Below are 56,550 nucleotides of genomic sequence, written 5' to 3'. Positions count from 1 at the left end.
TAGTTAGTTGGTGATGCCTAAGGCAATAGTACTTAGTTGCATCTGTACGGAATGGAGGCACGTAAGAACGGAGGATTCTCTCGCTGCTTCAGGAATAAAATGATCATTTGAACATTGAATAATCCTATACCTAGATCCTTGAAAATTTTATATTCTAAGTAAACAATGAATTTTATATTCAAATTATTAAAGATAATTGTTTAAAAACCTTTCATTTACATAAATACATTTATGATATGTACTAACATTTAGGACTACTTAAGCTAAAGAAAAATGCTACTTTATATCTGTTTAACAGTTACGTAATCAATAGATCCATCATGGAGCAACTTTTCTTCGAATATGGGAACATGATATCGTTTTGTATTGACGAACACGTTTCCAATTATAGACTAGGTATGGAATGCAAACAATTATTTATTAAATTTTGTATTCGCAGTTTTACTTATGCATAAAAATTATTTCTGACACCGTAGACGTTTGACATTCCTTACCGGATTATGACATATATGATAAAACGTCTATGGGTATTATTTTATTATTGATGTTTTAATTATTAATGATTCAAATGTTTATAAACTGGTAATTAAACACACTGACACTCATATTCCATTTTTTAAAGTCGCTATGACAACGTAAACATTTGAAGAAGCGCTGCTGCTGCTGCTGCTGCTGCTGCTGCTGCTACTGCTGCTGCTGCTGCTGCTGATGATGATGTAGATTTATGGGTGTTTTGAGTTTAAAAGAGAAATTTCGAGTGGAAGCCGGCAACAACCACCTGTTGATATCTGACAGTCTACGATTGTGGAAATCACATGTTTACATAAAAAATACACCACGAAATATAAATCGTAATCTTTGCTGTCACTAGAAAACTAAACCCATTACAAATGATTAAAAACAATCAAATATTACTGTACACATTTTCAAGTAGCGGTTAAAATGTTCAACTTAAAATCAAGCAATTTTAGAATCCAATATGGCTGACGCTAAATACAGTGTGTAAACGCGTTGGGATGGTGCACTCCCAAGTTCTTTTTACTGTTGAAATGGACCGGAGAAAAGCTTTCATATGGCAAATACTGGACACATTTGAATCACGCCATGGGAATTAGTCCCTGTAGCGCATGCTATGTTAATATAAACTTGACCGCCTTAACTTACATACAAATTATAAATTGCACAAAGAAAATGAATACCACGTCTGCGCATGCCAGACGCGTACACGGTGCCTGTACACGGGCACTTGTTTCCCGAGATATGTATCAGAATGTTTCTATCCGAATAACATAAAATGTTAATAATATCGATAATATTGACGTGTTTAGCCAATTGTATATGAAAGGGGTAAAATAACACGTGTTTCTGTGATCTCGCAAGTCCACTCACCGCGAGATATAGACGACTTGCGCGACTAGCCTGTTTACCTGCACTACCATTTCAAAGTTGTCCAATGAAAATCCATCGAGTTAGGAGGTCTATATGTGTGTGGTTGTAATAATAATTCATTACTCTGAATGAAATTGCATTCGTCATGGTGATGAAATATTTACAACTGGTAATTTAGGACATTAAAATTATGCGTGACGCTGAATTTGGAAAGAGCATATTAAACCAAGAATATCATGTACTGTAGATTGTTATAGCTGCCCGTGAAAGACGTGCCTACGTACATGTATCCATTGCCTGTAGGCAAAGTTTGCTCGGAAGCAAAGACAGACGTGTTGTCAATAATAATGCCAAGAGGGTTGAAAGACATCACATTTTTTTTCTTGAGGCATTAGCAAATTAGTTGAAACCTATCGTATCCAGTCAAGCGCCAACTAGTATCAGAAGTGTTCTTGTCACTCCCACTGACATATATATGCTCTTTCATGTCCCCCCTTACCATTGATATCGTTGTTTTCGTTGCCAAATATCGATGTTTTGTTAGACGCACCAACGCCATTGTGCCTAGGGACAGTGTGGTTAATGCAAACTAACCCCTAGAGTACCACATAAAGGGACGGGTTTGCTGGTGACGTGTAAGCTTATTGACCTTAAATTTGTTTCACGGCACGCATGAAAGAATTCACCAAAGCCTGACACATAGACACAATGAAATGTCTTATTATTTATTATTTACTGCTTGTATCTTGTACTCTGGAATAATGATTAAATCTTCAACTCCTTTGTGGTAATTTAGTTTGGATAACAATTAGAGTTTTATTATCAAGGTATGAAATGCTGAAGCGTATAGACAGACTGACAAAGAGAGATAAAAGAAAAACCAGGCAGCTAAACAGACGAACGCTTTCTCTTAATTTACTCATAAAGGTGGCGTTGTAGTGGTTGGCTGGGACGTATTATTTTTAGACACCTGAGCGGAAGGTGAATGTTCTGACGACAGGAGGATGTGTTTCTTTGATGTTTGGATATATCCACCCGGTGATTATGGACAAGGATGTGTAAAAATGAACAGCATAAGTTAGTTTTAACGGAATTACATACAACGAGCAGCAATTGGCCATGACGTGCTTCAGGATTGATATTTTAAGAATGTTTGACGGTTGTTGGGTATTCACGCAGTAGGCTAATAGCACGAGCTGAATTAACACCGTACTGTAACAACCTAACAATTCAAGTCAATGACTTGCACTGATGTAAATACATTGTATTGACTCGTGGTGGTAAAAAGACTGTCAGACGATTTGGTGAAAAGACCGGGTAACATGTAGGTGTCCTAGACTAATAAATTTTAGTTCGTGGTACGTAAGGTAAGATAAAGTGCGGTTAAACATGGGATTACTAAAGTGTGCTGACATTTATAATTCATGAGAGTTTAAGGAGACCTTTTGCAGGTATCATACGTTGACCTCACAGCGATTTTAGGATCTAGGTTGTAGTCATAGCATATACATAGACTGAGCCCACATAAATGAGTTCCAGGTAGAACCTTTGGAAGCATTCCATGAGAATGCTTTTGACAACTGCCTTCCCATTTCATGAACGCTAAAGTATATACCGACAGCAACAACATGGTAAAAAGTCAACCATGATACAACTAACATTGTCGACAATTTATAAACGCGGTACCAGTGTCGCGTCAAGGTTGTCTTGGATTCCGATACACACCAACTCTTACGTATGAACTCTGTATGTATGTATAAAACCACCCTATAAATACAAATGTCTTTATAATGAAAACAAAATGCAATGGCCATGGAATTTACAAGCAACATCCCCTTAAACGGTCATTACCCATGTTGTTATCAATAAAATCAACCCCAGGTGTTCACCCATGTCATGTGATTACAATAAATTTAGTATATCTCATGAAATGTATAAGACAACAGGTCAAGGTAAAACCTACCTGTTCTCAGGTCAGCAAAAAAAACACAAGAATTCTATCCCAAGCTCTCAACGTTTTCAAAACAGGTTAGGACGTTCGAGTGTACTTCATTTATATGTAGTTTCTTTAGCTCGTTAGGTACTCGACAGTCACACATAATAAAACACACTCCGGATTGTACGCACGTGACGACTACAGTGTTTGTTGAAAACCTACGACGATATACAATACACCAACGTGATCGAGTTTCCCCATGGCACCCACGAGACCCCTTAACTTTTCAACGACTCTTCCCATTCATGATGTAATGACCAACTTCTCCCAATAACACGTTGCTATGAATAGTCTTCTCTTCAATTATTCATTGAATTGGGTAGTCATTCATGAAATTGTCTCTACAACATTTAGTAAATGTTTTCTTGGGGTCCATTTTAATTTCCTTTGGTAATATTTCAAACTAGAAATGTGGGCGATGACAAGTGAGTAGGATAAAACCAACTCAATATCGGGGAAAGATATTGAAGTTTGAAAGGGTAGTTCTAGCATACAGGGTTGTATGCTCGAGTGGATTTGTAAAGTGTCGGATCGAGTGCTCAATGGTTGAGTAGGGTCGACGTCAACCATAGGTGGTATCATGTTGTACAGAGGTCGACAAAATGTCGAGGATGGGCAGAGTAAATTGAAACCCGTGTCGGTGTTGACTAAAAGTGTTCACAAAAAGATATAAAAGCAAATGTCTACGAGACGTGCAGCTACGCTGGATCGTATCGTACAAATTGACACCACAAAGAGCATTGCTCCAAAATTGATCTGCTTGGGTTGTGTTACTGGCATAATCTACATACAGCAAGACACTCATATCTTCTCAACATCTCAATACGCTATCGAAGCTTAAAGATCTATTCTGCATTTAAATAGGGGTTAGATTAAAATGACATCATTATGCTAGATGACTTTGACCATGTAATGACATGTTCATGAAAATGCTATTTAAGAGAGTATTACAGAATGTTTTATCTCCTAATATTGGACTACGGTATCATGAATATACAGGAAAGAATCTTTCACTCTATTTTTTTTAATTAGTTGCATTTTTTACATGTAAAGACGACCTTGACATTGTTAGAAGTAACTCCATTACCGAGATGCAAACCACACCAGAGGCCCCTTTTGTTTCAAGTCAACGAATTGTTCTATTGAAAGTGTTTCTCTTCATTTATCATTGTTCTATTGTCATAAGTAAGTTCATTAATTGTACCTGGATATATCACAATCATTCATGACAATAGAACACCACATACATAATAAGCAGTAAAACTGACCCCCCCCCCCCTCCCCCATACACACACACACACCACAAAAGAGAGTCTGTATAAACCCAGCCTTAGCTCTGGATGTAATACGCTGCGGGGTTTCGACACGTCTTCTCCCCTCCGATCCAGAAGACGTGTCGATACCCCGTATATTTCCCAGAGCTAACCCAGCCTATGCTAAGTTAAGTAAGGTAAAGTCCCGTAATGATATTTAGATATGTACGTGTGCTGTAACGGCTGAGAGTAACCATGCCGTGGGGATGCTCAAATATTTCTAACAATAAACTGTACGGACTCACATATAGACCCTACGGTCAGTGGTACTCAGTGTAAACAGAAACAGGCTAAATGTGACCTAATATATAAGGTCAAGAGTCAAAGGTCAAAACCAGGGGATTAAACTGACGTACTTAAGAGATTCAAGTAGAATGTATACATTCCGATGGTTACCATGGTAGCATATATGGAAATGACCGTGAACATTTGAACAAAACTTACGTGCATGCATGATCTCATATAGGGAGAGATTATGGGATAGGGTAACATTCGTTGCAATATTCAGGGACAACGTGCTACTTAATTTTTCTTAATATCAGGCTCTAGCCGCCAAGTTCGAATGAAGCGCAAAGCACATTTGCCAAGTTTATAGTTTTCGAAAGAAACAATTGTCAGTTATTTATAGGAAATATATAAAATGAAATCAACAAATGTTGTTATAATGATACGTCGTAGTGGCTTTTGGTGACTTTTAATACTATTAACAAAAACAAGAACAAAAAACGTAGATTTTTGGTTAATTTGGTTATCAAACCAAATTTAAAACCAAATTTTAAGATCAACTGATAATTGCATATCATTTATATCATTTCAACCCAAAATGAAGTTTAAATATGCGAAAAAGTTTCGAAAAAACAACAATTTTTGAACCATTTTTCAACAGTGAAAATGAAATTGTCTGAACCTGAGTTTATCGTACAACAAGCTATAGGGGGTCTGTGGGTATGTTAGACTGTTGGCATACAGTATATGAGTACAATCATTACATGAGTATGACTTGCAGTTCTCTATATATTGTGCACTACTTACATTATGAGTAATACTTCCGCTGACTAGTGAATTAGTCCCAACTATATTATAGTCAACTTCATGAACAGCCGATTTACATTTTTGAACCTGTTCCAAAGCAAAGTTGGTCCACTTTCCCACTAACCAAGTACCATTGTATTCTGAAACCCTACACCGCGCTTGTCCTTTACAGATGAAGTCACCTGTGTCAAATACTCAAATATCGGCAGGTGAAACTGTTACGATACACAGAGAAAAGACTTACGGCTCCATGTCACTCCATTTAGGTCCACTTTTTATTTGATATCAGCTATATTTAGAAGCATTGTTGCATTTTGCAAAAATAATTTGGTAAGTATCTTTGACTTGTTGCTATGTCGACGTTCAGTGGTGAGGATACTTGTGGTCTTTGGGTGCAGGTGTTGTGTATGAAGCATATAGTGTCTTGACCTCGTGACACCATTTGATATATCGATGTGACTGAGGAGCTACACTTTCTATGGTTGTTTTTCAGCAAGGTTGACACCACTTCCCGAGCATCATCATATCCACCGTCGACTAGGCGCAAGTCATGCGTACTCTGTTATTATCCTTAAGCTTGCCTGTCACGATTCAGACTGCCTCCTCTCTTCTCGCACAGATCTAGACGAATCATACTACATTTATCTCACGTTTGTGGTGATGTAAATTTTCCCGCCAAAAATATTTGCATAAAATTCTAGCTTTTCCTGAAAAATTACCATAATTATATCAATGCCATTCAAGCATGAAATTACAGCAAATGATTCCTTTTTTGTCAATACCAAGTCAACATTCTTGAGGAAACTTATGTTTTTTTGACGTTCATACTAACTTTCAGGCACTCTGTTACTAACATAACCCCTAAAATTATAACTAGTTACACAGGATTTTTGTTTTCCTGTTACTGTTTGTGTCATATCTCTCAAAGTGAAGTTCGAAATAATGGAACACTTTTCCAGAAACACGTTTTCAAACTCTGTATATAACACATACAGTTGATTGACAAAGGCGGCTTCGTGACTAATATGAGCGGGCTGAATGCTAATAAATACCCGTGGCCGGTACACACAAAAAGTAATCATTGCAGACCTCATATGAAGTATTGCTTTACTGATAGCAGTACTAGTCGAGACTTTCAAAATAAAACTCTATACAAAAATGAAATAGCTTATTCGCTCATTCTCTGAGAAACGGAACAAAGCTATGTATCGGCCGTGACCACGTGAAAAAGCATGGACAGCGAGTACTAGTAAAGTCTCTCTTATTCATATCGTCAGGCAGATGATGTTTCTATAAGTATAACTTCGCAATTCACGTTGGACGGAAGCAGTCGACATCCGTTGATCATTTTGTTAGGCCAACACTTTCAATAACACACACCCACTCTCCGGACGCTGAGTAAATGTCGTGACAATCTCGACGCCGAGTTTTATGTTTTCCCGTGTATTGTTCCGAAATCTGACATTTGTGGTGCAAATGACGTGAGCTGTCCTAACGATGTGACCCCTGACATTTGATTTCATAAATAAAACACACCCCGTATTATTCTGGTAGGAAATCAAAGGATTGTTTGCTGAGATCTAGGGTGTTTTTTTATTTCTTTTGATCGTCAATTCAAAGAAGTAAAGTCCGGCATGAATGACACAATTTGTTTCGCTCTACACATATGTTATTCACTACTGGTCGGGCGTGAAAAAATATGACGTATGAAGTCTCTCGTTCACTTAGCTCTGACTATCTACAAAAAATATCTGTTAATGTGTCACTTTTGATGCTTAATTTTGATTCTAATGTACATGTAAGAATTGTTCTTTAGAATTTGGTCATAAATGGAGTCGACATGTGACCTAAATTTACAGAAAACAATAATTTGTGTGTTAGTATTTTTTGGCGGGAATTGTCGTGATCGAAGAGGTTAATTCAGTGGTGCTACTTTGAGGTTATCCCTAGAGGTCAACTAATGGGACTACTGTTGTTGGCGACAATAAAGAGAAGCCGGGCAACATTCACAAACAACAAATAAACATTAGCGAAAAAATCATCCATCATTATGAGTTCGATATCATATGTACTGTGAATTCGAATGAAACAACACTACATACCAGACCAGAATGTTGAACTGAAAGTTTAAATGATTCTAGACGTGGGAAACAAACCCGTTGAATTCGTTCACAAATATCGAACAATCCAAACATTTTTTTTATTGTATTTCTTATCTTTGTATTAAAGCCACACAACTTTCATTGGCGCCTGTTTAAGTCTGGCTTTTATTTGGAGAATGCTCAGTAGGCTGGCGTAACATCTACGTCAATAAAGGACGCCCTCAACAGAAGACTATTGAAAAAATAAATAACGGAGGGAAGAGAGCGCTGTGAAAGGGAGCCATAGGATTAGACTCGGCGAAGCCAAACTCCGGAAAACGGTGACACCCCTACATCAACTCGTACAGTAGACATCGGTAGTGTGTTTAGCGCGACATGTGGTTCTCCGGCTGTTTTAAGGCAGTTTTGATTCACGTTCCAATATTTAAATATACGAATTTGATAGCACTCGTCTTATGCTTCAACAAAACTCATCGTGATCGATCTGGCAAAAATTCAGTTGCTTTTGTAATCTTTTTACAAGAAATATATAGGAAAAGTCACTAATATACTCTCCATCCGACCACACCCAGTTACTAGCACTAGCACTGTGACTATATACTAGTATATCATCACGTGCTGCGTTTACTTGGTCGATTTATGCATGAGGTATACCGGGTCTTTTGAACCTCTGTTGAGTTATGTCACAGATTATCAAATTTTTGCCATCATTGCTGGCCAAATCGACTGAATTCATCACATTTGTAAAAAACAACAACTTGATATTAGAAAACAAAAGGTCGATGTCGGCATGGAGGTAGCAACTACTTCAATGATATCTGCTGCACGTGAAGTCAAACTTGGGTATATCCATGGTATACGTAGTTCTACGGTCCATATCGGTCTGACTTGAGAAAATGTCAGACAGTGACGTGGATAAAACGTGATAATGTATTCCAACCCACATCGTTTCAAAGGAAATGCCGCTATCACAAAATGTCCTGGGGTCCAATCATGGCAACTGTAGTATAGAAAGAAGGTGTTAAATGAAATTTCAATATTAATATTTCACTTAAATTTCAAAGACTGCACCGCATTGCACATGGTATTGTTTCATTGTTGGAAAGAAAATAGCTGTACTATGCTGTGAATTTTTTATAATTATGATGGAGTAGGTATGCTATCCATAGTCGTATTATTTACTGGTTATTGGGAGGGAGAGAGAGAGAGAGAGAGAGAGAGAGAGAGAGAGAGAGAGAGAGAGAGAGAGAGAGAGAGAGAGAGAGAGAGAGAGAGAGAGAGAGAGAGAGAGAGAGAGAGAGAGACAGACAGACAGACAGACAGACAGACAGACAGACAGACAGACAGACAGACAGACAGACAGAGACAGACAGAGAGAGACAGACAGAGAGACAGACAGAGAGACAGACAGGGACAGACACTGAGCGAAAGAGAGACAGTACAGACTGACAGTACAGACAGACATACATACAGCTAGATTTGGTGTAATCAAGGATCAAAGGCTAGTTTCTGAAAAAAACAAGATAAGACTGGCCTGAGTATTATAATGTGATATGTATGTATGTATGTATGTATGTATGTATGTATGTATGTATGTATGTGTGTGTGTGTATGTGTGTGTGTGTGTGCGTGCACACGTGTATGTGCGTACGTTCGTATTACATGACAAGCGCTGCCAAATTCTTTTAGTGGAAATATTTATTTCAGAATTAAATGTCTTATTACCAAGATCTGTGTAGATGTAATTTATCTCGAGTCGGTATTTCTCTACTTAAATTGTCCAGATTTCTCCTGCCATTGCGATAATTATGATCAGTATATCAAAAAGAGAATTCTAATATGTTGAGGATTTTGAAGAGAAGCTTAAATATCAATATTTTATATTTTATTCATCAGTGAAAACCTAAAATATTTGTTGCATAAATTAAAAGTACTATTAGTTGTGTAATAGTGGTGATAAAAAGATGCAGTGTTCTTCGACTGTTACATGTACATATACAACTTCAAAAAAATTATACACTTATGGTTTTCATATTTTTCAACTTTTAATGTTTTCCTAGATTTAGAAATTGATTTTTACTTTCGTGCTTTCGCAGTTTCATGATCATTTCATTTTATTCAACAAATAATACTTTGAACGTTTTATTTAATTAAAAATTGAATTAAATTAAAAATTAAAAAAATAATTTTTTCTCAGAACATTTGTTAGTTTTGCATTCACAAATGTTTTCCTTATTTTCGATTAAATTAAAAATTAAAAATTAATTTTTTTTCTCAGAACATTTGTTAGTTTTGCATTCACGTTTTCCTTATTTTCGAAAACTACAAATTAGTTATAAATTTGTTAGAGGAGGCTTTTCGGTTTCAAGTTTTTGAAAACTTTTTACAATGACCATTATGGCTAAGTATATTAAATTACTTTATTACTGCATTATATCACTTATTAGATTTTAAAAATGAATATTCTGTGTCTTAATTATCGTTAGAGTAATCTTTATTTAGCGGCATAAACATCATAACTGACTACAGTTTGAAACGTTGCAACTGCAGGTACAGGCACGGTTACATAATGTCTCATTTCACTTTTCTAAGATATGTTCTGGTATCAGTAATGCTGATCAGTGCTGAACATCCGGGTAAGTTAATTTGTATGAGTATTTCGCTTATCATGAAATTTATATATACGTAGTAGAGACATTTTTATAATGCCGTAATTTTAACATTGGATCCCAGTATTTGTAAATAACTGACCAAACCATTGTAGAACACATACGTACTCACACGCTCCATACCGTCCATTTAATGTTAATGTTTACCGGATGTGTTTGATACAACCAAGCAAAAACCAAACCAAATCAAACCACGTAAAAACCAAACGGGAACTACACATGCGACATGTAAAGATAGCAAGGTTGCTTTTTCCTGTTGCATTATGTGTAAAGAAAACAATCTATTTATTGAAACATACTACTAGCACATATGGACGGAGATATGCGGTAGGCACCGATGATTTGATGTCTGCGTTTAATGTCTGCATGGATAGATCATAGTAAGTCACTTTATTCATACGGTCCTATCTTAAGGTGCAGCATGTGCAGTTTCCTACTAATGCAAGAATCCTAAGTTTAGTCCCTTGCCTCCAGTTTGCCCAATATACCTCTATGATCTATAACAACCTTCAAGTTGATTACTTATTAGACAGTGTTGTGTTTACTTTCCCCATTTCAGCTGTGTTGTCATCACGGTCGATACAGATATTTTCACTCAAAAACCACCCTGAGGCTGTGGACATTTGTCAGGGTATTGGAATGCAATTGTTACAAATCTCAAATGAACAGAAACGAGATGTCATAGACCAATATGTTATGAATAACGATAACCTGACGCGGAAAGATATCTGGTTTGATGCCATAATTAACACTGATGGAGAGGTACACACGTCAAACGGGACATTGTTGAATTACACAACAATGGACAATATCGTAATGAACAGTGCAGAGATTACCTGTTTGGTGATATAGTGAGTACAAAAAATATAATTCAAACTAATCTTCTTTAATATCAAAATACCAAACAAGATTAAGTTATGTAGGAATACAATCTTCGTTCTCTTCAACTTTGTGGTTCAAGTCCGAATCAGAATGTGGGAAAAGGTTATTCGTATAGTAACAATTTCATCAAAACCAAATCGCGAAAAACTTGCAATGTGTTTATATAAGAACACTTTGTTACCACCAAGTCAAAGAGGAAAACATCAAATGCAGACCCGTTGGTGTGAATGGGCATACATATATAGTATTATATTAGGACCCTTACCAATTAAAGTTGTCATTTCCTGTCAATCAAATATGGTATGTACTCTTCCACGTTGAACTTTGACATTTCACAAATCACATTAATTTCACATGATTTCAAAATTTAAATTATATTTCAACAACTGTGTTTGTGGTATTAATTAAACTATAAAGCTTTCAGTTTTTATGTTTTGCAAAAATGAATATTCATGACCGCACTAGGTGTCTGTCACCTGAGCAAAACCTTCAGGAACATTTTCATTTGTTCAAGCATTATATTACAGAAACATGTACATTTATGTTGGCTCCCATTAGACAAAATGGATCACAGTAAAGATCCCCAAGTGATGTCTTTGTTGACGTTTCCCCAGCATTGTGTTTAATGTTATTGATGTAAAACCATGACACGGCTGTCCTTAACCCAAAGTATACCAGAATGCTAATATTTTCAAAAAGGAAAGTAATGTCAATTTTGAGCATTTCGACTCATATTTTGAACACAGCAGAACCAATGACGTAGACACGCGTTGTCGTGACATAGACGCGGGTTGTCGTGACGTAGAACGACCAGAGTATATAGTCAATATTTTTGTTGAACTTGGGTCGTTCATGGTATAACATTGTGTACGAAGTCCGAATCTTAGACGTCTCAACACCTGTATTTCAATACTACTTAATTTCTGTAAATTACGTTTAAATATTTTGTTGCTCATATGTTGAAATTGTAAGTTTATTTATTTATTTATTTATTTATTTATTTATTTTATTTTTACAAATATTTAGTTTTATTTATATCGGGTTTTGTCAATGTAAAGCAACCCTTGGCTATAGAATTTTAATCAAGTCTTTCTTCTATCGCTTACGTAGTTGTGATGCAACTGGATGCCTATGGGGTCAAGGTGAATGTTATCGTAAGCTTTATTATATTTGTGAAGATCCTGGTAAGTTCCGTTTTTATTGCCTTAAAGCTTACTAAATAAGGATTATATGTTTAATTCGACTGCTGATTTTGAATACCATTTCCAAGTTGTTTATTCTTCACTATATGTACGGTGACCGACTAGCTCAAAAAGGTGTGCATACATTGGATATAACAAAATGCGAAATACACAATAATATTCGGATATAACTTTTGATATTAATGATACATTTCAAAATTGATAATATTTGGTAATTAGGCAATTTCCGAAGCTACACATTTGATAAAATTTGAAGCATGCATTTATGATGAGGCAATGCACATGTCCTTATAAAATGTTTGTTGGTGTAGCTTTTGATTTCAAATTATTTGCATAATAAATGAATTTTAGCAATTAGGCAATACTTTAAGAAAGCATTGGTCAAAGTTCATATTATTTAGTAACACACTAACGATAAGATGTCGTGTCATTTGCATATACATGTACATCAACGATAACAATGCACACGAGTCTGATTTAGAATTATGATTTGTCTTCGATCGTTTGCATAATTCGTTTTTTGTTATTCGAAAAAGACTTAAAATTTAATATATTGATGGTGACTAAAAGTATTTTCTTTTAAAGCTTGTTGATATAATTTTAATTGCAATGCGTAATTTGCATAATTAATTTTGAGTTAAGGCTGCAAGATTTAAATTTCTTATAATGTGGTATATTCATTGGAGATACCAAGGTGTTTATGATAAAGAATGGGACAATGCCTACTGAAGGCATTTCAGTTTACATCTTGTATAAAATATGATGTGTAAAAGAACATATCTGTACATACCCATCAAGCTTGGGATCCAAATAAGGCAACGCTAGGAATATCGTCATCGATAAACAATTCCATTGATGCTCAATAAGAGTGATGTCGGAATGAAATTACATGTCGTGACTTGAGTGTAAAACAATTGTATATACATTAGCATTGATTGGTACAAAGATATAATTAATGACAATATGGTATCCCTCCATGAACCATACTATAATTATCATGACATCATATTTATATCGATTTCATTGATTGTATATTAATATAATTTATAATGTTCTTATATTCGAGTCTGCTGCAATACAAATATGTTAATTGTCGTGTAACAGTGTAACAACAATTATGCTGTTAAATTTTTATTATTTCATACTATTTAGATTCTACAACATTGATGGCACCGGTTCCAGAAACACATTCTGATTCATACAGTTTTTGTGATAACTTAGGTCTCCAATTACTACAGATTCTAAATGACGAAATGCTTGAAGATATGGAAGCAATCATCCTTAATGAAGTTATTCAGGATTTTAACTACAATACATACATCGATGCTACAATAAATTCGGAGGGGTTATTGGAAACTCGTGATGGTAGATCTGTGTCACTCAAAGACCATAACAAAATACCACAATGGTTTGGTTGGGGTATTGTTGTGAGGTATGTATGTATGTATGTATGTATGTATGTATGTATGTATGTATGTATGTATGTATGTATGTATGTATGTATGCACACACGCACACACGCACATACTGTACGTTTGTACGTACGTACGTACGTACGTATTTATATATGTATGTATGTGTGTATGTATGTATGTATGTATGTATGTATGTATGTATGTATGTATGTATGTATGTATGCATGTATGTACATACGTATGTATGCATGCACGCACACACGCACATACTGTATTTATATATGTATGTATGTGTGTATGTATGTATGTATGTATGTATGTATGTATGTCTGTCTGTCTGTCTGTCTGTCTGTATGTATGTATGTATGTATGTATGTATGTATGTATGTATGTATGTATGTATGTATGTATGTATGTATGTATGTATGTATGTATGTATGTATGTATGTATGTATGTATGTGTCTGTCTCCAATGCACCCTTTCGTCCGTTTGTTTGTTCGTGTATGTGTATATATATGTCGACAGGTAGGTAGGTAGGTATGTGCATATATGTGCATGACTTGATTGGTATGTATTACATTTAAGGAAATGTTAAAATTTACCTATGAACTCTACTCGTATTTGTTAATTTGTCTTAAACTTTATTGCTTTCTATTGCCATTATTTGTCAATAGGTGGTTTAGACCGTTAAGTTGGTCCCCCTATGGAGGTGGAATATTGAGATATTGGTATATTTGTGAAGGTATTAGTAAGTATAATCTATCAAACATTTCTTCATTTTACTTCTATTTGTGATACGTTGTGAATGTTTAACAATGTCCAGCAAACAAGTTGATTCGGGTATGGTCATTTAATCTTTTAAAAGTCATATCCATAATGAGTGTGTGTGTGTGTGTGTGTGTGTGTGTGTGTGTGTGTGTGTGTGTGTGTGTGTTTTATACATATTTACATTACTTTTCATAATCGAAATAATACTCCAGTTTAAGATTCTACCACTTAAAGTACTCCAATACTTTAAATGTCATATCTACACTAAATGTACTACACGATTCAGTAAAATGATAAAGGATACGTGCAGTGAGACGTATTTCTGCCTTTAGTACTCTTATATTGATTACTGCTATAAACTTACAGGAAACGTCCCGACATACTTATTTTTACCTTCAGTACACTTGTATTGATTACTGCTATCAACTTAAAGGAATAATCCAGTCAGACTTATTTTTACCTTTAGTACACTTATATTGATTACTGATATCAAGTTAAAGGAAAAGTTCAGTCGGTTATTATTTCTACCTTTGGTACACTAGTACTTGTATTGATCACTGCTAAACTTAAAGGAAAAGTCCGGTCGCAATTATTTCTACCTTTAGTACACTTGTACTGATTATTCATCAGTATCATTCGAAAACACATTATGTAACCTGATAACAATACTCAGTATTATTTTTTGAAGGCAGAAACACCCCTGGTCAGTCTTCGGCTAAAATTGCCCTAGACCTGTTTTATTTACTCTATCCACAGAGTCATCACCCGGAGATTCCATTGCAGAGTTACTAGCAACACGGCTAAACGGATTTAGCAATTTCACATATGTAGGTACAATCATACGTATTGTTTCAGACATTTGCAAAAATTTCAAACTAATCATATTATGAGCCACTGGGTGTTTTGGAATAATATGTATGACTATAATAATATTATCAAGTTATACAAAATATTTCAACTGAATGTTTTCCGTAAGGGCAAAATCCTTAGATTTTAATTCCTACACACAAAATTTGTTAGATGCAAAACTCTTAACTTTAGCTATAAAACATGACATACCCCTTAATTTACAAAACTTTATGACAAACTATGAGACATCTGAAGTGTGTATGCTTAAGATATAGTCTAATTACCGAAAATCATGAAGTATGCTAAATGGTTAATCTGGTTTTCAGGACACATACCAAGTGTTATCATCAATATGTTCACTAAATTATATGGAATTTGAAGCTTGTATTCTCAAATCATTAATTAACAATTAACGCAATAAAGACTCCTTCAGCAAGCTATATCAACACTTGTTCAACATTATAAGAAGTTTGAAGGGTAAAGGGATATTCCTAAAATATATCCAATTTATTTAAAATAGTTAATCATGTAAATGAGTCATTAAACTAAAACCCACATCAACCAGCGATTTGAAGTGTGTCCCAAATTACATTGAATTTTAAGTGCATTTTCTTAAGATATCGCCTATGATCACTGACAATCATTAAAAATGGAAATGACAGATTACAACTGAAAGCTTCATTATGATTACTGAAAATGATTAATTATATGCAGATAACTCATTAGATTTCATTGTATGTTTATTAAAGTCTAATTAGATCAAGCCATTATCCTGAAGAAAATGTGCACAAAGTTCGTTTTAATTCAGCCACCCGTTGTTGAGAAAATGATGATACAGATAGATAGATAGATAGATAGATAGATAGATAGATAGATAGATAGATAGATAGATAGATAGATAGATAGATAGATAGATAGATAGAAAGATAGATAGATAGATAGATAGATAGATAGATAGATAGATAGATAGATAGATAGATAGAATAATAGATATATAGATAGATAGATAGACAGACAGACAGACAGACAGACAGACAGACAGACAGACAGACAGACAGACAGACAGACAGACAGACAGACAGACAGGCAGGCAGGCAGGTAGGCAGGCAGTCAGTCAGTCAGTCAGTCAGTCAGTCAGTCAGTTAGTCAGTCAGCAAGGTAGTTAGTCTGTCAGTCAGTCAGTCAGTCAGTCAGTCAGTCAGTCAGCCGGACATACATCCATTCCCTAATATGCAGGGAATGGATGTATGTCCATTTTGTCCTATTTGATGTTCTTATGGAGCAAAAGATACATTTCAACCTGAGTACGTGACGTTTAAGTTCTATGTGTTGGGGAAAACAAACAATACAGTACAAAACACTGCTACATTTATTGCTATGGGTCTAAGACTAAAATTACATACCAAGGACAGCGAGTCACACATCCTGTAGTCAACATTCACAAATAAGTTAATGACTAGAAAAACCTTTGACTAAGCAGATCACATTTCACTATGCTTGTCAATACGTTTGTCAATTCACAACTATTGATATACCTTCTTTATTTCTGAAGAAGTATGTGTATGCATGTAAATAAACCATAAAAATCAGTGTTGACTTCCTACATGTACATTGAGTTAATTATACCCAAGTAATATGGGTATTAGATTTTCCTTTTTAACCACTTTTATGAAGTAATTATATGTCTATTCAATTTCTAGGTCACCCAGCTTGTTGAAAAAGTGCTTTCATCAGAAAATATCGCCTATAATGATCTCACTCTTCTCGCCACAGGTATGAATTTATTAATGATAAATAATTTCTGTGCCGACGGCATGCCTCAAAGTCAATTCAATATTTACCTTTATAACACTTAATATATATACAAGGCTTCAAGACCGTTTTTCTGATACAGCCGACGGTGAAGATTTTAAATTGTATGTTGAAAACTTGAATGTTGAAATTAGTGGTATGGGTGTTGAGGCCTAAACTGATGAGTCTGTATTATGTATTGTTTTAGGAATTACAAGGAAACAATGATACAACAAGCTGTTTGTTTGTTTGTTTGTTTGTTTGTTTGTTTGTTTGTTTGTTTGTTTGTTTGTTTGTTTGTTAGCTCGCTTGATTGTTTGTTTGTCTGTTTTTTTAGCAAGTACGAATAAAGTCAATATGCAACTGTTCAGTACAGTTCTTAATATTATTCAATTTGAACTTTTGTTCCAAACACAACTAGAAAATTTACCTGAAATTTTCGACTGTACACTTCAGTCTTTGTCAACAGATTGACCCACTATTCAGCACACGTGACCTTACAGGACACGTGAGCCTAATAAGGGGTCAAAGGTGCCTGGAAGTTTGTATCGTCCCCCGTCTCTGTTTAGTGATGGTTTGAGTGCTCGGATGTAAATAGCTTCTTTCACTCCCCGTTCAAAATATCTGGTTTCAGTGTCCAGTATCTTCACTTCATTTATGTTAACCGAGTGACCGGGTGATTCAATGTGGATGTGTTGGGAGACCTCTGATGTGCTGGAACTAGGTCTTCTGTGTTCCAAAAATCTGGTCTTGAGTGATCTCTCAGTTTCCCCTATATATGAATCTTTGCATTGGCCTGTGTTGGTCTGGCCCTGGCAAGGAATTTGGTACACTACTCCACATACATGTTCCTTTTTAGTCTTGTCCTTTGGAGACACCAATAATTGCCGCAAGGTTTTAGTGGGCTTGATGCAGGTGTTTATACCGTAAGCAGTAAAGATTCTTTTTAGTGCCTCTGAAGTGTCCTTGATGTAAGGTAGGACCACTAAACCCTTACTTGGTTAGTGGTCCTACCTTACATCAAGGACACTTCAGAGGCACTAAAAAGAATCTTTACTGCTTACGGTATAAACACCTGCATCAAGCCCACTAAAACCTTGCGGCAATTATTGGTGTCTCCAAAGGACAAGACTAAAAAGGAACATGTATGTGGAGTAGTGTACCAAATTCCTTGCCAGGGCCAGACCAACACAGGCCAATGCAAAGATTCATATATAGGGGAAACTGAGAGATCACTCAAGACCAGATTTTTGGAACACAGAAGACCTAGTTCCAGCACATCAGAGGTCTCCCAACACATCCACATTGAATCACCCGGTCACTCGGTTAACATAAATGAAGTGAAGATACTGGACACTGAAACCAGATATTTTGAACGGGGAGTGAAAGAAGCTATTTACATCCGAGCACTCAAACCATCACTAAACAGAGACGGGGGACGATACAAACTTCCAGGCACCTTTGACCCCTTATTAGGCTCACGTGTCCTGTAAGGTCACGTGTGCTGAATAGTGGGTCAATCTGTTGACAAAGACTGAAGTGTACAGTCGAAAATTTCAGGTAAATTTTCTAGTTGTGTTTGGAACAAAAGTTCAAATTGAATACTATGGTTTACCAACACAGATGAATTTCCATTTGAAGTTCTTAATATGTTGAGATTCGGTAATGTATGTCGGTAATTTAATCTTGAAGTTAGAAGTCAGGTCGAGAAGTAAAATATGTGTGATTGTTCTACAAAGATAGCATACCTGCAAAGTTTCATTCATTCAAGTAGAGATACATGATAAAGTTGGTCAAATTTAAAAATATGCATACATTTGTACTTCACAGTTATCACGTGCTTTGTGATACAAAGAGCGCCCTCTCACAAATCTTGTTTCATATCAGTTAGCATTTACAACCGAGGAACATTCATGGAAATATACGGATATATACATGGCGTTTCCAAATCTATGCTGAGTAATCTAGTATGCATGATAATCAACATTAATAAGCCTAACAGTGTGTGACAAAATTAACTAGCATGGAGTAAGTTGTATTTTGTTAACACAAACACTGATTGAGATATACAACCAAAACCAAATAATATGCTAATTAGGGCAATTAGTATGCAATTGAAAGGGTTTAATGTTTCACATGATATATCTATAGTATGTGTCTAAGTATTAATTCAAGCATTAAACTATCCTCAAATTGTAGATGCACTTAGAGTATTAGACAGTCTTATTCTCGCAATCGATGAGACAAAAGAACACCAGACTGTTGTGTATGGAGAGGATGGAAATGAGACGCTACCACGTAGTGGAGGAAAGGTCATAGTAGACGATGTACTTGAGACGATTGAGTTACTATCAACATTCATACTTGGCAAGATAGAACCTGGTAATGGGTCTCTGGTTTTGAACACACCAAATATAGTCCTGGACATGGCAAGTGACTTTGCTGAAAATCTGTTTAACTCTACCATAGACTTTGGTGATAATAATGGTTTCTATATTCCACCGTTGGAACATCTTACCATCTCTGTTGACAGAAGGACTCCTCTAAATCTTATTGTAAGTTATTGCATTGCACATATTAATTACATGATATATATTCATTTGATAACTCTGATTTTTGATCCAGGCTATGTCTTAACATAATTGATTGGCCAAACAACAGAGACCAATTGGCAAGATCGCGGTTGACATCAATGGTTACTGTATGGTATTTGAGAAATTAAGCATTTATGTCAAAATGATCTATACTGTGTATAGATTATATATTATGTTTTCCATGGATCTTGGAATTCAGAACAGCAGATCTAAGTGTATCTTTAGTAATCGATTATGTTGTTGTCAGGGTAACCAACTGTGAACAATATGAATGTAGGAACTATCGTGTGTCATCATGAGACACACATTCCATGAGCGACTGGATTTCACAAATTGCCTTCTCCAATGGTATCATATTGTGATACAAAGAGCGCCCTCTCACAAATCTTGTTTCACTTCCGTGAGATTATGTAATCTAGTACTGTAATTTTTTTGCGATATGGGCCGGAGGCCTTAAGAAGCAATAAACCTTTATTATAGTACTTGATTATAATGATTACTAATACTAAATACTAAGGCAACTGTCTTACTTCAAATAAGAAAAAGAGATCGTCTGTTTCAACAAGATTTCAACAACTTGGTATATTAATGACACCTCAGCTTCTTAAGATTGACAACCAATGATTTCTCAAGAAATGTATCAGATTATGATATTAAAACTTTCTCGAATAACTATTCGGAATTTTTACCTTCAGCAAAGACACGAGCATTAAGAAACACCCTCTTGTATTGTAAACGCTAAGCCACGCATTGTAATTGTGTAGAAGACTATAGAATGTTTATCTCCATTATAATTTCAGGCTTTCCGTACAACAGGAAGTCTGCCAAATCTATTTGGAAGAACAGACGTTATGAAAAGAGATAAATTGACATTGGTATTCGAATATAAAAATGGTACTAACTTGGAAGGTAAAGTCGGGTTTTATTCAAATTCTTCACATTTAAGTAACATATCTGTGTATTCTTTGGAGAATCTGAATGTACAAAAATAGTGTTTATATGGTTTTACTCGAGGTATGAAAAAAGGATACAGATGCAGAAGAAATTGAGAGACTGAGACATTGAAACTTTTGTTTTTATGGTGATAGGTGTACTTTTTAATAAATGAATGATTAAATAAATGTATGAATTTGATTCACAATAATAATGTATTTCCTATAGGTCCTTAATACAAAAACGCAACTATAATTGCTTTAATACAATGACGGTGTTAATAATTATTAAAATCATCCATAAAGACAAATTAACATACTTTGTGAACAGGATACGGAGCTGGTAGCATATATGCAAGCAACATATGGTTGAAGATTTCAGATTATAAATTATGCTTTATGGCGCTTATTCATTTACATTTATTCTAATGGTATATCGTAGTAAAGTTTCAGCTTTTTTTGCAGCAAGTGAGTTAGAAGAAGACATTATTATAAGTATTAACATTCAACCCTGGATGATTGAATATCAAACAATGATTGAGGGACAGTATCATGCTGTTAACGATGTAAATAGATACCAATGGCGTATACAGGTAAGATAGAATATCTTTATTATTTTTATGTATGTCATTTAGATTACTTTGAAAGATTATTTGAAATATTACATAGATGTCTACCCCTTCTAAAGTTGCAAAGTGTTTGAAATGTATATATTAATGTATATATTAGACTACATAAATTACTTCAGGTTATTAACTATATATATGTACTATGTATTGATGTTTTAAACAAATGAGCCTTTAAAGCCCCCCCCCCCCTCTCTCTCTCTCTCTCTCTCTCTCTCTCTCTCTCTCTCTCTCTCTCTCTCTCTCTCTCTCTCTCTCTCTCTCTCTCTCTCTCTCTCTCTCTCTCTCTCTCTCTCTCCTCACATACACATTGAGTGTGTAATTTATTGATATTTTTGTAGACATGGAATTCATTTTCTGCAATCCAAATCATCTTGGAAAGTTCAAAGGTCATAATTACCAACACTGCTGTTATAATAATGGATGGGGTGTACCGATTTACAAATGATCACAAAGGTCACACATTTACAACCAATTTGGAACTAAATGGTACACAAGCTGACATTTTAATACATGAATATGAACTGTTGTATGATGGGTACTATTACTTTGAATTTGACCTGCCTAGTGGTAAGTATACCAAGTGGAGTAATGTTGTCAACTAATGGTACATTAAAGTATTGAAAATTACCATTTTCAAGAAAATAAAGCTTAACCCTAAAATGTTTTTGGTTAAGTTCGTCACTGTAGAAATGAAGAAATTTGATATGACGTACATTACTAACCTTGTATGGCTTGTATTCACCGGATATGACATACCTTTCTAACCATATAAATGTAATTTTTTTAAAAATAATATACACTTAAATATTTTAATTTATTAACAGGATATGACGTACACTTCTCGATATCTGTGATACAACATACGTGCGTATCTCAGAATATAGATACCAAAACGTGGACAGGTGACGGATGCAAGGTATAAATGTTTTACATTAATGTATGTGTTTATGACGGTGTATATGTGTATGTATATTATGTATGTATGTATGTATGTATGTATGTATGTATGTATGTATGTATGTATGTATGCTATCAATTTTTATCGATATCATTTATTTAACAGGAGTATACAGTAATAGCAAATTATAAAGCAGTAAATTAATTGATGTATGCATCAAACTATTATTGACTAAAGTTCAAAATTGCTTTTGTTAACAGGTATCAGAAGAATCAAGCCTACACCAAACAGTGTGTCTGTGTAATCACTTTTGACATGTATGACCACTTTTGATGGGTAATCACCTTTGATTGTTCCCTTCGACATGTGTGATTACCTTTGACGTGTGATATTATCTGATATTTGAGATTCTCTTTGACATGAGATTATCTGATATTTGAGATTACCTTTCACATATGCGATTATCTGGTATTTTGAGATTACCTTTGAACATTTAAGATTAATTGATATTTGAGATTACCTTTGACGTGTAGGATTACCTTTGTCATGTGAGATTATCTGATATTTGAGATTGCTGTTGACATTGATATTATCTGATATTTCAGAAATCCTTTCATATATGCGATTATTTGATATTAGAGATTACCTTTGACGTGTAGGATTACCTTTGGACATTTAACATTTATGATTAGTTTTGACTGGTGAGATTCCACTTGACTTGTACCATACACATTTGAAATGTTTCATTCCTTTTAACATGTGGAATTTGACCTGTGTTGTTAATTTTGACCAATGCCACTGGTGAAGTACAGCATTTGGACCTTGGCGGCGCCAAAAAATAATAAGTACCCTCAAGGAATCACGATTTTAAACTAAATATGGATAATATTGAACTCTGCTCAACATTCATTAATTTAAAATGTATAATTAGTGGTATTTGAATAGTATTGGTAGTATAAGTTGTATGTTTACTATTGGTATTTTTTCTTAATTTCTAGCACATAGACTAGATTAATTAAAAGTGAACTATATGCATGGTCCTTACAACGCTTTTGTTTCAGTTGTAATTGTTGTTGTTGTTTTTGTAGTTATTGTTGTTAATGTATATTGTTATTATCATATGTATCTGGTGAAATAAATTAATATTATTAATCATAGTCTATCGTGTGTTCATGTTGTCTTTATGTCATGAGTACGTTTGTAGAAATAGACCTTTAAAGTTTGTAACACAAATATGACTATATTAACCACATTCAAATATTTACATATCTTGTCAGATGTTTGTATCAAATTTCTAAATCATACTCTTAATGTGATTGTGAAATTATATATAGTCTGGAAAAACGTATTTTCACATTTGTTCCAATATTGAATCACACTACATTGTAATGCCTTTTTGATAAGGAGACGCAAAATGTATGTATGAATGAATGAATGTATGTATGTATGTATGTATGTATGTATGTATGTATGTGTGTGTGTATGTATGTATGTATGTATGTATGTATGTATGTATGTATGTATGTATGTATGTGTGCATGTGTGCATGTGTGTATGTATGTATGTATGTATGTATGTATGTATGTATGTATGTATGTATGTATGTACGTACGTACGTACGTACGTCTGTATGTATGTATGTATGTATGTATGTATGTATGTATGTATGTATTACAAGTTAAGAGGTTTAATATTATATAATAATGAAATATGTTGGGAGGACTTTTAGAGGAATATCACTTATGGTTGTTGTGTAGGAGGTGTAAAGGTTGAAGTTTTACACCCACAACTAATTGTGCTTCATTTCCCATTCAAACTTCAAGTCGTAACAATTGGGAGCTTGGTACTTGCTATGTATATGAATACAAGTATAAACAATATTATTTAACTTATGACGAAATTGACACTAGCACTGCGGCCCAGCGAAGATCTCAATTGTCCAGTATTCCCCAAAATATTTAGGCACTAATATTTGATTGACAGCTACGGTAGCAATAGCGATGACTCAGATTTTCACAAAACCCCTTTGGTCTCTACTTACGATTTTTCAGACAGATTGGTGTGCATTTGAAAAAAGTTGAACATGAGCTGAGTGAAGTTTAGTTGTCATAAAATAATGTTGCAAAGTTTAGTGAAAAGAATATCGATATACACACAGACTGACAGACAGACAGACAGACAGACAGAGACAGAGACAGAGATAGACAGACAGTCAGTCAGTCAATCAGTCAGTCAGTCAGTCAGTCAGTCAAACAAATAAACAAACAAACAAACAAACAAACAAACAGACAGACAGCCTCCCCTCCCTCCCACACACCCATCCATCCACACACGAAAATAGTCGCCAAAGAAATGTATTCTGGTCAGAACTAGAACACTGTTGATAGAATAATGTTTCATCAATACTGTAGTCAGGTTTCTGTAAAACGGCAAGTCAGCACACAAAAAGATTAAACAACACATACATGTATGCCAATAGTAACAATGAATACAATGCTTTATTTTCAGTACGTATCGTTCTTATAAATGGCTCTATTCTTGCACCATGTCAAGTATGAAGTAATACAAATGTAAGTACATATAAATGACCTTCATTCGATAATGAACGACAGGAGGTGACAATAATAACTCTGACCAACAAACGAGCATAACCAAAAATAACAAATAACAAAAAACCTTTAAAAAAACGAAAATGCACTTTTTCATGTAAATTGTACACTAAATATTTATCTTAAAAAGTCGAAATCGCAATACTGAAAAGACACACAAAGTCTACATCTCCGTGTAGACCAGGTTATCAAGCTTCAGACTGAACAGTTTTTAATAAACATATGGTCCTCTGAAAAAAAATCTTTTATATATTGGTGTATTGAAGTATATTGATGAGCAAACAGACAAGAAGTAGGAGTGCTGATATTAACGGTGAGCTGCCGACATCTGTAAACAAGACAAAAACAAACAAAGTTGGAAGAAAATCATAGAGTAGAAACTAGAAATGGAAATGTATATATTTGACCCCTTGTCTTGAGTTGAAAATCACGTTATACCTAAAGTAGTGTTATTTGACTAGATAAAATCGTACTATTCTTGCTATATTTTACTGATATAACTACACTTTACTAATTTACTAATATTGCTATATTTTACTAAGATTGCTACATTTTACTAATATTGCTATATTTTACTAAGATTGCTACATTTTACTAATATTGCTACATTTTACTAATATTGCTATATTTTACTAATATTGTTACATTTTACTAATATTGTTACATTTTACTAATATTGTTACATTCTACTAATATTGTTACATTTTACTAATATTGTTACATTTTACTAATATTGCTACATTTTACTAATATTGCTACATTTTACTAATATTGCTACATTTTACTAGTATTGCTACATTTTACTAATATTGCTACATTTTACTAATATTGCTACATTTTACTAATATTGCTACATTTTACTAGTATTGCTAGTTTACTAATATTGTTACATTTTACTAATATTGCTACATTTTACTAATATTGCTACATTTTACTAATATTGCTACATTTTACTAATATTGCTACATTTTACTAATATTGCTACATTTTACTAATATTGCTAGTTTACTAATATTGCTACATTTTACTAATATTGCTACATTTTACTAATATTGCTAGTTTACTAATATTGCTACATTTTACTAATATTGCTACATTTTACTAATATTGCTAGTTTACTAATATTGGAACAGTTTACTAAGATTACTGCAGTTTCTTTTATTGCTGCGGTTTACTGATCAGAAGTTCCCCATACATAATGAAACACTTCATTATTACATTAAATAATGTTTTTTTTATCATCTAAGGAAACCTTACCCGCATTCGAGTCATCAATGACGTCATAGAGTGATAGAGTACCACTAATTGATCCAGCAACTAGTAGAAGTGGTCTGTTACTTGGAGAATTTTCTTCATTGATGAACCTGTGTGAAAAAAACGGACACGAATTTTAAGACCTTTCGAAAGGATATATATATCGTTCAAATCATCTTAACTATGCTACACTTTGAGTAACAACGGCATTATATGTTATGTTATGTTATGTTATGTTATGTTATGTTATGTAATGTTATGTTATGTTATTGTTTATTAGACGCGCAAATTACTAAGTCGGCACTCTCGACGAATGTTTCAAAATTGTAGTGTTCTTCTGCTTGAAGCAAATGGGGAGTAAGGGTTGCAATGTTTGTCGCAATCTCGAAAGATGAGAACGAGGATTGCTAACAGTAATACACACACTATTCGATGTTTATATTATCGCAGTGACGTCACAAACCAGAGCACATTTGTCTGCTGTTACAGTACCGTAAAGAGGCCCGTGGATTTACGACATATTTCGCTATCTACGACCTCTTATATCAGGTCGACCACTAATGCCACACATACCTCATATCTTCGGGATCGGCATCGCCAATATTTCGAGCATCATACAGATTTTGGAAAGTGTCATCTATGCAACCAGCACGATGAACACTTTCAAACGAAACGACGCCATCAGTGATTTGGTACAGCATAATCGATGACATTCTCTCCAAACCAATAAATAAAATATTTTTATTTCCAACCTTCCCATACGAGACAGACTCGGGTTCAGGGCCCTGAAATGGAGTTTTACAAAAAAATTAAAACTAGCATATGCACTATTTCACATTACGTAAAAAGCCTATGTAGTATTTGTCGTTAATGCTTTGGGATTTTTCAAGAGCAGTAGGAAAGTCGTTGACCAATCAAAACCTTGTATACCCTGTAAATTATTATAATTAGCCTGAAATAATATCGGCTTGATCGAAATCTTACCAACACTGCAGATATATCATGTAATAGCTTGACACAACAACTACATTTACTACCAATATAGCTCTTGCATTTTATTTTTGTGAGCTATGTTTAGGTGATCCGTACGATTAAGAATTACAAAGTAACAATTATATTGATTCTTGTCGAGCCAAACAATAAAGTGTCGCAATGTTTGTTTACTGAGAGCTTTATCAAGTCAGCGAATATTCTTATTTCGGCCTAAATTGCTTCTATTGTATGTATTGGGGGGGGGGGGGGTGATAACATGTCACATTGTCAGATGTGTATATTGATACCTCAGTGAAAATCAACTGTAACATTTTTCCCCTGTCAGAAAAAAATGTATTTAGAATAAAAAGCGATGAAAAAGCATCCCCGTGTACTTTGTTTAAGAAATGGCTTTCTCTTGAAAGATAAATGTTGACCAGTTATCCGTACGTATCGTGTATGATTTCAGCGCTTGATTTTTTAATATTTTTTTTTAAGTTAGAATAATTTCTCCTGATGCACTCAATTTACCTTGTTATCCGATCTGCTATCCATGGTATCCTCCGGAGTTTCATCATCATCCCCAACATTCATGTTGAATATTGTTGGATAGTTTTCAGCGTTTATTTGTTCAAATTCATCTCCACTGTCATATAACATTGACATATCTGATGTCTGGATGACGGAGAAACTTCTAGAGCCGAACGTGTAGAATTGGTCATACTTGGTAGGATAGCTGACGTTCATACCATCGACAATACTTAATAACAACCGACCTGGGGAAAAACCAAGTACGTTTCAAAAACTGGTGTATTTATGATGTGATGTTACATTGTGTGACAAGTTGTCCCGAGTTGTCGCGATGTCATGAGTTGTCATGAGTTGAGATTTGTTGTGTTGTGTTGTGTTGTGTTGTGTTGTGTTGTGTTGTGGTGTGGTGTGTTGTGTTGTGTTGTGTTGTGTTGTGGTGTGGTGTGGTGTGGTGTGGCGGGTTGTGTTGTGTTGTGACATGACTTGAAGCGATGTAATGTGATATGCACATGTGATTCAATGCGATTTGTTTATTATATGTTATGTTAAAGTGTTGTGTTGTGATAGTGAAGTGATGTGATGTGATGTGATGTGACAGTGGTGTGATGGGATGTGATGTGATGTGATATGATGTGACAGTGAAGTGATGTGATGTGACAGTGATGTGATGTGACTGATGTGATGTGATGTGACAGTGATGTGATGTGATGTGATGTGATAGTCATGTGATAGTGATGTGATGTGATGTGAGGTGATGTGACAGTGATGTGATGTGATGTGATGTGATGTGATCTGATGTAGTTTGGTGTAGTATGTGTGCCGTGCCGTGACGTGACATGACGTGACGTGACGTGACGTGGATGACATTTGATTTGATGTAGTGTGAAATACGACATAACTTTACACAATATGATATAATATGGTATATGGTATGTTTTATGTTAATATAAAGATATATCCAGTAGCCTGATTTGAATATATACTTTGTGATATAGGTTTAGTGAAAGGTTTTTTGTTTTACATTACATGACTTTGCATTACATATTATCAACATTACAGTTATGTTTCTAATAGCTTGTTTGATTTTTAATCATTTAGTTAATCTGTAATAAGAGACATCGGGAAATTATGTCTTCCTATCAGATTTAGACAACGGACACGTAACGACGTCGACAGTACCTAATTTGGTGTCATCGCCGAGGGCGGCTGATAAATCCTCGGAAACTAGGTCAGATAAAAAATCACCTGAAAAGATAAATATTACCATAAATTAATTATCCAAGAGGTAGTTGATGTTGAGATTTTTGTTGTCACATTAAAAGTTCGGCAATTCATGTTCTTTATGTATATATTTGGTCATTTAGTGTAACATTTCTAAAACATGTGAGTAACCTAGCACCGTGTCGTCAAAATCAAGCTGTGATTGGCAAATTGACAAACACACAACGTCACTCGTATGTAGTAACATGGTGCTGGAAATACACGCAAAAGTTGGACAAAACAGTGACAATATTGAACGTGATGAATATATCGAGCATCGCAGAACATGACGACCTATACGTTGACCCCCGGAGTGGGAGATGCACATTGCTGTGACGTAGACCGACCAGCAAATATATCCCGTATTTTCTGTTCGAGAGCGTACAACCCGGGCATACGTGTAAACTTTTACTGGCAAAGCTATTGACTCGTCTTCCATCACCTGGTATGTTTACACAATCTTACTCTCCACCTATCATTATCCGTATTTCCTCCGAGACACAGAAATATCAAAACCTACCGGTCACGAAATCCTGTCCTCTCATTTGTTCACTCCATTCTTCTGATCCAAACGACACCTCCATACTATCGCCCTCATTGGCCGTCACCAAATATCCTTGGCCATCGATGTAGAAATACTTGATAGCATCAGGTTGATACATACCATATATCGGCCATGTTTCTATATTTATACCTGTAGGTAGGAGGTAAGTATTGGTACATATAGGTCAAAATATTTTGGTGATAAGTCTGGCGAAAATTCTGAATTTTGAGAAGCTATATGGTAAGAGATGACAGTAAGTAATTTTAACCAGCCCCGGTTTAGAGAAACTGGACATAATGCCTGACAATAACAAAGTAACTAGTTAAAGTCGTTAAATTGAACCTAGCGAGACAAGCAATTGTCAAAGTTGCTGGCCAAAAGGACATGTGAGACAGTAACAGCTGAAGGCAGAACATACTAGTACCTCGGGGACTAATTTACCTAAAAATCAAAGTTATTCAAACTTTGCTATAATGAAAGTTTATTTTTGATATTTTTAAATGAGAGTTCATTATCATGTTTTTCAGGATATCGACAATCATTGTTTTCCCCATTCTGTAAACACGGTTTTCATTGGCTATTTATGAATATATCTTGACTATTTAACATATTTTGCAAGGTCATGATGACCCCTTCGTGACATTTGAATTTTCTGATAAAGAGTTGAAATTTACCTTACGTTACATAATCGGAGGGGGAAAAAAAATTTGAATGAGCTGCATTGTTCTAACGTCAAAGTACGTCACGTGACATGTATCCTCCCCTCTTGCGCAATTATATGTTTTCAGAGTCCTGCATTAGATTTTGAATTTGTGAACTCGTAGCCATGGCAACGCTTACCTTCATCCCGATCACTGGCATCTAACCCATAAATATTGTGGTCTTTAAAACCAAGTGGATGAATTTCAGTTATGGTGGCCGTAGCGATGTCAACTTCTGCGATTGCGTTATTTTCCTGCAATATATAACATGATGATTTCTTTTTGAAAATAAAGAACTATTTGGAAAACTGGATATATGTTTTTTTCAAGTCAATCGAAATCTTAAGTATAGCTTCATTAAATTCGCTTGTCAGAGAATATGTACTTGTAAAGGAATACATAGAAATAATTCAGCATGTTTACAGATAGTCTGGATGCCAATGTGGTCTCTAACTAAACCACGTCTGGTCAAAGTTCCTCAATCAGCACAAAATGTTGTTCATCTAATCAGTGAACCTCCAACTGTTACAGTTACGTAAACAGTGTATAAGTAGCATCCACAGCTAACAAATGTACCATATTTGGACATTACATAACTGTTCCAATAGACACCAACTTCATGAGGGACTGTGTTGTTGGTTAGAATTGTGTGATTGATTAACAAAGATATGATGTTAATGACTGTGTGGGTGGATGTGGATAAATTTTCAATTGCATCTCATGCATCTCAGGACTTCTAGAGTAACGACTTTGACTATACTGTGAGTGGAGGTGTAGCTCGTAATGATGCTGCATAGGAACTACAACAAAGTGTGGGGGTGGACATATGAACGTGTAGACCGGATTAGAAAAAAAAAATTGCAGAATTTTGAATATAAATATTATCCAACCATAACAGCGATCGTTTCTATTACATGGATAACAGTCTGTAGTAAATCTTTAAGATGCACATTGACAGCAGTGTCGAGTTGGGACAGCGAATCGCTCTACCAGAAACAAACTATTCAGATATCAAATATATTATGTCACACTTGACCGTTACAGTCTTGCACGCCAATTGTTATCAGAACTGATAATCGTTTGGTAGATTAATTACTCAGACATTGTCGGCACTATCAAAGAGTGTCTGGAATCACTATCTGGTGGACGATTCTCCACATGTAGAAGTAAACCGGGGAATTATAACGCTAAAAACCATTGCAATTTTTTAGCAAAATAAAAAAAAAATATAATTATTTCACCTGCAATACAATATACGCAGTTGTATCATCCTCGTTCAAGGCAGCGTATTCTGGCTCCATGTTCTGAGAAAAAGTACTTGGTACGAAGGTTAGTTGACCCATCAATGGCGCACGAACCCCCCTTGCGACATATTCTTCAGTTCTACAAGAAAGCGAACGTTGATGATAGGGAGAGGATACATACACAAATTTATGTCTACCATGGTTTAAATTTCAAAAGGTAATATTTGGTCCTCCATGTAAATGGTTTTCAATATTCAAATAGAGAATGTTGTAATCAGTCACTGTATTTTCATACATTGGAAAATAGCCTGTAATAGTTTTGACCAAAGTGATGACACGCCAATATGTCTGCTGCCTGCCTGCCTGCCCGTCTGTCTGTCTGTCTGTCTGTCTGTCTGTATGTCTGTCTGTCTGTATGTCTGTCTCTCTCACTCACTCCCTCTCTCACTCTCTCTCTATCTCTCTCTATCTCTCTCTCATTCATTCATTCATTCATTCAAATATTCTATCTGTACTTTACTGCGAAAGAAGTCATACCTGTTGTTGAAAGCAGTAAAATTGGCAGTATGGACGGAAGGTTCTTGAGATAAATCTTGCGAAGTAAATTTTATGATAGTTACAGAACCTTCGGGGTCAACATAGCCTCCTGTTCCATCCTCGCCATGTTCACCTTCATCACAGACAACGATAGTTTGGCAGTCTTTCGTAAACTGTAACATATCCGGTAAGGACCCGACTATAGGAAAAGAGACAGATCAACAGAGCAGCTTACTTAGTTGCTTGACATGTCCTCACTTGGTAAATAAGTGACTGTGAGAATCTACTCAAACTACAATGGAAGCAACAAGTCGTCTGGCTGCTGGACAAAAATAATTAAACTTTGCTACACTTGTGATTTGACTGAGGTAATGGTACCTCACACAAATAAAATGTAGCAATGTTAGTAAGATTTTTCTTACGTCAGTGTTTATAGAAAGATGTTTTCTGGCCAGACGACGATTTGTGCTACTCGTACCGTGGCCGAAGACGACAACTCGCCCTTCTAATTCAACCAACGAGCGCTTTGTCGTCTATCTTCGGCCACGGTATACTCGACTGATTTCCACTTTATATACATGTGTTTCGTTGGTAAGTCTGGGTTATATGTAACAACATTTTTACTATTACTAAGGCCAAAACAAGGAATGACACAATTTTGTATAGGTCTTTATAGATATGCTACTTTTGGCGGAAATGTCTAATCAAACATATACCGATTCACTGCTGAGGTTTACTCATCAATGGGCCACACTTGCAATAGCTACATGTATATGCGATGAGGTCCAATAACCATCATTGCAGTGTACACAAAATTTCGCAAATCACTCAAAACAACGCGTGATCTTACCTGTGACTGACTGTACGAGATTCCATGTTTCTGTATCAGAATCGTAAAGGTCATAGATGTCAACTCTACCGGGGTCAGTTTTAGGGTCAGCACTGATTGTCATGGCAACGTAGTCCCCGCATACTTCAATGTCAGTAGCGATGAAATCAATGTTTGTGTAGTAGACTATTTCCTGGTTGTAGACATCAGAAATGTCAACTATGTGTATTACTGTATCACCTAGAATTGAGAATATACCAGATATGTTTTTTTTTTTATAAATATTGTTTTTGTCAATGCAGACCTGTCTGTAGATTAGATAGGGTAGCTAAACCAACACCATGAAGGGACTTAAAGATTACCACTGCCTAACTGTATTATGGGCATTGCTATAATTCGCTATATATACTTAGCTATAATTAAATGAGTTAATCAAATTATGACATGTATGAATTTTAATCAAACTGTTGAGATATTGTGTACAGTAATTAATAACATTTCATATTAATTTTTTATGTAAATGTGTCGCATATTCATTGTTGAATTAAATTTATATATACCCGGTTGAATTATATGTAGCTAGAAAAGCAATCTCAACAGAATATTGTCCATAAATTATCCCCCAGTTTCCTCTTAAGATTATACCGTTTTACGCTAAAGCTTGGAGGGGCTCAAGCTTCTGATCCGCTGCAGGGGCTGTGGTCTTGTGGGAAGGCGGCTGTATTACTCACGAGGGGACAATGTGTACTTTGAACTTTGTCTTGTTAAGTACGTGCTTATTTATGTGCTTGCTAAATGTTGTTGCCATGGATACGCAAGTGGCGGTGGTGGGGCATGGGTACAGGGTGGGAGCTTGAAAAAATAACTGAACGACGCTAAACAACTATTTCGAGCAGTGTTATTATCTTAATAATGATTGCAATCGAGAAGTAATATGCAAAGGTCTATTCTTAGATTAGAACCCTCCGCTAGTATTGGATAACCATTCCGTCGCACACGCACGGGGGTGACTAGACCCGATGTGGAATAACGCTAACATTTCAAGATTATCAACACCAGCTAGCGAGGCCGAAGGGCTGACCTAAAACATCACGTTGCGTGTACAAGGTTCGGGTCCATTTCCCGGGTCGATATAAAATATGAAAAATTGTCTTTTCGTGTCCCCCCCCCCCCCAAACCATTAAAAAACTGCACCTACCTACAACGTAAACCAGTTGGTTGGTAGGATCAAATGCAGTCTGTTCGGCAGCTATTGTTGCTAGTGCGTACAAAGGTTCGTCGTTTTCATCGTACAGGTAGGGAAGGTACAGAGTTGACAGAGGTTCCAATATCACAGTCCCGTTCACCGCAGAGACGCAGACGACCAGTCCAATCAAAATGACATACAGGTTCATCTTCAAATAATAAATCCACTCCTTAATCTGGATACGAGACTAACTCGGAAAAAAACCAGCTTGATTCGAACAGCATCGAACTTGAACTTAGCTTTTAGTTCATAGCCTTAAATTGACCATGGCAATCACAGGAATGGTTGACATCCTATATACATCTCCTATGTCACGGTATTAACAATTGCAGTTAAGTATTGGACAACAGATTATCGCAAAATAAACAAAATTATTGACAAGTCATTATTTTTATCTGTCATACTTAAAATAAAAGAAATGCGCATTTTCGTAATTACGATCATGTTATACTAGTTATTATAACAGTATAACTTATTTAGTTTCATTTCTATAATGTTGGGCACATTTCCTTTGACTTTGTCATGATTTGTTATCATTCTAAAATTACATGTAGGGCAGTTTTATTTAGCCACTGCAATACTTATATTCAAATGAAATGCTAAAAGTTGGTATGTTCTTATCCACTTATTGCATGACTGTTGATGGTGTCCACGTGAACAGAACGAACGAGTCACATGTATCATGACGAATATATCATCTCTTTGAAGTTATCAGGCTATTTTGACCTTCGATCTTTGTAAAACCCATTCAAGAGAGATAGCAAGGTGTACACCGGTTTTGTCGCCCCGTCTCTCTCTCTCTCTCTCTCTCTCTCTCTCTCTCTCTCTCTCTCTCTCTCTCTCTCTCTCTCTCTCTCTCTCTCTCTCTCTCTCTCTCTCTCTCTCTCTCTCTCTCTCTCTCTCTCTCTCTCTCTCTCTCTCTCTCTCTCTCTCTCTCTCTCTCTCTCTCTCTCTCTCTCCACACACACACACACACACACACACACACACATATATATACACGCACGCACGCACACACACACACTCAGTACAGTTACTGTAGTTCGATAATCTCGGGTGGAAATCAAAATCTTCATTTCATTCTTAGTCATAACGAAGCAGTCTCTAGTAATGAACCATCTACCGACCGCAAGGGGGAGGGGGGGGGGCTTCGATATACATTCTCTTCCCCATCCAACTAGGTGGAACGGACTTATGACAAGTCAAGATGGTCAGAACAGGATGGCACTTTGCAAGGGAAATGAATACACGACCAATGATGACATACCAAAAAATACTAATACGAACATAATATATGCGATAGGCACTGCGCGTGCGTCGCAGGTTATCAAACTTCAACAGATTTTAATATTCATATAATGGTCCCTTATTCTCTAGTTCAAGGCCACCATTGACCCAGAATTATTTCAATCTGTAGTTTTCTTCAATGAAGTATGGTGATTGGTAAACAAACAAGAAGTAATAGCCCTGATATCAAACTTGAGCTGCCGACATCTGTAAATAAAGAGAAACTATAATTTAGCAGAAAAACAAATGAGTGTAAACCAGAACATGTGATCAACGAATGTGACCCCATGCATATATCATTTTGATTGTTAAAAATACTGTCACATAAGAGGCAAGATCAACAGATCAATGTAGGATAAAAAAACTAAATTCTTTTACTTTGGGGTGGGGGAATTTTAGTTCTCATCATACACAATCAATTTACTTTTCAGGTCCAATTTTTATCGGGGTATTTCTTTAACACTAATAAACTAAACCTATGTTTCATACTAATGATATTATATTACATTGCCCTTAGTAACGTTGACTTTGACATCTAAGAAAACATTACCTGTATCCATTTCATCAATAACGTCATCGATGACGTCATAGAGCGATAGGGTACCACTATGTGTGCCGGCAACCAGTAGAAGGGGTCTGTTATTTGGAGAATCAGATTTGTCGATGAACCTATGTGAAAAACAGACACTCTTTGATATTTCCAAATGAAAGATAAACCTCACTAGAACGTAACTGTGTTCAAAATGAACTATAAATGAACGGACATACTTAGGGCTAGAATGCCCTAATGTCTTCTCACGACATAGTTCACTACATCGTCGTAAAGACAGAAGCCTTTTTACGGTAGTACTTGCGTTAGTCATGAAACATGCTGTGGCGAAAAATGGTACAGTACAGACTTATACTACATTTCTGAGTAAAGAAACGCATGAATAACATGTATGTAAAATATCGACAACCCCAAACAATATTTCAAAGACTAAACATTGGTTAGTATAACTCATGCTGTCCTATACTAGTAGAAGCCAATTGGGGGGGGGGGGGGGGGGTTGGCATAAACCTGCACTAGCCATAACTGGAACTTTTTTTGAAAATGTTTTGTTAGGTACAATAACTTACTCATATGGTACACTATGAAAAGTATTGCATCACCTGTGGATAAACGCATTTTATAGCTGTATACATGATAAATAAAATCAAAATGATTTGGGGGTCAGCGTCCAAAAGATAGCGCCCTCAACGGTGATAATGATTTCAACCTGTTTCTGTGTGGTTGCTCATGGGTAATATAACAATTTTCAGTGAATATGCTGTGGTTGTCTGATCACAAAATGATACTCAAGTTATATTCTGTTATTTATTACACTTTTTAGCATGATCACAAATCGAAAACCAAGTTTACCACTACACTACCGCCAGATAATATTGACTACTAATTTAATGTATGTTTTTAAATAGACGTTAGTGTATATATTTTTTGGAAAAAATATCCCAGTTGCAGCTAGTACAGGTTTATAAGTGCTCATCACACAAGCCAGAACATATTTTCCCATGAAACAATGCGTCTTAGACTTGCTGCAACTGTGAAAGAGGTCCATATATTTACACCTCACACATTGGTCAACCCCTGCCGAGAGGAGGCCGGTGAGGGCGGAACGACACAAAGTATCTTACAGACTAGTGTCTTTACAGCGACCTTTTTAAAATTATACTGTGACCTCTCGTATTCAGTAAACCACGACTTTCTTACATACCTAATATCTTCTGGATCGGAATCGCCAATATTTCGAGCATCATACAGATTTTGGAAAGTGTCATCTATGCCACCAGCACGATAAACACTTTCAAACGTAACGACACCATCACTGATTTGATAGAGCATTATTGATGAAATTCTCTCCAAGCCAATAAATAAAATATTTGTGTCTCCAACCTTCCCATATGCTACAGACTCAGGTTCCGGCCCCTGAAGTAAGTAAAACAAAGTTCTTTCACATTACATAGACACCTTAAATGCAGATTTTGTTGATAATGATTTAAACATTGAGATGGCTGAAATAGCTGTTGACCTGTCTATGGACATATACAGTTATACATATACAGAGAAGCTTGTCCAGGCTGTCAAGATCAGTGAGCTTGATCGAGGTTAATTAATTTTTTCTTGATACAATAGCCTACCTTATTGTCAGATCTGGTATCCATGGTATCCTCCGGAGTTTCATCAAAGTTACGGTTCGCACTATTCATGTTGAATATTGTTGGATAGTTTTCAGCACATATTTGTTCAAATTCATCTCCACTGTCATATAACATTGACATATCTGATGGCTGGATGACGGAGAAACTTCTAGAGCCGTACGTGTAGAATTGGTCATATTTGGTAGGATCACTGACGTTCATACCATCGACAATACTTAATAACAACCGACCTGGTGAAAATGTAGCTATAATCTTTAAAATAATGTGATATTGTGCCATGTGATTCGTGGGATGTGATGTGTTATGTGATGTGATGTGATGTGATGTGATGTGATGTGGTGTGGTGTGGTGTGGTGTGGTGTGGTGTGGTGTGGTGTCATGTCATGTCATGTCATGTCATGTCATGTCATGTGATATGGTGTTGTGTGGTGTGGTGTGATGTGTTGTGATGTGATTCGTGTGATGTGATGTGATGTGATGTGGTGTGGTGTGGTGTGATGTGATGTGATGTGGTGTGGTGTGATGTGATGTGATGTTATGTGATGTGGTGTGGTGACACAATGGTGTGGTGTGATGTGGTGTGGTATGGTATGGCATGGTATGGTGTGATGTGATGAATGTGATTTAATGTGACGTTACCTGATGACCTGCTATTGGGACATGGAATGATATACATTGTAATATGAAGAGATGTCCTATAATATGACTATAAATTGTGCTGAGTGACGTAGTAAAATGTAGAGTTAATCTACATTAAGGAAATATTATATTATATTATACTATGCTGTATTATAAAATATGATATTATATCATATTGGATTATATTATGTTATACTACATTACATCATATCTTATATAATGTTATGTTATGTTACGATATTTTACATTACATTACGGCACGTTACGTTACGTTACGTTACGTTACGGTATGTTGCGGTATGTTAAGCTATGATGACAGATATTAATTAGTTTGGTAGGTCAAAGGTTATTGTATACAAACTGATCAATTTAATAGTAAATAGATTTTGATGTATCCTGGTCAACGATCCTTGTCAAAATGACAGTATTACAGCGCCTTGCAGGTTACTGTTCACTTAGTCTCTTTGCTTGATATAAGCATGCAGACACAAATAAGAACCTGCACATAACACTTCAAGAGATACCAAGATTGCAATTGCTTCAATTACGTCTGTATGAAATCAACCAATTACGTAAACATGCTGCAACTAGACGCATGTACTCGGATGACAATGTTTTGATGTCTGTATTTGATGTCTCTGTGGTAGCACATCAGTTCTTTTCATTTAGACAATATGTAGAAAAAATAGCAAGACACTGTATTCATTCCATCTTGTACAATCTTAAAGTGTAGAATGTGCAGTGACTTATTCTTTCCTGTGTAATAGTATCAAACAGCGCCAATGAACAGTAATTCGTAACGACGTATTGTAAAGTTTAGTTACGTTACATCAGTTATGTCAATTTATGTTATGTAACCTTATACATTACGTGTTACGTTATACATTGGATCATATGTGTAATCACATTAAAGTACATTGCCAAACAAAAGACCAACAGTTAGACACTGACAATGACATATTTATCTTAAAGAGTTTTATTTAACGAGTTTACCTAATTTGGTGTCATCACCTAAGGCGGCTGCTAAATCCTCGGAAACAAGATCAGACAAATAACCACCTGAAAAATGAAATATTACGAAAAATGTATCATAAAAACCATTGTAAATGTAAAAGTGGTCATATGGATAACTGATGGGTATTTATTGTTGAAAATTCAACACCATGATTTCCTAATTTAAAAAACGACTTGAAGTCAGTGTTTGTAAAATCAAGAACTCACAAAAGTAAAAAAAAAAAGATGTAAAGTTTATGTTAATGTTCACACAATAACAAACATTTTACGCATTTTAAAAATATTTTTTTTGCAATTAATTGAGACACAAACAAGGACTTGGTATATGCTGATTCATATTAGTTTTACATTATTGTTTTCAAATCCATTATTTTCAATAACATTGTACAATTACTTCATCAATTATAAATTCAAAATATATATCAAATTCTCATCCGTATGGCCACTGTACATGTCACACTGAAAGTTCAAAGAATAACATTGAAAGTCACTGCAACGAGACACAGACACGAAGGCGCCCATGTTTTGACGTCTGTATTTGGTATCTGCATGGTGGACGACACTTTCATTTCATTTAGCTAAAATGTTGCAAGAAATTGTATTCATTCAATGGCCTGCTATCTTAAAGAGTAGCATGTCTATTTTCTAAAATTGGTTTATGCGTGGTTTTTCCAAATATATCCGCTAAAGGGAAACATTAAACGGGCCGTAGTCTAACGTTCTTCCTCCCACCAGTAGTATTTACTCTGTGATACAGAAATATCCAAAAATTACCAGTCACGAAATCCTGTCCTCTCATTTGTTCACTCCATTCTTCTGATCCAAACGACACCTCCATACTATCGCCCTCATTGGCCGTCACCAAATATCCTTGGCCATCGATGTGGAAATATTTGATTGCATCAGGTTGATACATGCCATATATTGGCCAGGGTTGCATGTTTATTCCTGTATGCAGAAGGTAAGAGATTGGTATATGCATGTAAGTCAACTCTATAAGTTAAAATCAACACACGGAGATTACAAATTTTAATTTCGTGGACTCAGACAACACTAGACACGATACATTACAGTTATTCATTTGTTTCCATTTCCGAGTGATGTTATATGCGAATTATGTAGTAAATATTCCTGCGGCTGGAAACCGATGGATATAGTTGTTGCAAAACAACTCTTGGGGTGATAGACGACTCAGCACTATCGCACTCATACCCTGGAAATAAATGTTAAATATACTTTGTAACCAATGGCAATTCATTCTATCGGAGTTGACCATCAAACTAGGAAAATAGTCGAGTGTTTGATTTATATTGTGTTAATGTGTGTGTGTGCGTGCGTGCGTGCGTGCGTGCGTGCGTGCGTGTGTGTGTGTGTGTGTGTGTGTGTTTGTGTGTGTGTGTGTGTGTGTGTGTGTGTGTGTGTGTGTGTGTATACAGTTAGTAACGGGCACGCCTCTTTATGTCTCTAACGAACTTTTTAGCTTGATCAAAAGGTTGTTTTCCGGAAAGATCAATATATACTCAATTACATTTTCACACTTTTATGCCAGGGTTCGACTTGCTGAATTAATAACCATGGCAACCTTTACCGAAATCCCGATCACTGGCATCAAAACCGTAAACAACATTGTCTTTAAAACCAAGTGGATGTATTTCAGTTACGGTGGCTGTTGCGATGTCAACTTCTGCGATTGCGTTGTTTTCCTGTAGAGCAAAACACCTATATTCAAAGACACATACATGCACACCATAGGAACATGTATTATATACCGTCAATTGATGTCTGAAATGTGGTCCTACAATCTTATCAGAAAGGTTACCCCTTATAACATTAATACATACAATTAGAACAGCGACCCTATAAACAAAATATCCCCAGTTATTAGAAAATTCAAATTTGACGTTGAAGTTCAGGGTCTGAAGTCTGTCATAATAGACAGCTAACCTCTAACGTAGATACAACTAGTAACACTGAAGTAAAGCACTTCTCTATGTCCTACACTTATTTATAGCATTCATTTCAAGTGTAAAAGTATACTGTTTCAATTGGTTTATTTACAAGCCTAGCATGTGGACTTTCTAAGGTGGTCAATTAGCAAGCAAATGAAACAGTATACTGTTGCACTTGATATGGATAAACGATTGTGATGCAAACAGAAATTTAAAACGCTTTACTTTGATGTCATGGATTGTATTAGCAAATGGAACAGTATACTTTCACACTTGGTATGGATGATATAATCTATTGTGATACATACAGAAAACGCTTTACTTTGGTGTTATGGGTTGTATTAGCAAATGAAACAGTACACCGCAGTGGTAGTATATATTTAGATGGCATTAATTGAAAAAAGAAAAAAAAAGTTTCACCTGTAAAGCAATGTATGCAACTGTGTCATCCTCGTTCAAGGCAGCATATTCTGGCTCCATATTCTGTGAAAAAGTACTTGTTACGAAGGCTAACTGTCCCATCAATGGCGCACGAACTCCCTTTGCAATGTATTCTTCGGTTCTACAAGAAAATCTTGGTACTTTGGAGGATCATGTTGTTATATAGAATAAATTAAACATACAGTCACTGTATATTTCAAACTTTTTGAAATACTTTGGCGTAAGTAGCAAACCAATGTTTTTGTATGTAAAGTTACAATTTATTTTGTTTTATATATACGATTTCCCCCATGCACCTCCAGGCTTTTCTTTCTAATAATCATGCCCTCATGCCACATGCAATCCAAGTTGAACATGTGCCAACAAAAAATATAGGATTTATACCTTGGTCGATCTACGTCACGAAAATTTGCGTCTACATCCAATTCATTCCCGATTTTTCATAAACGCAGGTATAATCATAGTATCCCAAATTTGTGTCTTCGTTTGAGCAGGAAAATACTCATGACCTAAGGGGCGTTGTCACTTCGAGTCTGACAAGGCCCCTTAGGTCACTTTGAATTTTCCTTTTTTGAGAAAAGAAAAACACTGGGGAATAACATTTAAGAGACTTGTTTCTTTCTCCGACTCACAGATGTCTTACCTGTCGTTGAAAGCAGTAAAATTGGCGGTATGGATTGAAGGTTCTTGAGATAAATCCTTCGAAGTAAATTTTATGATAGTTACAGAACCTTCTGGGTCAACATAATCCCCGTCACTGTCCTCGCCATGTTCACCTTCATCACAGACAACGATAGTTTGACAGTCTTTAGTAAACTGTAACATATCCGGTAAGGATCCGACTACAAAAGAAACAGGTCGATGGTGTAATTTTCATAATAGTTCGACATTTTCCCACTTGAAATAAAATGGCGGTGAGATTTTATGCAAATTATACTCAAGAACGAGTTATGCTATTACGTTTGTGTTTTTGACATTAAGTGATAGTTCCTTTTACTATGGCCAAAACATGATAGCACCAACTTTTTGTAGACATACACAGGTGTTACTTTGATATATTGAATTGGGTTGTGAAATTATCACTTTAAAGTGTGATACCACTTGGTTTCTGTAACTCTATGTAAATACACTATAAAGTAGACTATTACATAGAGTTACACAAACCAAGTCATTGCTGGGTTAACCAGTAATTCTTTGTGCTAAGATTTCAACAAGGAAGGACCAACTTTGTTTAGACCTATACATGCACAGACAAAGACTGAGAGTCAGACACTGCTCACTGCTCAATGTTTATTCATAGGGATGTACACATGACGTTAAATTGCAACAGGTATGTGTATACGTACATAGAAGACTTACAACTATCATAACAAGGTAAACAAAATGCAAGATCATATTTCTGTGAAACAACGCGTGATCTTACCCGTGACTGACTGTACGAGATTCCATGTTTCTGTATCAGGATCATACAGGTCATAGATGACAACTTTACCGGGGTCAATCTTAGGTTCAGCACTTATTGTCATAGCAACGTAGTCACCACATACTTCAATGTCAGTAGCGATGGAATCGATGTTTGTGTAGTAGACTATTTTTTGGCTGTAGACGTCGGAAATATCGACTATGTTTATGACACTGTCACCTAGAAATCAGAACATAAAATAGTTGAACAGGGAAGGGTCATGTCAATAACAATTGAGAGAGGACCACTTTTAGCATGACGGAACCGGTGGGTGGGTGGGGGGGGGGGGGTCACATAAATACGAAACAGAAGGGTATGATTTTCAGCTACAATCCCCCAGTGCATTGCTGAAGGCTCCCTAACTAACTGAAATAGTTTATTCTTTACATGTTATTGATATTCATCCCTTCATAGGGTAGATAAACAAGTATAATGAAGGTATAAAGAGGACTGCCACTGCCCTAATATGGACATTCGCGCATGCGCATCTGACAAGACATACTTTGCACTGTATCTAAAACAAGTCAAGATTGCGCATCGTTTGTATCAATGTACCTTGCGAATGTCGGCATGTTAGATGTATATACTATTGTTTTGTAAAGGACAGACCGTCCAAATATCTTCAGAATGACTACACGTACTTATGTTCAATCAAACATTGGACTTTGGCATTTCTATTTCACCAGTGTAGTAGACTTAGGTACAGACAGAAAATGCCGAATCAAACAAAAAAGTGAATTTTACATGACATGCATTGCGTTTTTATTCTGCGTGTGTTACTTTCCCGTCTTCCAGGTACGTTTTGGGGGAACTTAAGGACGGCAAAAAAGTATTTATTTTTGAACAATAGGGTGAAAAGACATTGTTAAGTTAATCCAACACCAGCGAAGGGTTCTACGTTCCGGCCAAGTTTACGTGCACAAAGTTCGAGTCCATTCAAAATATGTCTTTTTGGCCAAAAAAGGGAATATGCATTATGCACCTACCGACAACGTAAACCAGTTGGCTGTTAGGGTCATATGCTGTCTGTTCTGCAGCCGTTTTCCCAAGTGCGTACAGAGGTTCGTCGTTTTCATCGTACAAGTAGGGAAGGTACAGAGTTGACAGAGGTTCCAATATCACAGTCCCGTTCACCGCGGAGACGCAGACGACCAGTCCGATCAAAATGACATACAGGTTCATCTTCAAATAATAAATCCACTCCTTAATCTGGATACAAGATGAATCCGGAAAAACGAATTGGATACGATGGCTGAACTTAACCTTGGTTTCAGTTCACCTGTTTTGGAAAGAGCATTACAGTCGAACCCTTGATAGAAATGATTGAAATGCTATGTCTATCTTTTCTATGTATTAACATCCACTTAGTGCATGACTGTTGATGATGTCCACGTGAACAGACAAAACAGGTCACATGTATTATGACGAATACATCAACTCTCTGAAGTTAATTATCAGGCTATCTTAGTCATCGATCTATCTACGTAAAGCAGAGAGAGCAACATGCAAGGTGCACACTAAACTCTCTTTGTCCTCTGAGCTTCGCATCGCTAAAATTAGGTTTTTTTTTGTATATATGTACCGATCGCGATATCTACTCCACAATTGTACTTGAATATCCTTGTACTGTGTGCCCTCATCAATCAGGCATATGGCTAACCTTTCGTTGACGCGTGTTAGGGTGTAGCCCGCGCGAGCTTCGCGTTATCACGGAGCGTCGCACTAACACATCAACGAAAGGTTAGCCCTGTGTGATCGATGAGGGTACAGTACAAAGATATTCAAGAGTACACCCAATGCAGTAGATATTGGTACATACAAAACAAACTAGTTTTAGTGAAGCGAATCTCCGAGGACTGTAAGAGAGTCTAGGTGTACACAGTTTGCATTCGATCCATCCCACTCCATTCATAATCTGCTCGAGTGAAAATCAAAACCTATATTTATCAACAAGACTAGTCTACGTCATCGATATCATGGAAGTATTTGGTATTGGGGACTAGTTGGACAAAGGTATTTCAGTTGCACAGTTGTAACTGTAAATACCAGTGATTCAGAGAACACGCATGCGTAGTATACGTTGCAATGAGTTCAATATATTGTCACTTTGAGGATGGTTTAACTTAATGGGAATCAATGATCAAATATTGAAAGGTTTAGAAATGTTGTTCGAGTACTACTCTGGCAAACTTCTTAGAACTATCTACGCCTGTTTGAATATAGAGAGAGAAAGATTGTCATGGAAACTGTTTGCCCTCGGCCAATAACATTTGTAAAACTATTTTTCTTTTGCATCAAAGAGAGATGTGTTCGAAACTAACAAATTAAAGCAATATTTAGAGAGAGAGAGAGAGAGAGAGAGAGAGAGAGAGAGAGAGAGAGAGAGAGAGAGAGAGAGAGAGAGAGAGAGAGAGAGAGAGAGAGAGAGAGAGAGAGAGAGAGAGAGGGAGGGAGGGGGAGAGAGAGAGAGAGAGAGAGAGAGAGAGAAAGAGAAAGAAAGAGAGAGAGAGAGAGAGAGAGAGAGAGAGAGAGGGAGGGAGGGAGGGAGGGAGGTAGGGAGGGAGAGAAAGAAAGAGAGAGAGAGTGTGTGTGTGTGTGTGTGTGTGTGCGACAGGGACAGAGACAGACAGACAGACAGACATAGACAGCGACAGAGACAGAGACAGACAGAGCTCTTTTCAAACTTGATAGAACAACTATTTCTCTTTGAAATAATTGCCACGATTTAGTTTGAGACATTCAGAAACCGTCGACTCCATTATAGCGCACCATTCCATTATTATTTCACCATAAAATGTGTAGAATGTAGATGTGTAGAATCAAGCTTAAAATAGAGTTAGTATGTATATGTTGTTTCTTCTCACAATAAACTCAATGAAATGACAATACTGGTCAATTGGTGGCCAAGAGTTAAGAATCAAAAGTTCTCCAATGCATGCAGAAGTACATCCAAAGCTGGATTGTTCGATCAATGAAGTAACACAGACAGGAGAGCAGCTGTGGATACATAGTCAACAATCATCAATATTTCTACTCATATAACTATTCACTCCAACAAATACCATTGATATTCTAATCTAAAAAAAAACACCCATACATTATCAGATGGTTTGAAATTTCTTTCAAAAGGCTTTAATTAATGTCAACTTTTAAACTTGGTTACACATCTCTACAGTACATTCACGATTTGGAAACTTAGATCCAACGTTGTAGACGCGATTTGATCACGTGACTACGTTCTCGGTTAAATTAACGCCGACAATTGTTTTCATTTTAAAGTTGACAGTATGTCACTCTCATCACTGGCGAAGATACATACGTCTAGCGCATCTGAATTAGTGTAATAATTATGAGAAGCCATGTGGTATTCTTCTCGCTAATAGTGGTGTTGTATAGTTTACTTATATGTGATGGATTTATACTTTCATGCGAAATCAAGTCGGATGTCAAATGGTACAAGATTTAACATTTACTGATTAAATACAGGCAGGATTTTTTTAGGACACACATAGAAGCAAGATTTACTTTAACGTTGGTATTTCTTTGGTGAGCGACAAGCTAAGATTACTCCCCGGATGGTTTATCGTTGCGACGTGCCTGTAAAAGTTAAACATATTAAAAAGACAACGTCAGCATGGTGTAGCAGATGTAATATTTAAACATGACTTTAATAATTATTTGTGTTTTTAATGTATATGGTTTACCTGTACCTGTACATCGACCTGAACGAATGAGTAAATATTGAATCCATCCGATGCAAAATATTGCGAAATTTGGTTTAGATAAACATGACAAGTCTACCATTCTCTTAGTCTGAAAGATTCATCGTTGGTGGCGCTCCAATTATTATCACCGATGAAAAAGAAGGCTTGTCCACAACGACAAATATTTATCGTGCAACGTTTTAAATATGCTGGTTAACTACACGTTAGTGTTCGTCAAATCTATTTTATGAAATAAATGAGCAAACAAATCGAATACTATTGTAACATAAGACTTTTCCTACTTTCCTTGTACGGAGTGTACAAGTGCATTTGGTAGTGAGGAATTTGCTTGAAGTAGATCTTGTGAATTTGGATATACTTACTTTTTTCTGTGTACCCTTAACCCTGAACGCTATGAATTCATCGTAGGCAAGTTTTCCATCACCTGAAATAAGAAGAGAACGGTCCTTAAGATATGCAAAGGTTATCTGTCCCTGTCAATGTATATCCATCTGTCTGCCTGTCCTTCGCTATATGTCTGTCTGTCTGTCTGTCTGTCTGTCTGTCTGTCTGTCTGTCTGTCTCTCTCTCTCTCTCTCTCTCTCTCTCTCTCTCTCTCTCTCTCTCTCTCTCTCTCTCTCTCTCTCTCTCTCTCTGTCTCTCTCTCTGTCTCTCTCTCCTGTCATATCTTGCAGACTTACCCTTTACTTCGTGATCTCTTTTTGGACACATAGAACGAAAGTTCAACTTTCGTGAAACCAAGACGAGGATATTAAAATAGGGTCAAAGTTATGGTAAGTTAATTTTATCTAACACGCCCAGTTTCGGTATTGCTTTCATAATCCCCTCCATCCCCATCCCCATTCAGGGTTATCTGCTCTCGTATTCCACTCTCATAAACTAAAAATTGCCTCACCATCCTCATCAAATTTTTCGAGCACGATGAAGTAGGTGTCGACAGGTAGAATCCATTCCTTAAAGCCAAGAAAACCATCCCCATCGACATCCATAGTATCAAACATGGAATTAGTTTCCTCCAACGAGCCATTTTCTTGAGTGTCCCTCCTTTTCCGACTCCACCATGACGTAATCGTATTCCAAACTGAGGTCCTGGAATGTACACAATGTTATAGGTAATAAGGCGAAAAAAACAAAAGTGTGTGTTTCCGGTATTTTTTTATCTTATCTTTTAATTGTTTTTATTTTTGAAAACTATTGCTTTGACCCCAAAATAGAATACCCCTTCTTTCAAAGTTTGATGAAATATGCACAGACATGAATGGGGGAAAGAAAACAGACATGTCTGAATCTCAAGAAGACGATTTTTATCATTTTGTTTTAAATGTTCAAGCAATGTTTAGGGTGTGGGGCTTAAACTCGGGTCGGTCGGACAGGTTATTGGAAACGCAAACTTTTTTTTGGCCTAAGGCCAGGGCGGATTACTAACTATTAATATTTTGGCGAGAAAAACGATACTCTGCCAGAGGTATACAAATGATGATCTTGAATAACCTTATCCGTATGGCTTTATTGATAAGGTAATACAACTAATGGGAGAACCCGTGATTGAGAGAGAGAGAGAGAGAGAGAGAGAGAGAGAGAGAGAGAGAGAGAGAGAGAGAGAGAGAGAGAGAGAGAGAGAGAGAGAGAGAGAGAGAGAGAGAGAGAGAGAGAGAGAGAGAGAGAGAGGAGGGGAGAGAGAGAGAGAGAGAGAGAGGGGGGAGGAGAGAGAGAGAGAGAGAGAGAGAGAGAGAGTGTGTGTGTGTGTGTGTGTGTGTGTGTGTGTGTGTGTGTACTCACAATTGGTCACTAATCCATTCCCAGATACTGTCGTCATCGTCGTCAACGTCCGTAGTGACGGTAGTCTGTAGTGTAGACAACTCTTCGGCGACGTTTGTCGTTGTTTCAGTTTTAGATAAAGATTTCCATTTCGATCTGAAGCTTGACCGCTTGCTATCAGCATACTGCAGACACAGACAGACGATCAACAAAGCAACCAGACAGAAGTACTTCGCCATTTGATCTGAAAAAAGAGCAATTGAAAATTATTAATGATTAGTTGAAAACTATTACTCTACTATTTATTGATGACTATTTTCAAGTACTAGCACATGCAATATGACTTCTTAAAAATGCGTACCACCCGAGGAGATAGACACTTCCGTAAATTTCCAAATTGAGTTATTTTATCCTGAAATATCTACATTATTTGCTTTTTCTGAAATCTGGAATTTCTACAGCATTCACTTTTTCTGAAATTTGAATGAGACTGTTTGACGATCGGCAAGACTAATACCAATACGTCAGAGAATGCCATGGTATTCAAAATCAAATGTATGTCTGCGAGTACGGCGGTATCTAGTTCCGGTTACCCAGAATTAGCTGCCATGCCGGGGGCTCTACTACGAGACATAGTCTCGTCAGCGTGGTCTCGTAGACACCGTCCCGTATGTCAGATTATAGACCTACCGGAAGTTGATCATATCAGCAGTTATATCCCTCATACACAGTGACCTTCTATGTTAATCAAGTAGTCCGAACATATCAAAGGAAAATGACATTTAAAAAAGAAACAAGACAATCCCTCCTCCCCCATGCTTTTTTTTTGTTTGAATAAAAGCTAGTACTAACATAAAATAAAAAAATATTACGAGTTGATGATTACAAGTAGTAAGCGACATCGAACACGGGCTGGGAAAAAATAACTGAATCGCTATGTCATATGGCAAGCCGTTAAAGTGACAATGTGGAAGAGGATTGGATATTTATTTTGGATTTCTAATTTATAAAACGATTTTATAATGGCTTCCTACTTGAAATCAGTGTCAAAAAAGTCTGTGTTTGTAACTCAATAAATTGTAAAAAGCTAAAAAATTAATGGGTAAGATATTTGTGATTGTATGTGCATTAACAAACATTCCACACATAACTTTAATTTTTATTAATCTTTTGCAATGTATTGAGTTACAAACAAGGACTTGGTATATGTTGTTTCACATTGATTTTTCAATTGTATTATAAATTAAAAATCCAAAATATATACACAATCCATAAAATCCATAAAATTTGAATATTCATTAGATTTTCGGTAAATTTGACATCTCAGATGTGACAAAGTGGCTATTTTATGGTTCGGACTTCCATTTTCGGAAATAAAAAATTGGTAGCAATTGAGTAAACCAGAAAAAAAAGATTACCTGTTTTCGTTTTCTCAAGTAGAACCCAGTCGTTAGGTAGTATGAGAAGTGCCAATCCGTCAAGATGTCTGAACGTCTTTGTACACAGTACGACACTTGTGGTCCTTGCGATCGATGATGTTGTGAACTGTGTTTTTATGATGCGGTGAACTGTGTTTTTATAGATGGCCGGGATCTGATTTGTATAATGAGGATATCGGACGATATTTTTCACCATGAGAGGTGTGTTTACAAATTATAATTAGACATGGTTTGTCCTGACGCACTTTTCTGCGAAAGAGAGAAGTTTTATATAACTTTAGGGCCCATTGCCAAACTTAAATCGTATGAATCGTCTGTCGTATCGATATCATTTTGTGGGTATCATGTTCGTTCCTAAAAGGCATCCGGGAATAGCACAGTTACAAATTAGATAACATCCTGAAACGTACGTGACCACTGTTGTTTCACCTGCACATTTGACAGAGATCGAATAAACCTGACATGAACTCACTAAACTTAAGAAAGCGGCGGGACGCATTCTACAGGCATGACAACTATCACCATTTTGATGCCACCGATATTTCCTATATCTTAGCAGTGTAACTAATTTATGCCGAGTACCTGTAGGTGCTGCGGGCTTGTATTGGCGGATAGGTTACCTGTGGATGCCGCGGTTATTGGCTGATATGCTACCTGTGGATGCCGCGGGCTCAGTATTTGCTTGTCGAGCCATGTTAGCTTGGGAGTCACAGGCTAGTACTGATGAGAATGCGAAGGGGTTATTAGTTTGGCGGTCACTATATATGGATGCTGTGCTGCTTTATTTACTTAAAGTGACTATATGGATGACGATTGGGCATGTATTTTGGATTTTGAAACTATTTTCTCATTGCGTCCTACTTGAAAAATCAATGTGAATCAACATATGCCAAGTCCTTGTTTGTAACTCAATAAATTACAAAAAACTAATAAATGTTCAAAGTCTTTGTTTTGTACGTACAAAAACAACCTTGTCATACGTTTTAGTTGTTAGCTCTTTGAAATGTGCGAGTTACAAACACAGATTTGGTCTATGTTGTTTCACATCGAGTTTTCAAGTAGGACGAAAGAAGAAAATTGTTCCATAAATTAAAAATCGAAAATAAATACCTAATCCTCATCCATATGGTACAGTCACAGAATACAACCCTTAATAGTACCCCCCTGGTGCCATTCTCACCTACGGTACTAGTATGCCTCTTTTCTGGGTCACTGATGGTTCGGCTAACTCGAAAACAAATCTTACGAAATATTGCTATATTCTAGGTTTTTTATATGATATAATATTACATGTATGCTACTAAAAACATTTCCTGATACATAATCTGCTAACACATATTAGTGGTGTGATGTTTGAATTCTTATAAATCACTCTAGGTGAATGGTCGTACCTGTCGTGAACTTGTTATGGTCGGTTTGAGAGGGGGGCGGGACGCGGTAATCTTACCGATCTATATACTGCACTGGAACATACTCTCTTTAAGACCTCGATCATATTCAACAAAAATACCGCGAACTCAGCCTGAGCCACATTTCATTACATCGCCTTGATCCACAAATATTTCACGAACGTTGTTACATTTCATTATCAACAACAACTTGAAATCTTACTAAAACATTATTATATTACATTTCCCGATATATAATCTGCTGAAAAGACACAAATAGTTTGGCTCTTTGAAGTAATATAAATCGCTGTGGGTGAGCGATTGTCGTAAACATTTATTACCGCCTGTGTAAGGAAACGAAACGAGGAAATGTCAAAGACCAACGGGGATAGACTTTTATTTCATTTTCGAACGCGTTTTTTTCTAAAGCAGCACATGTTATCCCATAATTATGTCTGTATTATAAAAACCAACGGCTTGTAGAACATTTCAAGCATTGTATTAGCACACAAAATAAACTTGCTACACTTGTCAATGCAATAAACAAATAATAGTACATATTTCTACAGCTCTCCATACATTTTACAAAGAAAGTCGATCGGACATTTTTTTCATCTTAATGCGAGGATTTTTTTTCAATATTTTGTAACTTAATTGCTGTCACTCGTCTGATTGACTAAATCGACAAGCTAGTAGGCGCCGTGTGACCACGTGCACTTAAATCGTACCACCAAAGTATCCAAAGCTTTGTCATCGTCTCTCCGAGTCAAACATAAATATTGCAGTATGTTCGTACTGCCCTTAACGTCAGTCTTCTAGAAGTATGGATATATGTAATGGTCAACATTTTGTAAAGTATATCACAGACATGGCTACATTGTAACCGCAACTAAAAAACTTGTCAGCTTAAAAAGACAATATTAAACTATTCTTCCAATCTGTAATGACTGTACATCTGATAGGAAGAAATAAGCAACACAGGGACCCTTGTACTGGGTTAGGGATTGACGCCGGTTCGTATGGGTTTTCGATCCAACGGTAGTTATTAGTATAAAACAGAATTGATTACAAAGTTCTCCTGGCCACCTATAAATATTGCATGGTCTTTCACCGCCTTACTTATCATACACTATCCGTGAGAAGCATAATCTCTGCACACTTCGGCCATCGGTTAAATACTTCCTGTTTGAACCCAATTACAGACTAAATTCCTTTGGTGGCCGTGCTTTCTCACGTGCCGCACCTCGTCTTTGGAACAAATTGTCACCGGAGGTTCGACAGACACTCACAATCAATGCCTTCAGTAAGAACCTCAAAACATGCAAGTTTTCAATATTTAACTGCAAAGCGTCTCTGAACGTTGCTTCGTATTGGATACAGGCACTCTATAAATTTTCAGAATGGTTCATTAGCTGAATTATTGATTGACAGCGATGTTCCCGATGTTGTGAGATGAGAGAGGCTAATATATAAGCCAAACCGAGATGTTCATTTGTACGACACCAAGTGTCACGTGGAGAGAGAGAGAGAGATAGAGAGAGAGAGACAGAGAGACAGAGAGAGAGACAGAGACAGAGACAGAGACAGACAGACAGACAGACAGACAGACAGACAGACAGACAGACAGACAGACAGAAAGCTATTTCGAAATATTTTCCAACATCTGGTGACTGTACCAATATCTTCAAAAATGAGAAAAAACTGTTACTTCCTACGACTGAAGATTAATAATAGAGATGCGCATAAAAACCACAGAGCCACAACGCATGCGCTCAAAGCTCAGAAATATCGGTTCGGGTTTGAATTGTGTTGCAACGACGTATCAATGTGGGAGTAAGCCAACTGTGTTTTTACTGAGCGATACTACCGAGGTCAAACCTTCGACTTTAATAATTAGATCAAATGACGAGAATTAACGAATGCATAAGTTTGACATAAGTATACAGCAGTGGTCGTTGTGGGTGTAACACTAATGGTGAATATGTAGCAATATAGTGTCTTGTATAACCTTGTTTTTGCGACTTGTGTTTATTTTTACCTTAGACAGCATTTCAACTTATCCCATGTCTTTGAACGATGACGTCAGATTTTAGGGAAACAAGAAAATTGAGAGGACTTCTTGTTTGTGAAATAAAATTGGGAGAGGGTTATTGAACAGACTGACTTTAATTTACCCTGGTCATTATTTATTATACACCACTGGATTAACTATAAAAAGTAGCAACTCATTTCATTATCCCTTCCTCAAAATTAGAGCATTACCAATAGTTGACCAAAATCATATAAAATCAGCCCGTGTCCCTTTTTCATATTCAACAAAAATACTAACTCAGCCTGAGCCACATTGCAAGTCATCGCCTGGTTCCCCAAATATTTCTCGAACGTTGCTACATTTCATTATCGTCTGAGTCGACGACAAATCTTACTAAATATAATTGTCTTCTAATCATTAGATATATTTTGTTACATGTACTACTAACATTTCCTGATATATAATCTGCTGAAGAGACATAAATACTGTAAACAATTCGTCGCTTTGAAGTAACATAAATCTCTGTGGGTGAGCGATTGTCGTAATTTAACATATATTACCGCCTGTGTAAGGAAACAAAACCAGGAAATGTCAAAGACCAACGGGATAGACTTATATTTCACTTTCGAACGCGTTTTTTTCCAAAGCAACACATGTTATCCCATAATAATGTCTGTATTATAAAAAAAAACCAACGGCTTGTAGAACATTTCAAGCATTGTATATAAACACTTGCTGCACTTGTCAATGCAATAAACAAATAATAGTATATATTTCTACGGCTCTCCATACAAGTTACAAAGGAAATCGATCGGACATTTTTTTCAGTTTAATGCGAGGATTTTTTTTCAGTATTTTGTAAGTTAATTGCTGCCACTCGTCTGATTGACTAAATCGACAAGCTAGTAGGCGCCGTGTGACCACGTGCACTCAAATGACATGAATCGTACCACCAAAGTACCCAATGCTTTGTCATCGTCTCGTATACAAAATTATTGCCGTATTCTCTTTACTGCCCTCAACGTCAATCTTTACAAGTATGGATATGGATATGTAATGGTCAACATTTTGTAAAGTATATCACATTTCTACATTATCTGATATCTCTTTGGCAAACGTAACATCTCCCTCATGCACTTGTCTGGCAGGTAAATTTAGGGGTCAGTTGGGTAACATCTGTAACTGTCAAACAGCGTAAATATCATAAAAGCGATTCTTATTTTATACCCAACGCCTATTGAATTTAATATTAGAAATACGGAAAATCATGAAACAAATTAATTATTCCTCCTGCATGGACAACTTTGTGACTCGAATTTGTAATTTCTTTTATTCATTCATTTGCCTATTTTCATTTTTATACATACATACATACATACATACATACATACATACATACATACATACATACATACATGCATACATACATACATACATACATACATACATACATGCATACATACATACATACATACATACATACATACATACATACATACATACATACATACATACATACATACATACATAGTAGTAGTAGTAGTAGTAGTAGAATCATTTATTATAGTGACATGAGGTAAAGAGACTACAGGAAAAAACTATTTACATTACACAACCTCCCAGCCAAATAGGCTTATATGTCACCTAAAGTGAAATAAAACATATTAATTGGAACAGATTGAGGAGCTTTTTTTACAATAATGAAAATATTATTTTCAAGGCAAAAATAAGAGTTATTAATTAATGTACAAGTTGTTCCTTCTCCTTAAAAATGCTTTCTCAATAAATCTTGTCATTTCCCGCACTTTTCTTGCTACCAAGTACCTTAGTTTTTCGTTTTCAGGTAAGTCAGTGTACTCATCTCCAAAATCAAAAAAAAAGAAACCGGAAGGTCATTGTAAAAACTACAGTGCAAAAGAAAATGAACTTCATTTTCGAAGACATCATCATGGCAGAGGGTGCAAACTCTTTCAGATATCGGTTCCCCTCTGAATCGTCCAGTTTCTATACGAAGGGGCAATACACCTGATCTGAACTGAGCCATGAAAGAACGATGACCTCGTGATAAATTCATGGACACATAGGGTTCAACACCGTAATTAGTTTTGAAAATTCTATATGTTCTTAATTTTGGTTTATGATGCACCGTTTCTGACCAAGCTTGCTCTAAATTAATTCTTAGTTTACGTTCTACATTTTTTAGATCAATTGGCAACAGCAAAATCAGTTTCATTATCTATATTTAAATCATCAAATATAGTGCCAAATTCTGAAGACCAGTTAGAATTTTCGAGACTAAAATCCCACAAAAATATTTTCTTGGTCAGCCTATTTTCATCAAGTTGAAGTGTAAGTGATTCCAGTTTCTAATCATCGAAATGTGTCTACGAACTCTACACGAATGCCAACCAGTATCGCCAGTCAATGCATGTATTGGGGTAAACCTATTAACACCGAGAAAATATCGCAAGGCTCGGTTTTGTATCATATCACATCTTTCATGTTTTCCAAAACCCCAAACCGCTGAACAGTAATCAAGTATAGGGGATACACATGAATCAAAAAGCTTGGAATAGCTACTAAAACCCATATTCTTAAGTACTTTGAACTTCGAGTTTACAGCACCAAGGGCTCTACTGGCAGAATCCGCAAGACTAGATGATGTAATCGAAAAATCCAAGTGTTCATTCAGTGTTACTCCTAGGTCCTTATATTGATCTACATAATGCAAAATATTTCTACCAATATGAAATTCAAAATCACTTCTTACATGACTCTTTTTACGAAAATGAACCACTTTCGATTTTACATCATTTATAGATAACCTCCACTTACAGCACCAATCATAGACAAAATAAAGCATTGACTGCATATGTACTTCGTTGTCTGATATCAACGCAATGTCGTCAGCATAAAGCAGCAACGGCACATAATCTTCACCAATCTTGACACCTTTCTGCATTGATTTCAAGTCAGTTGCCAAGTCATTTATAAATAAACTAAACAAAGTGGGGAACAAGTTATCACC

The 56,550-nt window shown here is 36.1% G+C and overlaps 3 protein-coding genes across 3 annotated transcripts; all 3 read right to left on the bottom strand.

The window, feature by feature from the left end:
* Nucleotides 1-24,960: 24,960 nt before the first annotated feature.
* Nucleotides 24,961-34,728, bottom strand: LOC144451505 (mesenchyme-specific cell surface glycoprotein-like). Its single transcript, XM_078142371.1, has 11 exons — nt 34,142-34,728; nt 32,965-33,183; nt 32,115-32,313; nt 31,575-31,716; nt 30,473-30,587; nt 29,609-29,782; nt 29,008-29,073; nt 27,829-28,073; nt 26,899-27,110; nt 26,329-26,435; nt 24,961-25,399 (listed from the first exon to the last, which is right to left on the bottom strand). The coding sequence occupies exons 1-11, from the start codon at nt 34,335-34,337 to the stop codon at nt 25,317-25,319; spliced, it is 1,758 nt and encodes a 585-aa protein (XP_077998497.1). The 5' UTR covers nt 34,338-34,728; the 3' UTR covers nt 24,961-25,316.
* Nucleotides 34,729-35,182: 454 nt separating this feature from the next.
* Nucleotides 35,183-44,459, bottom strand: LOC144451570 (mesenchyme-specific cell surface glycoprotein-like). The gene is made up of 11 exons (XM_078142451.1): nt 44,167-44,459; nt 43,142-43,360; nt 42,362-42,560; nt 41,698-41,839; nt 40,917-41,031; nt 40,103-40,276; nt 39,308-39,373; nt 37,655-37,905; nt 37,231-37,442; nt 36,027-36,145; nt 35,183-35,683 (listed from the first exon to the last, which is right to left on the bottom strand). Exons 1-11 carry the CDS (start codon nt 44,360-44,362, stop codon nt 35,613-35,615), a joined length of 1,764 nt encoding a protein of 587 aa, XP_077998577.1. The 5' UTR covers nt 44,363-44,459; the 3' UTR covers nt 35,183-35,612.
* Nucleotides 44,460-46,286: 1,827 nt separating this feature from the next.
* LOC144451389 (uncharacterized) lies at nt 46,287-50,313 on the bottom strand. Its single transcript, XM_078142217.1, has 5 exons — nt 50,082-50,313; nt 48,685-48,907; nt 47,801-47,994; nt 47,268-47,329; nt 46,287-46,777 (listed from the first exon to the last, which is right to left on the bottom strand). The coding sequence occupies exons 1-5, from the start codon at nt 50,296-50,298 to the stop codon at nt 46,745-46,747; spliced, it is 729 nt and encodes a 242-aa protein (XP_077998343.1). The 5' UTR covers nt 50,299-50,313; the 3' UTR covers nt 46,287-46,744.
* Nucleotides 50,314-56,550: the final 6,237 nt, after the last annotated feature.

This window comes from Glandiceps talaboti, chromosome 21 (assembly GCF_964340395.1).
Source record: "Glandiceps talaboti chromosome 21, keGlaTala1.1, whole genome shotgun sequence".
In the NCBI taxonomy this organism is placed as follows: Eukaryota; Metazoa; Hemichordata; class Enteropneusta; family Spengelidae; genus Glandiceps; species Glandiceps talaboti.
Note: the sequence above shows the minus strand (reverse complement) of the source record. Positions and strands in the feature narration are given on the sequence as shown.

Coding starts and splice junctions, on each gene's coding strand:
- LOC144451505 (XM_078142371.1), bottom strand. CDS start 34,337: ATGAACCTGTATGTCATTTTGATTGGACTGGTCGTCTGCGTCTCTGCG. Junction 31,717..32,114: donor TTTACTGCTTTCAACAACAG/GTATGACTTCTT, acceptor GCTTTCTTGTAG/AACTGAAGAATATGTCGCAA. Junction 29,783..30,472: donor TGCCAGTGATCGGGATGAAG/GTAAGCGTTGCC, acceptor TCCTACCTACAG/GTATAAATATAGAAACATGG.
- LOC144451570 (XM_078142451.1), bottom strand. CDS start 44,362: ATGAACCTGTATGTCATTTTGATCGGACTGGTCGTCTGCGTCTCCGCG. Junction 40,277..40,916: donor TGCCAGTGATCGGGATTTCG/GTAAAGGTTGCC, acceptor TTCTGCATACAG/GAATAAACATGCAACCCTGG. Junction 36,146..37,230: donor TCCGATCCAGAAGATATTAG/GTATGTAAGAAA, acceptor TTTTTCACATAG/GTTCATCGACAAATCTGATT.
- LOC144451389 (XM_078142217.1), bottom strand. CDS start 50,298: ATGGTGAAAAATATCGTCCGATATCCTCATTATACAAATCAGATCCCG. Junction 48,908..50,081: donor ACTTGAGAAAACGAAAACAG/GTAATCTTTTTT, acceptor CTCTTTTTTCAG/ATCAAATGGCGAAGTACTTC. Junction 47,995..48,684: donor GAATGGATTAGTGACCAATT/GTGAGTACACAC, acceptor TGTACATTCCAG/GACCTCAGTTTGGAATACGA.